Raw genomic sequence first — 66,643 nt, forward strand, 5'->3', positions numbered from 1 at the left:
ACATCTCCCACCCTGAGGCCCAGGGGTGTTTTGAGCCCGAGCCACCCGTCTCCTCGCGGGGCCCTTCTCTGCGCCAAACTGCAGTGTTCTGGTTGGCTTGGCCTCACTGTGCACTGGGCACGGGAGCTTGCCTTCAGTGACAGGGCTGCTGACGGTGACTGGAAGGGGGCGGCGGGCACTGCGGGCCCCTCTGGCCGCCCCCGGGAGGAGGCGCAACGATCCACGCCCGGGACCGAGCGGCTCAGAGCCCCACCCCGGGACCCGGCTTCTAGGGAAGGGAAACCGTGGTGGGAGCGAGGCTGGGTGGCTGCCTGGGGGAGCCGGCCCCTTTCCCAGGAGGGTCCGGGCGCCCCGTACCCGAGGGACGGAGAGGTTGTGCCAGCCCGTGAGGAGCCTGCCTGCTCGGCGACTCTGACCCCGTGGTCCTGGGTTCCAGAGCGTGGTGGCCGAGGGTCCGGCCTCAGAGCCGGGCCAGCTCCCTCCCCTCCCCCTGCTCAGGCTACCCCAGGCCCTGGTGACCCCGACTCCACATTCCCGCCCCTCTCCCCTCCCCGAGGGGGGCACCAGGGTCATGTGTCCTGAGCTGGGGCCGCTTCCTCCCCCACCCTGGCCCACGCCGGTCCTAGTTGAGCATCTGGGCTGCACCAGGCCCACCTCCTCCAGGGATGTCGGAGTGCGCTGCAGGTGACCGCACCAGAAGGTCGCCCGGCCGGGGTCAGCATGGAGGCGCTCTGCTCTCCCAGCCCGCACAGGCACCCGCCGGCTGGCGACCTCGGCCGGCGGGGTCGGCAGAAGAAAGCAAAGCCTGGGTGCCAGGATCTGCGACCCCAGGGCCCTGGCTGTGACCCCCAGCCGTTCTTCAGGACCCGTGCTCTGTAACAGCCACAGAGGGGGTTCAGTGGGCCGTGGGGTATCTGCTCAGGTCACCATGACAAGCACCGCAGACTCGGGGCTTAAACAACAGACATGTATCGACCGTCTCACAGTCTGGAGGCTGGGAGTCCGAGGCCCAGGGGTCGCAGGGCTGTCCCTCCCGAGCCCTCTCTCCTGGGCATGTGGACAGCCGTCCCCTCCCCGTGTCCCCGCGTGCTCGTCCCGTGTGTGTCTGTGTCCTCGTCTCTCCTCGTAAGGACCCGGTCAGGTTGGATTAGGACCCACCCAGCGACCTCGTGTTAACTTCAGTAACTCATTAAAGGTCCTCTCTCCAGATTCTGCACATTCTGAGGTGCTGGGACTAGGGCCCTGGCTTGTGAACTTGGGGGGACACAGTCCAGCTAGTCACAGGCCGGAAGCCTTGCGATCGAGCCTCGGGGGTCCCTGACCTGCAGCACTCCCTCTGGGGATGTGGCGCCTCTGGGCCACCTCCCGCAGCAGGGGGTGGGGCTCCGCGGGCTTCCACGGGGCCTTTTACGGCGTGGCCTCCGCTCCGGCCCCGAGCACAAGTGGGGAGACTCCATAGGGCGCTAAGTGTGCGTGTCCCCGCTACGCGTTCTGGGCCTCTGGTTCCCACGGGCCCCCGGTGAGCTAGACTCGGGGTGAGACCCATTCTCATCCGGCCTCCACAAGCCCACTCTGGCCAGTGGACCTCAGTGGCTGACCGGGCCTCTTCAAAGCTGGTGTGTAGTAACCCCTGAGGGTCAGGGGCTTTCCTTTGCTCCAGGACACAGTGACCCTTGAAAATGGTCATCGGTCCCTCTGAGGAAGCCCTGAGAGCCACTTGCTGGTCTCACCTGGGGCTGAACTGCAGGGTCCTTCCTCACCAGTCCTGGAAGCTGCTGGGAAGAGCCGGGCATCCCCGTTACGGTGGCGGGTTGGGGCTTGACCAGAAGACCTAGAATCATCCTGCCTGCTCGTTTAGCAGCGGTGCATCGGTTTCATTCCCAGGGTCCCTGCCATCGGTTCAAATAATTCTGATTCCTCTCCTTCCATGATCATTTGCTCTGCGTCTGTCTCCAGTGTTAAGCACTGACATCTGGTACCACCGCGCCAGGACCCCTCATCCCCAGGGAGATCAGGTGGCCCCGCTCCATGGCAGCCTCCCCGGTCAGCAGAGGACAGCCACGGGGGCACTCTGCCCGTGCATTTCTCCATGACTCTGTGCAGGGAGTGTCCTGAGCTCAGCTGGAGGGGAGCTGTGCAGGCTCACGTAATAGGCCCACCGACACCCCCATTTCTGGGAGCCCAGGCCTTTCCTCCGCAGCAGCGGGCCTGCACCTCGGCTGTTGCTGCACTCGCCGGTGCCAGGCCACACTCCCGCCACACTCATCTCATGGGTCTCATTTCACGGGTGGTTTCCCCACATCTCCAAGTGGTTCTAATGCACAGCCAGGGCTGAGAACCACTGCCCTCGAGGCTTGCTCCTCGTGATGTGGCCCGAGCCTCAGCTGGGAGCTCAGTAGGACTGCAGAACATCAGTCCCTACCCAGGACCTGCCGAGTCAGAATTCCCTGGCGATTTGTCTACCGTGTCCCATCTGAGCAGCACCGCCGTCCACCAGGGGTTCTCAAGCTTGAGCTGCGTCGGAACCCCCTGGCAGGCTCATAAAACCCAGGTGGCGGGGCCCCACCCCAGAAATTCCGAGCCAGCGGGTCTGGGAGGGGCCCCAGAGTGTGCACTCGTGACATGTTTCCAGCAGATATGGATGGTGCTGGTCTAGGGACGTCAGGAAGGTTGCTCTAGAACGCCAGGGACATTCGTTATTCTAAGTGGTCGGATGCCGGTGGTGCCCACGTTTCCATTAGCCAGGCTGGTGACACCATCCCCGCCTCCCGGGGCGGCTCTCACAGAGGCACCTTCAGCCCAGTCAGGCTTGTGCATCATCTCCCTGGCCTGGCAGGTGTGAGCTCTGTTTCTACGATGTTCCCAGACCCTGCCAACATAGCTGGTGAGGACCCACAACCTTCAGGTAGATGTGTGGACCTCTGACCCTTCTTTGGGGCCCGGAGGAGGTCAGCGGAGGGGCCCCGCCTGCCTAGGGGAGGGGCCGGTGGGGTCATGTGACTGGGGCTGCCTGAGGGCCAGGCAGGGAGGGAAGAGGGATAAAATGAAGGCTCCCCGACGCTCTCTGGATCACAGGACCCCTTTTCCCGGTTTCTGTGGCCAGAGGGATGGGTTTTCTCCTGAGGTGTGGGGTGCCTGGTCTACGGCCACAGTGCAGCTCCAGGATCGGGGTCTCTTCAGGACAGGATCCGGTGAGTAAAAAACACAAGACCAGCCAACCAACCAACCAACCAAAACCCGGGTTCACGCGCATGCTTTGGCTCGCAGGGTCTCCTTTCCTCTGGCCAGAGAGAGAGGCTTTCTCTTGGAGGTTTGGACACCTGCACTGGTATGTAATCCCACACTGGGGTCGACCTCTGGTCGAAGCTGGCCGGTGAAAGAGGAGGAACACTTGGAAAGTCACCCCATCAGGTCTTTAAGTTTGGGGTCTGCTCTCTAAGCTGCCTGCTATGACTGACCTTTCAGAGTGCTCGGAGGGTTGTGTCCGTCCACACCAGAAGTCTCTCCTTGGCTTCTGAAGGCTGGTTTGCTGAGTGTAGAGACCCGAGCTTCGTGTGTGTAGAGGTATCACGTCTTTGTCCTCATCGTCTTCAGCTTGCATCGTTTCTGCACCAGGTGTTCTGTGATTCTCATCCTTGTTCCTGCGCAGGTACTGTGTCTTTTTTCCCCTCTCTCTACCTTCAAGGTGTTTTCCTTGTCTTTGGTTTTCATCACTTGAATATGATGTGTCTTGTTGTGCCTTTTGTATATTTATTATATATATTATTAAATGTATATCCTTAAATCCTTCTGAATTTGGATCTGTGCTGTGGTGTCTTTATTTTTAGAAAATTTGTAGCCGTTATTGTTTCCAACATTTCTCCTGCCCACTCTCTCCTCTCCTCCTGTGACTCCAATTACACATGTGTTAGACCAGTGGAAATTATTCCAGGGCTTCCATTTGCTCTGCTCTGTTGGCGGGTTGGGGTCCACCTTTCCTCTTTGTTTAGTCTGGGTAATTTCCACGGTCTTATCTTGAAGCTCATGATTCTCTCCTCATCTGTGCTGAGTCTACTCGTGAGCCTGTTGAAGGCATTCTTCATCTCTGTTACCCCGTTTTTACTTCCAGCATTTCCACTGGCCTCTTCCTCAGAGTCTCCGTCTCTGTGCTGAAAGTCTCCCCGCCCTTTTCTTCATGTTATCTTTCCCACTAGAGCCTTAACGTAAATCCTGTCAGACAATCCCAGCACTTGAGTCACATCTGAGTCTGGTTGTGTTGATTTTCATGTCTTGATTGTGGGGGGTTTGTCCTTCTTTTTTGTGTCTTGTAATTACTTACTGAAAGCCAGATATTGTCTAAGGACAGTGAAATGATACATTTAAAGGCTTTAAGCTGAGATTTCTTTCTTTTTTTTTCGAATTTTTAATTTATTTTTGGCTGGGTTGGGTCTTCGTTGCTGCACGCGGGCTTCTCATTGCGGTGGCTTCTCTTGTTGCAGAGCACAGGCTCTTGGCAGGCGGGCTTCAGTAGTTGCAGCGAGTGGGCTCAGTAGCTCTGAGGCATGTGGGATCTCCCCAGACCAGGGATCAAACCCATGTCCCCCGCATTGGCAGGCGGATTCTTAACCTCTGCACCACCAGGGAAGTCCCTAAGCTCAGATTCTATACTCAGAAAACCTTCAAAAGTGGAGAGAGTTCTGGTGTGGACAAGACAAAGTAAGCAACTGTCTGAGACTCTGAAAGCTTAATAATAGCAGGCAGATTAGGGAGAGGACCCGAAACTTAAAAGACAAGGAAGCCGAAATCCCAGCTTTCTGATAGGTTTAGGAAAAGTTGTGATTTTGAGGTTGTCCAGCTTTTCTTGTTTTTAGACGGCGGTAATGAGCATTCCAGCTTTCTACATCCTAGGCAGAACTCTCCCTCTGTATGATTTTGCTTCTTACAATTTAATGAGGTTTTCTTAAAGACCTAATATGTGCTCAAACTTTGTAAATATTCCACAGGTGATTAAAAATATTACATAAATTTTTCATTGGTTTCCAAATTCTTTCTCTCTCTGTGCGTTATTATGAGCTTATTATGTTATGCAGATCTTCTATATGCTTACTTAGTGTTTGCCATTGTGACACCTTTCAGAAAGAAGAGGGAACCTCACCCAAAATTTGGTCCAGTTGTCAAGACTGGTGACAACACACACACACACACACACACACACACACACACACCCCCCAAGAGGGTATGGAAATGTTCACCCCTCACATAAGGAGGCTTTCTAGGGAGAGCAGTGCAGGCCTCCCAAGCCGGCCTGAACTGGCTTGAGAGCCAGGAAAGGAGATGCACTTGGGGCTTCTCTTGTGCGAGGGTGGGGCCCTGGTGAGGGTTTCTGCATGGGCAGGTGCTTGGGTGGTTTGAATTTCCCACCGGTACCAAAGGAGGCAGCGCCTAGTCTTTATCTGCATGCTAAGATGTGGGGAAGAAAGAAAAGAGGCAGGGATGAGGCTTTAAAGATGTCAGCTGTTAAACATCAAAAAAACAGAGTGAGACCCTATTTGCATTTTTCTACCTGCCTCTTGGTGGCATGGACCCATTACTAATGTAATATATCTCTCATTGTCCATTTAATGCTTTGCCGTTTGAAATGTATTTCATCTGATATGAAAACTGTTATAAGCTATAGCATTTTTGCCTTTTATTTTTACCCTTTCTCTATAGTAGAAGAAAACATAGTTGTATCTTTCTGACCCACGTGGGGAGCCACTGTCCTTAAATAGAACAATTTAATCCATACATATCTAGTATGATTGCTGGTCTTTACTTATTCTTTTTTTTTTTTAAAGGCAAAGTCTTTTTTTTTAAATTTATTTATTTTTATTGATTTTTTTTTGGCTGTGTTGGGTCTTCGTTGCTGCGCATGGGCTTTCTCTAGTTGCGGCGAGCGGGGCTACTCTTCGTTGTGGTGCGCGGGCTTCTCATTGCGGTGGCTTCTCTTGTTGCGGAGCAAGGGCTCTAGGCTCGCAGGCTTCAGTAGTTGTGGCACGTGGGCTCAGTAGTTGTGGCTCACAGGCTCTAGAGCACAGGCTCAGTAGTTGTGGTGCACGGGCTTCGTTGCTCCGTGGCATGTGGGATCTTCCCAGACCAGGGCTCGAACCCGTGTCCCCTGCATTGGCAGGAAGATTCTTAGCCACTGCGCCACCAGGGAAGCCCTACGTATTCTTACTATGTTATTTTTTGTATGCTCTATTCTACTTTCTTGTTGTAGAGCTGGTATAATTTCCTTTGCTTGAATCCTTGCTCTGCTGCTTTTAGTAACCAGGTAAACTTGGATGTGAAACTTGTGCCTCAGCTTCCCTATCTGTGAATGGTACAATAATGGTACCTACCTCATTCCATTAATGTGTATGAAGGTATGAGAGTGCAGGTCACATAAGTGCTACATAAGTGTCTTCTGTTATTTCTATTGTTTCCTTTTATCTGTTTTTATGACGTTGTCAGATTGGTTGAGTTTTGTTGTTGCATTGTTCTTGCAGTGGTTTGAAAGCTATTTCTCCTATCCTTGGGACAATCCTCTCCCTCTGCTTCTGTTTTCCTCTGACCTACCTTCCATTTCATAATCTTCTCTTCCACTGTGTCTAATCTGTTGTTAAACCCATCTACTGAATTCATAGTGTCAGTGATTGTATTTGTTTTCAAATTTCCATTTCTTTATAGATTTCACTTATCTGCTGAAAATTTCCATCTCATAGTCTATTTCCTTGAACATGTTAGAGTTATTTAAAAGTCTATCTAATAATGCCAATATACTGTTCTCCTGTGGATTACTAATATACACATATTTCTTCCGTTGGTTTTGGATCATTTGTTTTCTGGTTTTCTTTGTGAAGCTTTATTCTGTTCTGGATATTGTCTGTGAAGATGTTTCAGTTAACCTGAGGCCCAGGTGATGCTGCTGTCCTCCAGAGGTTTCCTTTGGCTTCGGGCTGGCAACGGGAAGGAGAGCAGATCAGCTTGGTGCAGTTTGGGAGTGAGCCGTTGGGATGCTGGGCTTCAGTCTGTGAGGACTGATCTACACCTCAGCCTCCCTCCTTTGTTGTAGGTTTCAGTGTTCCAGCTGAAGGTCCAGGTTATTATCAAAGCCCCCCGACCAGTTTATCTTGCAGTAGGTCCTGCCCAGTCATTGTCTCCCCATCCTATGAGACTCAAAAGCTGTGCTCAGTGTCTCAACTTCTTGTGTGCTGCACATATTAGGGAGCGCATTGTGTGTCTCCCTCCCTCCCTCTCCCTCTCCCCCTCCCCTGCACACACAGAGGAAAGCCATGCGAGGACACGGGGAGATGGCGGCCATCTACAAGCCAAGGAGAGAGGCCTCAGGAGATACCCATACTGCCCACACCTTGATCTTGGACTTCCAGCCTGCAGAACTGTGAGAGAATGTTTAAGCTGCCCAGTCTGTGGTATTTTGTTACGGCTGCTGAGCTGACTAAAACATCATACTAATCGCTAAATATCTCAAAAGGAAAACCACGTCCCTTCTTTCTGGGATCTTCGCTCCTCAAGAAAGTCTTCTCTGTTTTGGCAGTTATCGGGTGTCTTCAAAATATTTTATACAGATTTTCTTGTTGTTCAAAACCATAATAGTTTTATAATTTGCTTTAAAAAAACACATAACATGTGAGCATCTTTTACTGTCGTCAACTACTCTTTCTTTTTACACATTTAATAGTGGCTTAGCCTTTCGCTATATGAATCAACCATAGTTTAATTCCTTCTTGTAACACATTTAGATACTGTATTTCATCAATTCTAATTGGGGTGTCTTGCATCCATAACCTGTCATAGTTTAATGTGTGTGTTAAATAAAACAATGTTTGGGCTTCCCTGGTGGCGCAGTGGTTGAGAGTCCGCCTGCCGATGCAGGGGACACGGGTTCGTGCCCCGGTCCGGGAGGATCCCACGTGCCGCGGAGCGGCTGGGCCCGTAAGCCTGCGCGTCCGGAGCCTGTGCTCCGCAACGGGAGAGGCCACAACAGTGAGAGGCCCGCGTACCGCAAAAAAAAAACCCAAATCAAACAATGTTTTATAATTGCTGACATCTTAGAGTCGATGACGGATGATGGGTCCAAGCTCTGCCTACCTGAAGTTACACCACAGCCAATAATCTTGGGGTGGTGGTGGTGGTGGTGGTTCCCATTGTCCACCTCTGTCCTGGGAGGGGCCAGTTCCTGGAGACTCCCCTCTCCAGGAAGCACAGCTCGAGCTGGCCACTGTGACTGGGGATGCCCTGGTAGAGGCACCACAGTCCAGGGTGAAAGAGACCAAACCCTTGGACCCGGCTGAGATGGAGGTCGGCTCTGACCAGAACTTTCAATGGACAGACTTCGTCAGCCTGTGACGGGGCAGCTCCATTCTGGGGGGCCCCATTCCCCTCTCCTAAATGGTGCCTCTAGCCCAGGAAGTGAATTCTGAAGCGTCAAAATTGGTTTGTGAAATTAAGGCCCGTGAAAACTTGGCTCTATGGCCTTTGGGTGTTAACAGGAAATGAGCTGAACCCAGTGGGCTAGGTCGCTGTCTTCCCCAGATGCTCAGCTGCCACTGGCTGGGCTCGGAAGGCCCCAAAGGGCGCTGGACAAGGGGAGACAAAGGAGCCGCACAGAGTCGGCCTGGCTAAGCGCAGAGTGGGAAGCGGACGGAGTGGGAGACTTTCCACCTCCCTGACCCCCTCCTGGAAAAGCCCCGTTTAGGCCTCGGTCCGCTGGGAGCTCTGGGTGGAAGCAGCTGGCGCTCGTGCGGCCTCGCTGAATGAACACGTGCCGTGTGTCCTTAGTGGACGGAGCTGCCCGGTGGGTCAGCCTGGTAGGCCTTCTTCCTTCACCCCCACTTCCTCAGGACACTTGGCTCCTCTGTGAAGGTGAACCGAGCCTTTCCTAGACCTGGGGTCGTCCCCGGGGCAGCTCTCTCTCACGCACGTCCACCGGGGCCACTGGAGGTAGTTCACCCGGCTGGCTTTACTTTCCTTGTTTCCCCGTGAGACGCACTCATCACAGAGGAAGCCAGTGATACACCCGGTCTCAGCTGGTGGAGATGCGGTAGGTGAGGGGCCAGTTCGGGGGACGGGCGGGCCATTCTCAGGCGCCAAGATAATGTGCCAGGCCTGCCCCCGACCCCGCACCTGTAGGGCCGATGGCCTGGCTCTCCGTGCACCCTTGGGGTCCCAGCACGCCCCACCCACACAGCTCCCCCCGTGCCCCACGACCCTAGGGGCCCTGTGTTCCCGCGGCTTCCAGCGCGCCCCCCGAAGTACGGACGCCGGACTGCGCGGGTCCAGCCGGCTGACGCATTTGAAACTGCCAGGAACCTCGGCCGGCCGGGCACGCGCCCAACGCCCGGGAGCGCGCCTCGTGCACGCGCGCCCCACCGCGTGACCCGCGCCGGCCAACCTGCGCGCGGGGATTTGGGGGCAAAGCGCGGCCCCGCGAGCAGCTGCGGCGGGAGAGCGGCGGGCCGAGAGCGTGAGTCGCCCGCTCGGCGCTGTCTACTGCCCCGCCGCCCGCCGCGCGCAGCCATGTCCGAGGAGAAGCCCAAGGTAAGGGCCGGCGGGCGCGGGCCAGGCCCCGGACTCGGCCCCCCCGCCCGCGCCGCCCCCGTGCCCCGGACCCCGCCGCCCTCCGCCGCCGGCCTCCGGGGCCCAGGCCCAGCGGCGCCGGCAGGCCTCCCCGCCTTCCTTCCCCACTCCCCTCTCCACCCCCAGCCCCTCCTCCCCGCACCGCCCGGCTCCGCTGGTCTCCCCTCCCCCGCAGCCCCGCCCTCCGCCCAGGCCCCGCCCCCTGGCCGCCCCGCCCTCGAGCTCCGCCCCTGCCCGGGCCCCGCCCCCCGGCCTCCTCCGCCCAGACTCCTCCTCCGCGGTCCGAGCTCCACCCCTCCGGTGGGCCGAGTCCCGAAAAGCGGGCGCCTCTAGCCCGGCCCCTCCTGGCTGCGACCCTCTACCTCCGCTGACATCGCAACCCCCGTCCCCAGTCCCTCTCTGGGACCGCCTCTGCCCAGGACCTCTTCCCTCGCCGGGACCCGCCCCCACTACGCCTCTTACGCGGGGACCCACGGTCCGGGCCGGCCTGGGCCCTACTGTCCCGCGTGCGCGGGGCCCCCTCCTCAGTCCTCACTGCGGAGCGCCGAGAGGGCGCAGGCTGGGCAGGGGCTCTGAGAGGCCGGACCTGTCTGGACGCATTGCCGCCCCCAGGGTGTGCGCCCACCTCCCGTCGCTGTCACCCGGTGTGCGCCACGCCCTGCGCACCGGGCTGTGCGGTGCGCGCTCCGCACTCTGGTGCCCTGGACAGCAGTCCTCGCGAAGGCCCGCGGTTGTGCTAACTAGTCTTAAAAACAGGTTTCTGGAGCTCTTCGTCTGCACTCTTGGGGTCTGTCTTTTTGAAGTGGACCATCTGCTGCGCATTGAGCGCTTTGCGTGCAGGCTCCCGCCGACCCCGCTGATGCTGGAGGTTGAGCTGAAGTTGGGGCCCCTGGTCACGGAGCCCCTCCCTGGTCGGGATCACACGGTGGGGCTCCGGTGGAAGCTGCCCTCTCCTGTGAGAAAAAGCCACCCTCCAGGAGCGTCCTCCCTCCAGGTGCAGTTGGAATTGCCTTTGCTTTTTTCACACTTGGGGAGGCCAGATGTAAATGCCCTTTCTTTATGATTTCTAGGTGGCCTCCTCTTACTGTAGTTTATAGGCAACGAAATACACACAGTACCATCCCTTCAGTGTGTTTAAACTTAACTCTCCCACGTGGTCAACGTCCAAGGCCCAATTCAGTAGAATCAACTTGTTTTAACTACTCTCAAGGCAACTGGATGGTTGGGCCTCATGCCCCACCAGTGCCCACGGTGCCTGCTGGGCACTGCTCCCTACCTGGAGCCACTCCTTCCGCTGGGCCTGGAGAGGAGAGGGTAGGAGGTACACTCCCAGGCCATCTTGGCAGAAAGAAAACCTTGTGGATCAGTTGGGAAAGACAGTTTGCCTCCCCTGGAGAGCACAGGCAGGGGACTTACAGTGTGAACTGTGGTTCTGGTGTTTAGGCTCCCCTCCCCGCCCCTCCTCTCTTCTAAGTTCCTTTGTTTGTTAGGGATTCTCCAGGGGTCTGGGCCAGGCCGTGTGCTCTTGGTGTCTTTCTCTGCCTGGTCTGCCCTCTTTCTGTTTGTTTTGTGTTCTGGCCCCAGTGTCCCTTTGTTTTGAACACACCCATATTGTTTCATCAAAAAAGCAAAATGCATCCTCTATCCACGTGCAAAAGAATGAAGTTGGACGTTTTTTAACGCCGTATGCAAAAATTAAGTCAAGATGGTTCGAGGACTTAAACGTAAGACCTAAAACAATAAAACTTTTAGGAGAAAACATAGGACAGAAGCTCCATGATATTGGACTTGGTGATGATTTCTCGGATATGACACCAAAGGCACAGGTAACATGAAAAAAATGAACTAAACTCATGAAAATTAAAAAATTTTGTACATCAAAAGACACTGAACAGAGTAAAAAGCCAACCCACAGAAGGGGAGAAGATATTTTCAAATCACTATCAGCCAAAAAGAGAACTGCAGAAGGCTGCAGATAAGAAGAGAGCTTATTTGGGGTGTTAAGAATTGCAGCTTGGGAGACACAGATTTGGGTAAAACCGAAAGAGCTTTCCGAGGAAGAGAAAGAATCAGGGGCTTTATAATAAAGGCGAAAGCCACGAGGCTGAGCTCTGACGCAAAAAAGGAAATACTCGTCCTTAAGGGATGGCTGTCGCGAGGTGTTCTAGGGTCTGGGTCCCACAGGTATCTTGAGTTTCTGGCAGGTATCCTGGATGCCTTCATCAGGACAGGACGTGGTCACAGGGTCAGATTCCGTCCGGGCTGAGAGGAGCGTAAGGTCCGTCCTCAGTGGCCTCCTGGCTCTGTGTGAGAGGCTCTCTGAGCAACACTGACTCCATTTTGATTTTCCTTCCACATCGTGTGTCTGATAAAGGATCAGTATCCAGAATATATAGAGAACTCCTAAAGCTCAACAACAAGAAACAAGCAACCTGATGCAGAAATGAGCAAAAAAACTTGGATAGACATTTCTCCGAAGAAGACATACCAATGGCCAAGAAGCCCATGCAAAGATGCTCAACATCACTGATTATCAGGCAAATGCAAATCAAAACTACAGTGAGATATCACCTCACCCATTAGGATTGCTGCTTTCAAAAAACAAAAGAGAAAACAGCAAGTGTTGGTGAGGAGAAGTTGCAATTGGTGGTGGGAATGTAGAATGGTGCAGCTGCTGTGGAAGAGAGTATGGGAATTCCTCAAAAAGTTAAAAGTAGAATTACCATACGATCCAGCAACTCTGCTTCTGGATATAGACCCAAAATGATTGAACACAGGGCCTCAAAGAGATATTTGTGCACCCATGTTCATAGCAGCGTTACTGACAATAGCTAAAATTGTGGAAGAACCCAAGTGTCAGTTGGTCCATGGATGAACGGACAAGCACAACTTGGTCTGTGCATACAACAGCATGTTATTCAGGCCTGAAAAGGAAGGAAATCCTTTTAGGATTTCCTAAACACATGCTGCAACAGGGATGAACCTTGAAGACATTATGCTGAGTGACACAAGCCAGTCACAAAAGGACAAATACTGTGTGATTCCACTTACAGGAGGTCCCTGGGGGAGTCAGATTCATAGGGGCAGAAGAGCAGTGGGGGCCAGGGGCTGGAGGGGGAGGAGTTAGTGTTCAGTGGGGACAGAGTTTCGGTTTTACAAGATGAAAAGAGTTGTAGAGGTGGATGGTGGCAATGGTTGTATTTTATACTACTGAACTGTATGCTTGGAAATGGTTAAGGTGGTAAATTTTATGTGCATTTTAACACGATGAATAAATGGAAAAGAAATCTTATCTGTAAATGCAAGGTGGTATCCCGGATTGGATCCTGGAACAGAAAAGGGTGTTAGTGGAAAACCTGGTGAAATACAAAAGAGCTCGCAGTTCCGTTGTCAGCGGTGTGCCAGTGTCGGTTTCTTGGGTGTGATGGGCACTGCAGTACGTGAGATGTTAACAGGGGCGGGGCTGGTGTAGGAGTGCACTGTGCCTCGGTATTGCAACTTTTCTGGAAATGTAAGATTATTCCAAAATAAAACCTTTATTTGAAAAACATGGAAAAGCAACTGCATCCTCGGTCTCTGGGGAGTGATCATGGGGCTCCAGCTCCATCAGAGGAGGCTCCTTGCCGGAGTCTCGCCTCCTGGGGTCACTTCTCGGGCCAGCCCGAGCTCACCTACTGGGGTCTCCAGGGACCAGAGTGCTGAGTGGCCTCCTTCCTCTCCCCCTCCGTGAGGCAGGGAGGCGTGAGGCAGGGAAACGGCGGCAGGGAGTGGGTTCCTGGGGGAGGAAGGGGAAGAAGCAGGGAAGGAGCAGAGAGCCCGCGGCGGCCGGACCTGCCGGAGCCTCAGGAGGAGGACGAGAGCATGTGGCTGGACAGCGTACAGACCCGCTTTGGTCTCCATCCAGACTCGTCTGCAGATTGACTCGGGGTCAGCTTCATCATTTTGTTAAAAAGTAAACAACTCCCGTCTCCCCCAGCGGTGCTCTCAGGCTGAGCCTCTGCTCTGAACACGAGCTTCTTGCATCAACTTCCAGTAGCTTCCAGGGGCCAGAGGCCCCCGCTACGGGATCATGTCAGGATAGAATATGGTGGGGACCCCGTCCAGGTGGGACTGGTGGCACAGAACGGACTCGAGGGTGGCCCTCCCTGGGTGGCGAGCAGGGAAGCTGTGGGCCATCTGCACCCCAAGCCACTCGCACCCCGCTTTCCCGGCTGGAAACATCTGTCGTTGGGTCTCATTCATCCGCGTGCGTAAGTATAAATCACCTGTGCGTACGTGTGGTTCCTAGTCTCATGAGAACGATCTTAGAACAAAGATGGATTTTCTCTCCATTGTTTTCTGGATCTATTGAGCAGGCTTTCCCCCTTGAATTGACAGTCTGTGGAAACACTAGATTGGCAGGGCATTTCCTGACCCAGCAAGTAGAAGCGAAAAGTAAGTTCTGTGTAGAAATCAAGCAATCACACGAGTGACTGAATTGCTGGGGAATTTTAAGAAGTAGCTTGGTTTTCGTGACTTCAAAAAAGGCCAGCAGCCACGCAAACACTTTGCCTTTAAAGTGGTGTTTGTGGGGCGACGGGCTGCAGGCCGAGATTCACGTCTCTTTGCAGGAGGGAGTGAAGACGGAGAACGGCCACATCAACCTGAAGGTGGCCGGGCAGGACGGCTCCGTCGTCCAGTTCAAGATCAAGAGGCACACGCCGCTCAGCAAGCTGATGAAGGCCTACTGCGAGCGCCAGGTGCGGGGAGGGGCCCGGAGTGCGCGCCTGTGTGTGTCTCTGTGTGTGCGCACCTCCCCCGGAGGCGCTCCCCTCCGCCTGGCCCCTCCATGCTGGCCGGTCACTCCCTCTTCAGCCACCCGGTCGTCCCGGTCAGGGGTGGATGTCTGGTGATGTCCTCGTGGCGCTGCTGGGATCGGAGTGGCGGCTTCGCCTGGGATTCCATCCCTCCACCTCTGCGTCTGTGGAGCCACTGCCCTCGACACAGTTCAGTTTCCAGACGATGCTTGATTCTAGCCCTTTGCTTACTACATTTCAAAATAAGGAGCCCGTGCTCGTATGTCCTCCCACGGTGACCAGAGAGACCGACCGCGCGGAGTGTGGAGTGTGTGTTACGTGTGCGTGTGACTGTGCCCTTGGGCCCCTCCGTCCCCTTGTGCTCTCTGATGCTCCTGCCCGGTCTCTCCCCCTGAGCCTGTCCTTTCAGGTGAGGCAGCTTTTCTCAGGATACTTCGGAAATACTGGACCTTTGTTAGTTTCCGTTCTTGGCTTTGATAAATCCTTTCTCTTGTTATTATTACAAACACCCTAAAAAGGCTCCACGCCTCACTCCTCCTCTCCCCACTTTTCAGAGCTTGTTCCTCGGAGGAGACCACTTTCAACTCCAGCTTTTTTCCACTTTTCTTTGGTAAATATGCTTGCACTTCTATTTCTTCACGTTCTTTGATTTTGGAGATCTTTTTCGCCTGTGAAAGGTGGGTCTTCAGCTCTGGCCTGCCATCCACACATCCACCGCCCGCGCTTGCACACAGCTCCTTCCCTGGACTCCAGCCCATCGCTCTGGAATCTCCTGCTTCTGTCCTGACTGGGGCAGCGCCAGCCCTGAGCCACACAGCGGCCTGTGAAGATTTCTGGCTCTTGTCTGAGTCCTGTTTCTCCTGGTCTGGTGGTGGTTGTGTGTGTCATTTTCTGGGGGCCCCTTGTTAATTTATGCCCTGAATTTCCCATCGTGCTGCACCGTCCGCCACATTCCTGGGCCTTTTGCTTTCCCATGGTCCCTCCCAGGGCCCCTCCCTCCCTGCCCCACCTGGACTGCTGCTCAGCCATCATCCCAGAGCCTCCTCCTGTGTATTTTCTGGATTAATCTTCTGCCCCTGTTTTGATGGAGCATATCTTCCAGTATCTTGCGCAGAAAGGGTATGAAAAATACTGCACGTCGGAAAGTGATTTGCTTGATAAACCTTCACACTTGAATGTTTGAGTGCACGTAGGTTGCAGTTCATTTTCTTTTCTGGGAGCTATTGCATCATTTTCGTCTAGTTTCCAACGCTGGTGTGGAAAGTTCAATGGCATTCTCATTCTCTCTCCTCTGTTTGCGGCTTGGTTTATCTCTGATAGCTTTTGGGACCTTGTTTGCGTGCTTTGAGACAGTGTTACCATTTACTCTTCTGGGCACATTCTGGGCCTTTTCGGTCTAGAAACTCATTTTAGTTCAGGAACTAGACCTTCTGTTAGTTCTTTGGTAACTTGTGTCCCTCTTCACTGGAATTCCCATCCGGCTTGCAGTTACCTGCTCCAGGTGTGTTCAGCTGGATTATTTCCTCCCATCGTGCATTGGGTTTTGTTGCTATTGGTCTCTGTTCTGGGAGGTTTTCTCAACTTCATGTTCCCACTTTTTATGGACGGTCTTGTTTCTGTCATGATTTCTGATTTTTAAAAGTTCTTGTTCTGGGCTTCCCTGGTGGCGCAGTGGTTGAGAGTCCGCCTGACGATGCAGGGGACGCGGGTTCGTGCCCCGGTCCTGGAAGATCCCACGTGCCGCGGAGCGGCTGGGCCTGTGAGCCATGGCCGCTGAGCCTGCGCGTCCGGAGCCTGTGCTCCGCAACAGGAGAGGCCACAGCAGTGAGAGGCCCGCGTACCGCAAAAAAAAAAAAATTCTTGTTCTTTCCCGTTTTCTGAGGCTCCTTTTTCCCCAGGGGAGCTTTCTGTTGTTTTCTGTCTCCCTAAGAGCTTCAGGTGTGTGTATGCATCTGTGTGCACGTGCGTGTGCACGCGCGGCTGTGTCTCTCTGCACATCTTTGCGTGCGTGCGTGTGTGCGCGCGCGTCCCGGCGAGCTCTGATCCTTCCTCCCCGTGCCCTCCTCGTCCCTTCCTTTCTTCTTTGCTTTGGCTCCTCACACACTGGTCTTTCCTTAACTGTCCTCTCTCCCTGGGTGACGGCTCGTATTTAAGCACAAAGCACTAAAAAGCTGGTGGAAAGCTGTACACCTGGTGTGTGGATGGGGCCCGCATGTTGTCGCGGGGTGGCCTGCCCGGGTGGGTGTTCTGTGGGGGTCCCAGTGTTGCAATCTGTGAGTCTTTAAGTCTCCCCGGAGTGGCCCCCAGGCTCCCGCCTGTGCCCTGGGAGCGCGGCGGCCGGGAGGAGCAGCTTGGCGGGGCGCCGGGTGTACTGGGCGTCACTCGCCTGCCTCTGCTGGCCACCTGTCACTGCCCCGTTTGTGCCTGTGTCCCCAGCCCAGGGCTCTGAGTCCACCTCTCCAGAACGGGGACCTTCTGCCCGTGGGAGGGACAGTGCCCGACCTTGGGGTTGGGGGCCCTGCTTTGGGAGTCAGATATGGACTTTCCATCAGTCATCCCACATCAGCTGCATCGCTGCCTCTTACACCTGTGTGCCTGGCCCCTGCCCCTCTCGGGGCTCTTGTTGTCCGCCCCCCTGCCCCCCAGCGCACCGCATCCTGACCTTGGGGTCTAGGGTCCACAGCCCTTAGCTTCCAGCCTGGAGGTGATGCCCTTTGTCTGCTGGCCTGGCCCCTCTCCTGTTTTCTTTGTCCTTGTTTATGCCTTTTTTTGTTTATGTCACATCAGTAGGTGTCAGGAGGGAGCAGAGATGGGTGTTTTAATCCTGTCTGTCCTGAAGAACTGGCTGTGCCCCCGACCACGTCCAGCTGTTCCCTCAGGAGGCAGAAGGGCCGCTTCCCAGCTTCAGGCAGGCTGCTCATCACATGCCTCAGGGTCGCCTGACCTGTTTCTGAGAATTGTTTAAAGGGGAGGAAGTGATGGTGCCAAAGGTGTCGAAATTCTGCTCAGCACCTGGAGGGAAGCGAGAGGGATGGATGAGGGTGGAGCCCCAGGAGCTAGAAGGTGCTAGAACGGCAATGTCTGAAAGGCTGTTCTGGGTGCATCACATGAACTAGGCTGCGGCCCCACTGGCGAGGCTTCATAGTCAACTGCGTCCTAAATCCGTATATTCAGAAATCTGGTGTTTCCACATAAATGTGTGATTCTTTTCTTTTTTTTGCGGTACGCGGGCCTCTCACTGTTGTGGCCTCTCCCGTTGCGGAGCACAGGCTCCGGACGCGCAGGCTCAGCGGCCATGGCTCACGGGCCCAGCCGCTCCGTGGCATGTGGGATCTTCCCGGACCGGGGCACGCACCCGCGTCCCCTGCATCGGCAGGCGGGCTCTCAGCCACGGCGCCCCCAGGGAGGCCCCAGATGTGTGATTCTTGTTGAATTCATGTGTTGGCTGAAAATGTTTAATGATGATTGCTGTTTCTTTTCAGGGCTTGTCAATGAGACAGATTCGATTCAGGTTTGATGGACAACCAATTAATGAAACAGACACCCCAGCACAGGTAGGAAAGCCGACCCTGTCTATATCTGAGGGCTTCTTCCGATCTGCCTTTGAGAGGCACTGACTGCTTCTCACATAGAAAGAATACCTTACATTTTCTTTCTGTTTTTTTTTTGCCACACCAAGTGGCTTGCGGGATCCTAGTTCCCCGAACCTGGGCCCTCGGTAGTGGAAATGCAGAGTCCTAACCACCGGACCACCAGGGAATACCCACCTTACCTTTTATTTTCTTTATTTATCAAAAAAAATTGTTTTTTCGGCTGTGCTCTGCGGCACGTGGGGTCTCATTTCCCCGAGCAGGGATCGAACCCGTGTCCCCTGCAGTGGAAGCGTGGAGTCCTAACCACTCGACCTCCAGGGAGGTCCCTACATTTTCTTAATGGCTTTCATTATTAGATCATTTGACTTTGTAATTTTGAGGTTCAGTGTTTGAATGAGGAAGATGTCCTTTGTCAGCCTCTTCTGTGTTGGGAGAGGGACCAGGAGGGTTGGGTGCCTGGCAGAGGTGGTCCAGAGACAGGGATGAGGCCTGGGCCTGCCCATGCCCGCCGCCGTCTGCAGGCTCCAGGCGAGCCGGGCACGTGCGGTCACCACCCACTTGTAGCCTGGATACTGGGTCTGCAACGTTAGCCGGTTTGTACTTTTCAGTAAAACTTTATAGAGACTTGTTTATTTGTAACAGGACTTAGTGTTTCTATCAGGTCAAGTCCCTAATGTTGACCGTTCCTTTGTTAGGGGAAGCTTGGGGAATAAGCGGGCTTGTTGGAAATCCACAGCTCAGCCTCTGTCCCCGGGTGCCCACCGACGGCAGGCTCAGGGCTCAGGCACCTCAGGGTGGTGTCCCTGGCGTGGGCGGGGGCAGCTCCAAGACCCTGGTGCTCAGCGGGGTGGGACCCCTTCCTGTGACGTGAGGATACTCACTGCCCGCTCTGTGCCTGCAGCTGGAGATGGAGGACGAAGACACCATCGACGTGTTCCAGCAGCAGACGGGGGGGTCCGGGGCGGCCAGCTGCCTCTGGGGTGCAGCCCCTAGAGCCACCGTCCCCTCGTGTCACTGCGCTTGTGTTCGCTATTGAACAGTGAAGGTGTGACCATGCCCGCACCAGGGAGGCTCAGACACCGAGGACATTCCCCAGAAGGACTTTGCTCTCTGATGTACTTCAGTGCGGCCGCGGGGATGTCCACGGCTCCCCCCGGCCCATCACCCCGGTACCTCTGTTTGGGTAAAATGCATGGCGAGGGGTTTTGGGTTTGTTTTTACTTTCATTTTTGTTTTTCCTCCTTCCTATGACATTTCCCCCAAACTTGTGGCCCGAGTGCCCACTTTCCGTCTAGGTGGGGCTCTTACCCCAGGTACTGGCCCCTACCCATTCCAGTCATGTAGAGAACTCACGTCACTGCTCTGGGGGTGTTTCCGTGGGGTGAGTTTTGGGGACACAGTCGGGATGGGAGACAAACTTTCACTTATCTTGCTGGCACAGGTCTTTTTAATGCTAAATATTACAAGTGTGAGCTTTGTCAGAATACAGTAAAGTTGAAGGGAAAATACTGGAATGTTTCTTAAAAGGTAAGAAGTTCTTCAGTAACGTGGCCCCGCGTGGGGCCTGGGGCCCAGGACCCATTGCCACCCGTGGCCAGTGATGCTGTTCAGGGGCAGTGAAAGTTGGCTTTTCCCCTTTTCCTTAACAGAGAAAAAAGTAATTCCCACACGTCTCTCCTGGTAATAGTGCCGGGGCCTCAGATTTCTTCCAGTATTTGCTTCTGATGAATGACAGTCTGTATATAAAAAAGGAAGATTGAGTACTGCTGATTTTGCAATTAACGTTTTTGTGTAAGAGCTGCTTCAAAGTGTGGTTACGAGTGAAAGACGGCTCCGGGGTCTCCCCATGGACTGTGCTCTGCTCCCCAAGTTGGTACGGAGTTTACGTGTTACATGTGATTTCAGTTCTGTGAAGCATTTGGGGTCTGTCCTGGTTAAACTCCGATAGTCGTCCTGCTGCCCTTGTGTGTGGACCCACTGCCACCAGATGGCCCGGCATTGCTTGTTCGGGTCACCTGGGCAGCGCGACCACCGTCCTCTCTTGTCTGGCTGGCATCTCGCTGAAGATGTCTGCTTTTCCTTTGTATTTTGCTCTTCGGGCGCGGGTGGGATGTCTGCTGGCTCTGTTGTGTTTATTCCCGTTTGTACGTTATTTGTTGTCCTTTACTACTGTCGACAGTAAATAGAGTTTGGTATTCTGTCTCTCGGCTTGTATCCAGCACTGCGTATGGGCTTGGGCGTTGTGTCATGTTCAGTATTTGCAGCGACCCTCCAGCGAGGCCACTCAGACTTCGATCTAAAGGCCGGTTCACCGCTGCCCCCCTTCCTGCGCCCGCGCAGGCTTCCCAGGCGAGTGGCGTCTCCTGCCGAGGACACCCCCTCACCCTCAGAACTCTCCTCTGTCCTCTCCTGGGTGTCCTGGGTGGAGGGTCGCCGTTACTCTGGGCTTCTCGATATTTTTGGTGTTTTGAGTATAAAACTTTTCCTTGGTGCAGTTGACAAGCTACTCACTCATCTGTTTGAAACGGAAGCGAGTTGGCACTAATTTGAGAACTTCCCTGCGTGCCACGCTGTGACAGCACCAGGGTGCATCAGGTGAGGTAAGCGCAAGTTGAAAGGTCAAGGGCAGCCGGGTAGTGGAGCACTTGATTCACTTACAGCAGCGGCAGGAGGTGAAGGCGCAGCACAGCGACTGGGTCGTGTGCCAGATGCCGCGGCGGGTGGCGAAGCCCGACGGGGCAGCCCCTGCACTTGTGCCGAGAGGGACACGCCGGGGTGCCTTAGGTTAGGAGCAGCGCTGTTTCCTTGGGAGCTTAGAACAGTGCTGCCTGACCGAAGAGCAGGCAACGTCCTGGAGGTTGTCTTTTATCTTAGAAATGTGTGCAGATTGTGCATTCGGAGTAATCTGTTGATATCGATGTTTTTAAAATATTGTTACCTAAACCCAACTCCCAGAAGCTTTGGGTTAAATTGATGCTTCAGTAGGAGACGGGCCCTATTGATGCTGTTGTTGGTGCCCTGGGTCCCAGCCGGCACCTTCTCAGTTCCGGTACCGCAAGTCCCATGTCCCAGGACCCCTCAGTTCCAGGCGCACGGGCGATGCCAGCCTGGCTGTGCTGCACAGCACAGGTGGGGAAGCATGTGTTAATACTGGCTCTGCCACGAGACACAGGTTCCATGGAAAGGAACTGCAAAAAGCAGATCCTTCTTGTACCTCAGAACTTCAGTTCCCAAAGAAACTAGTTTATTCTGAACTTGCTGGCCCGTCCAGTGGACCAAAGCCTCTAGGTATTGATATCACACACCTGCTACTCAGAACCCTGGGGATACCAGGACCGACTGACCGAGCAGAGAGTTGCCAGATTGAGTGAATAAAATACAGGGTGCCCAGTTACACGTGAATCTCAGAGAAGACGTGTGGAGGGGGGCTGCTTCCCTGAAGGGGAGGCCGTCCCACCAGCCAGTGAGGTGAGAGCCTTCTGTTACGTTGAGCACCTCATATTTTGGGCTTTTGTCACTTGAAACTAATCCTGGTACAAGCTGTGAATACACACACTGCTCTACAACAGGAAAGTGATGTGACAAAGACAGCAGTGACACAGACGTGGACGCAGCTAAGAAAATACCCAGCATCTGACAGGTGCTGTTGTCTGAGCGTCATAATGTTGATGACGATGCTTTTCATCACCCACACTTCCTTTAGGTGACCAAGTGGAGTTTTCCTTTCGTCTCCATGGGAACCACACCCTCTGACCCCTGACCGGCTTGGGGGGATGGGGTGTGGTTTGATTGCAGAGAGGGCAGCTACTTGAACAGGTGAAGCGCATGAGTATTTGTGCAAATCCATTACTCTTTGGAACTGTCTAAAAGTACTGTGTTGTTTTTATAAATCACCATGGTCATTTGAAAAGACAGTGTCAGACTGAATTCTTGTGACACCTCTAGCGCAAAATATGCACCATTGTGAGGTTTGTGCGAATTGTTTAATTTTATTCAACTCGACAGATACCTCCTGCCACGTCCAGGTACTGAGGCTGCATCCAGGAACACACGAGAAGCGAACACCCTGCCCTCATGGGACATGGTTCTGGTTACAGGAGACAGATAAGTTGTGTACTGTGCTAAAAAGTTATACAGGACATTACATAGAAATTCTATAGAGGAGTACGTTGGATATGTGTTGTGAAGATAAAAACTTTTCTTTTTTAAAAGGTGCATATATCCTTGCCACAAAGCACTAAATGTGCCGACTTTCTCTGAAGTAAGAATGGGGTTCTAAGAGGCATAAATAAATAGATCAACAGATAGATCAGTGGGCCAGTCAGTAGAACCACCATGAATGTTACGAAAAAAAGACTCGCCAGTCTCGTTATCCGATGCACATTACTCAGTGGAGAAGCCAGAGCAGCAGTGGGGGCGGGGGGAGGGGCGCGGTGTATGGCCCCTTGCTGGCCTCCTGAAGCAGTGGCCTGGGGGACTGCCAAGGGGGCCGTGGGGAAGTCTGGACCCGCTGCCTCTGGGAGCTGCTGGTCAGCAGGCTGGCGGTTGGGAGGGGAGCCCATCCACACCTGGGGTGAGGGAGGGGTCTGGCCGCTGCTCTGCTCCCACCTCGAGCTCCCAAAGCTCCTCTCTTGGCCGAGTGGAATCCAGAACCACACCGACACGGCATAAAACCGCCACAATCGCCAATCTCACTTTTGCAAACCTAAAGCGGTGTGAGGGTAGCCACCGGGGCACCAAATGTGTTCCTCGTGGATTCTCGCTCTGACTGCAGCTGGGCCCGAAAGTCGCCTCCTCTGAACTGCACGGGTGACAGCGAGGGAGCCCCGACACCGTCCACGGTGTACCTTCAGCAAATAGTCTGAACGACATCTGCTCATCCGGCCCGCGAGTGGCCAGCCCTGCCCACCGCCCCCCTCGTCCGCCCTCCCCGCCGTCTCCATCCTCTGTCCACGATCCTCCATCCCCGTCCCCGCCGTCGCGGCCGCCCTGAGGCCACGAGGACGGAACAGGCGGTTCACACACACTCTGCGGGCGCTCGCTGCTCCGGGATCTTCTGCAGAGTTCCCTACCGGAATCCGGATCCCCGGAAGCGGCGTTGATCCCACAAAGCGGCTTAGGGCCCCGCCCCGCCCCGCCCCGCCCACCGCGCCGCGCCCCGCCCCGCGCACGCGCCTCGCGTCCCGGAAGGGCTCCTGTGCCCCCGCGGCGACCCGGAAGCGGCCTTGGCGTCGGGCGGGAGGGAGGAGCGCTGAGGAGGCGAGGCCGACGGCGCAGCTGTTGCCCGGAAGATGGCGGGGACGGCGCTCAAGAGGCTGATGGCCGAGTACAAACGTGAGTTCAGGGCCGCGCGCCGCCCCTCGGCCCCCCGCCGGGCCCCGCGACCCCGCCCGCACGCTGCTGGCGGCCGCCCCGACGTCCGGGTGCGGGGCGTGGACTCGGTCCGCCGCCGAGCCCGGCCCGTCTGTGCGCCGTCGGGGCGCGTTTCGTGCGGTCGCTGGCGGCCGCCCGCGACCCCGTGCGGGGAGAAGCCGTCGCGGCGCTGGTCTGGGGACCCTGGGCTCCGGCTCTGCCAGTAACCGGAGGGCTCCCTGACCCAGCCTCGCGGACGCCGGCGGGCCGGGCGGAGGGACAGCTCACCGGCCTAGGGAGAAGTTGCAGGAAGCGTCCTGGGAGGGTAATCGCGTACTGATGAGGCGGAGGCGAAAGGTCAGATTTGGGTTTTCTCTTTAACGAGGGAACAGGGTTTTGGGACAATGCCACCTGCCATTCTTCCCGGGTAGCGTTGCAAGAGCCTCCTTCGTGCTTTCTTAGCCCGCAGAATTTTCTGATGTTTGGGGAGAGCAAAGGGAGAAGCGAGAAGCGTGTTCTCCCTTTTACAGCGGAGGCTCCCTTGGAGGAGTCGCTGTGAGAAGCCGGGGATGGATGCCGTTGTGTTTGCTGGGCGCAAGGTGGGAGGGAGCCTGCTGGGGGTTCACACCTGCCTCTGCTTGTTAGTTGTGGACCTTGACCTCGGACGTCGCCCTCTGCCTTTCCCCGTCTGTGAAGAGGGTGCTTAGCCAGGTACCTGACAGCTGGCTGTCCGCAGCGTGAGCTGTTCCTGTTGTCATTACACTGAGGACACTTTCCGAAGAAACTTGAACGTAAACTAAAATAACGAATGTCGTAAAGCTAACTGGTAAATACGCACGCAGCTGAGTTTCTTAAACCATCTTGGCGGCCCTGCGCAGGGGGTGTCAGTGTTTGGCTAGAGCAAACCACAGAGTTGCAAATGCAGGCTCGTTAAAATAAATAGTTAGATAACACTAGATAACCATCTAGTGTTCTCTAAAGTAAGAATGTATATTTAGAGGAGACTTTGGGGGGGCAGAGTGGGGGGACAGATGGTTCCCCCTGAACAGAGGGTTGGAGATGGGGGCCGTTGCCTCTGTCTCCTCATGGGAAACCTGGCTGGGGGTCAGATGTCTGGGAACACGTGCCATTTCCTGCCATCCCGGTCTGTGTCGCTGCATCTGTTTTAGTTTATTTGGCCCTGTTTCTAGACTGCCAGCAGGTACTGTTTTCTCATTTCTGTAGAGAAGGACTCTGTTAAACCCCTGCATGGGGAATTTAGGTGGCTGCTTCAGCCCAGTCTTTGCATTGTTGAGCTTGTATTTCCTAATATTTTCCCCTTTTCTGTGCTTACGAAAAGTCCCATCCAGTATCTCAACCATGTTGTCAATTTGTAGTAATAAAACGTAAATAGCAGTTGACTTCCGAAGCTGTATCGCAGAAGTGTATCACGTGTGTTTTTATGTGTAAATATACGACATTTTGGAGTGTGTCGCAGACAGAGCTCTACAGGTGTGTCCCTAAGACTCCCGTCCCCCGGTTACTCAGTCACACACTGACCTGGGCACCGTGTGAAGGGACTTTGGAGATGTTGTTTACAGGTAACTAACGAACTGACATTAAGATGGGGAGAGTGTCCTGGGTTATGGAGGTGGAACCCCATTGTCACGTGAGGCCCCCAGATGGGAGGGGAGGCAGGAGACCCAGAGCAGGAGGAGGACCCCCTGCCGTGGCTGGGCCAGGAGCTGAGGACCACGGTGGCTTCTAGAATGTGCGAATGACCCCGGCTGGCAGCGGTGAGGGCCCTGGAGCCTCGGTCCTGCAGCCGCAGGGAGCAGGGTTCTGCCAGCCCTCTGAATGGACTTGGGGTGGCAGCTTATGAGGCTCTCGGCAGAGAACCAAGTGGCCTGTGCGGTGCCCAGGCTCTGACACACAGAAACCGCGAGATCATCAGTGGGTGCGGTTCTCAGCCACTGAGTTCGTGGTCATCGTCACATCAGCCGTAGAAAATGACTCCAGTGTGTTGCTGGGGACGGGGGTTGTTGATGCGGTATCTAAGGAACATGATAAAATCCCACTTAGTGATTCTTGTCTTTTGTGTCTTAGCGTCTGGTTTGCCCTCCTACCACATTTTAAGGTGGCACATCCAGTAGAAAGGTGGGCTTCACAGAAGCAACTTCTGTGCGGAATGGGCTTAGGTAGATTTGGGTGGGGTTCAGGCCCCCTGTCTTGTATTTGGAATAGTCACAGAGCTGCAGAAACTCGGAGGTGGCAGAACCTTGGATGTGATTCCGTTCAGGCCCCTAATTTTACAAATTTATAGGAAATTGAATAGCAGACAGAATGGTTTGCTCAGGTTCTTATAACCAGAAAAAAAGAAAGATGGGAGAAGAAACAAGGTGTCTTAAACCGATATCTTTTCTCGATGTTTCATCTTCGTGCATCGTCTAGCCTTTTCTAGGAGTATCAGAGATGGACTTAGGTATTAGTTTGCCAGGGCTCCCGTAACAGAGTAGCACGAGCTAGGGGCTTAACACAACAGAAGTGTATCCTCTCACAGCTCTGGAGGCCGGAAGTCCCAAATCAAGGTGTCGGCAGGGCCAAGCTCCCTGCACCGGCTCTAGGAAGGATCCTTCCTTGCCTGTGCCAGCTTCTGGGCGTTGCTGGCAGCCCACGGTGCTCCTTGGCTAGTGGTAGCAGAACTCCCGTCTCTGCCCCTGTCTTCCCGTGGTCGTCTTCCCTCTTATGAAGACACCAGTCACTGGTTTAGGCTCATCCTAATCCAGCGTGATCTCATTTTAACTTGATTACATCTGCACAGCCCCCGTTTCCAAATAAGGTTACTTTCACGGGTTCTGGGGGACGCTGTTCAACCCAGTACGGTGTCTAGTAGGAACCCCAAACTCACACGTGTGGCGCTGAGCCGCTGTGCTCCTGCACCATTGTCCCACAGCCTTACCTGTCTCAGTGGCGGCCTTATTCTTCCAGCTGTTTGGGCTCAAAGCCTTAGATTGGTCTTTTGAGGACTCACTTGCTTCTGTATCCAAGTGTAACCTGTTGACCTGCCTTTTGACTTTATTCATTTATCCGGAGTCCAGTGCTGGCTCAGGCCACTCACCTCCGGCCTGCGTAACTGCAGCCCAGTCCTGACGGCGGTCTGCTTCTCTCTTGCCCCGCTTGGCTGTGTTCTCAGCACAGCAAAGTCAGATCGGGTTGCTTTGTCCAGAAGCCCTTGCAGTGACTTCTCAGGCTCTGTGTGCTCTGGCCCTTCCCTCGCCTCTGACCTCACTGACGCCTGCGCCCCGGCGCGTCTCCCCAGCCCCACTTGGTGGCTGCAGCAGCGCACTCCTCTTGGGGTGTGGGCCCTTCCTTGCCCTGCCCCCCTGGAGACGCCTTCTCTGAACCACCAGACTCAGCCTGTCCTTCCCATTACTGTCATCCTTCCCTGTCATTAACCCGTTTTAGTTTTTTAAAGCATCCTTTATTGTGAAGTATGTTACGTATGTAAAGGATATAAAAGGTGTACTTTCAGGTGAAATAGTGGAATGAACACCTGTACCTGTGACACCAGCTTAAGAAGTAGGACGTTAGCAGGAACTGAGCAGTCTGCTTTGTGCTGCTTCCCACCCCCACCAGGAGTTACCACCACCGAATTTTGTGTGACTTGTTCTTTTCTTTTTCTTTATGGTTCTGTCACTTAATATCCTCCTACACAACGTTTTATTTACTTTTGCCTGTGTTTGTAGTTAGTGGAAATAGGATTGCACAGTGTGTATTCTGCAGATTGAATCTCTGCTCAGCACTCTTTCTGCGATTCATTTACGTTGAAACGTACAGCGGTGTCTATTTTCACTGCTGCATAGTATTTCATTTTATGAATAAGCCACAATTTGTCCTTTACTGCTGGGCGTGTAGGTTATTTCCAGCCTTTGCTTATTGTACAGATTGGTTGCTGTGGACATTTCTGGTGCCTGTGCACAGTGTGACGCAGCCCTGGAGCGCTCGCGGGTCGGCCTTTTGGAGGATGCTTCCCTGTGTGCGTGTTCCGTGTGCGTCGCTGTGGGTGTTCACCGACACCTTGGTGTTGTGCGGGGTCTGTTTCCTCCCACCCGGTGGGTGTGATGTGGTTCCTTGTGGTTTTAGTTTGTAGATCATGACTGATGAATGAAGGTGAGCATCCTGTCATGATTTCCCTTTGTGAAATGTCCGTATCTTTTCCCAGATTTCCGTAGTGTGGTTTCTTTTTCTTACTGATTTGTAGGAGTTCTTTATAAATTCCCTATCCCTTTTTATATTCCTGATCCTTTGTTGGTTATATGTGTTACAAGTATTTTATCCCAGTTTGTGCTTTGTCTTGTCAACCTTTGTGGTGTCTTTTTTTCTAGCCACCCTTTTAAAAACAGTTTTATTGAGGTATATTTGACACACAGTAAGCTGATGTGTTTAAGCGTACATTTGATGAGTTTGGATGTACGTGCACACACCTGTGAAGCCATTGCCACAGTCAGCATGCTGAGTAACCACCGCCCCCCAGTCTCCTCCTGCCTCTTTGTAATCTGGCTCGGCCTTCTCTCTCCTGCGCCCCCAGGTCCCAGGCAATGACTGGTCTGCCTCCGGTCGCTCCTGTAGTTGTTTTGTCCTTTCTTTGTCAGAGGTCCTTCACTCGGCCTAACCATGTTGCAGTCCATCCAGGTTGTTGCTTGGGTCCGTAGGTCCTTCACTCGGCCTAACCATGTTGCAGTCCATCCAGGTTGATGCTTGGGTCCGTAGGCCCTTCAGGACCACAGCTTGCTGCCGCATTCACCGTTGGTGGACCTTTGGATTGTTTCCAGTTCTTGGCTATTACAAATAAACGTGCTGTGAACGTTTGGGTTAGGGTTAGGGTTGAACTTTTCTTTCCGTGGACATGTGCTTTTGTTTCTTTTGAGTAAATTCCTGGGTCATATGTGAGGTGTGTGTTTAATTTTTAAGAAGTAGCCAAACTGTTTTCCCAAGTGGTTGTACCATTTTACATCCCCACCAGCAGTGTATCAAGAGTTCCACTTCCTTGCTGACACTTGGTATAGTCAGTTTTAAAGTTTTTAGTCATTCTGTTGGGTGTGTAGTGACATGTCATTGTGGTTTTAGTTTATGTTTTTATATGCCATCCGTATATCTTTTCTGATAATGTGTCTTGAATCTTTTCCTCAGTTTTTTTGTTTTTTTGTCTCTGTTTTTTGCGGTACGCGGGCCTCTCACTGTCGTGGCCTCTCCCGTTGCGGAGCACAGGCTCTGGACGCGCAGGCTCAGCGGCCATGGCTCACGGGCCCAGCCGCTCCGTGGCATGTGGGATCTTCCCGGACCGGGGCACAAACCCGTGTCCCCTGCATCGGCAGGCGGACTCTCAACCGCTGCGCCACCAGGGGAGCCCTTTTCCTCAGTTTTTAATCGAGTTTACTCTTTCCTTATTAAGCTGTAAAGCTTCTTTATATAATGCAGGTAGGGATGTTTTGTTGGATATTTTGTAAATATTTTCACTTAGACTGTAGCTTGCCTTTTAAAAAATTGTGGTAAGAAACACGTACTGTTGTCCTGTTGCCATCTGAAGTGTACAGTGCAGTGTTATGAGCTGTGTGCATGTGGTTGTGTGGCAGGGCTCTGCAGCTCCTTCACTAGGCTGGACGGAAAGGCTCTGTCCCTTGAACGACAGCTCCTGTGGTTTGCCTTGTAATTTTCATAACGTTGCCTTTAAAAGAGCAAAGGTTTTAAAATTTTCAGTGACATCCAATTGATTGACTTTTAAAACATTTCTTGCTTTCTGTGTTGCCTAACATAAGATCACTAAGGTTTTTTCTCCTATGATTTCTTTATACTCCCAGCTCTTACGTTTCAATTTGTGATCCACGTCAAGTAAAGTTTTGTATGTGGTATGAGATAAAGGTCAAGGTTTATTTGCAGATGATTTGCAAATGGCCGTCCAGTTGTTTGGGCACTGTATTAGTTTGCTTGGGCTGCTGTAACAAAGTACCACAGGCTAAGGAGCTTAAACCACAGAAATTATTTCCTTGCAGTCAGAGATCCAGTTGCAGCAGGGCTGGTCCCTCCTGAAGCCTCTCTCCTGGGCGTGTAAACAGCCACCCGCTCTGTGTGTCCTCACAGCATTTGTCCCTCTGTCCATGTCTGTGCCCTAATCTCCTTTTTATAAGGACATCTGTTAGACTGGATTAGGGCCCACCCCGATGACCTCATTTAATTACTTCTTTTTTAAAGACCCTAGTTATACACTCTTCTGCACTTTTTGTCATTTACTATGTCCTGGAGTTCATTCTGTACTGGGACACAGAGGTGTTCAACATTCCCTTTTACAGCCGCAGAGTGTCGCATCAGTAGACGTATCATAATTTGACTGGTCCCCTATTGATAGACATTTGGGTTGTTTCCAGTTTGTTTTTTGCTATTACAGAAAGTCCTGAAATGAATAACTTTACGCATGTGTCTTTTCTTGCCGAGGGATGGATTCTGAGAAGTAGGACTACTGGTCAAACTTTATATTTACATTTTATTTTGCATGGTGTCTATTTTTAAAGCCACTATTTATTTAAAGCAGTTTTTTTATTAACCAATTAACATTCTCAAGGAATCAGTGGCAAAGAATGGTCATTGGAAATTTCTCTGATATTGTTAAGATTTTGTTTCTCTTTCTGAAGTTGTTTTTATCATTAAACATGAAACTATATGGTTGTGGGTGTGTGTTTTAAAAACAAAAAACAAAATAAGGAAACAATGTAATCCAGAAACATTCCCTCCGTCCTCCGTCTGGAGAACTCGGTTGCTGTAATTCTTTGCTGACCAGTAGATGCCGCTGTTGACCAAGGATGCAGGTGGGCAGGCTGCTGGAGGTGGCAGTTGTGACCCTGAAAGGAGGGTGTCATGGAGGGGAGTTCCCAGGGGATCTCTGCAAAGGAGAAATAACGCCAGCTCTTTTTGGTGTAAGCTCCTCCTCGAGGCTCCAGGTGCCCCGCTCCCTTTCCCACCGACATTCTATCCTCCGCCCCTCTTTAGCACTTTGCAATTCATCCGCCCTAATCTGGTGCGGGGCTTTTTCTTACAGAAGATGAGAAGTGCTGGGGATGCCGTGTACGCCGTGGGACTGTAGTGAATAACTCTGTGTTGTGTGTTTGACAGTTGTTAAGAGAGTAGGTCTTAAGAGTTCTCAGCACGAGATGTGTGGTGACGGACGTCAGCTAGACGCGTTGTGCTGATCATTTCACAACAGATATAATTACGGAATCGCTTTGTTGTCCACCTGAAATTAATACGATGTTCCGTGTCAGTTACACCTCAGTTAAAAAGAAGAGCCCACCTTCAGTACCACCTGCCCAGCAGGCCTTTCCTGACCACCTGGCCACATCTTGCTGTCACTTCTCTGTGTGCTTCACTGCGCTCATCAGTATCTGAAACACTTTGTGTTTACATGTCTCCGTGTTCACTGCCTGTCTTCCGCCACTAGAACTGAAGCTCACTGGAGGCAGGACGACACCCCCACTGCCTGGAATAGCTTTGCAGAGAGGAAGTGTAATTGATATTCGTTAGTTGATATGTGATTAGTGGTTGGCTACTTCTGGTCATATTGGCCAAGTGTGGGTGCTCAAGCCATTGCCCTGTGGCTTGTCTAGCTCCTCAGAGCTTCAGATAGCTCCATGAAGCACGTGTAAAGAGAAAAATACCACCTGGAATTGAATGATTCTGTGATTAGAATTTTAACTATAACATTATATAGGGGCTTCCCTGGTGGCGCAGTGGTTAAGAATCCGCCTGCCAATGCAGGGGACATGGGTTCGAGCCCTGGTCCAGAAGATCCCACATGCTGCGGGGCAACTAAGCCCGAGCGCCACAGCTACTGAGCCCGCGTGCCTAGAGCCCGTGCTCTGCAACGGGCGAGGCCACCGCAATGAGAAGCCCACGCACCACAACAAAGAGTAGCCCTTGCTCGCTGCCCAGCACAGCCAAAAATAAACAAACAAATCAAAACAAAACAAAACAAAAAAACATTATATAGCAAAATAGAGACACATGACCAACTTTTAAACCACCAGTCAGAACAATATTTTCATGACAATGGAGAAATACTTAGATTGTCCTTTGTCTTACAAGATTTAGATTCATCGAGACTCTTCAGCAGTGGTACTGGCGAATTCTCCTCCTTACTCTTGCTTAAGCTAGTATCCTTGGTCAGAGCCCATTCTCTGTCCGTTTTGGGAGAGTTGCCACATGTTACAATATAAAACTCCTTAATCACATCCAGTGACATTTCACCTGCTATTTCCCCATGTTTTTCCAGAAGTTGACCCATACGGGGATTGTTGTAATTTGTTTTAAGTTGCTCTACATATTGGTTGCTACCTAGATTCTGAAGCTAGTCTTCTAAGTCATCATGACATCAACAGTAAAAAAAAAAAAAAAAATTCTTTGACATGTCTCTTGGTGCACATGTGCACATATATGTGTGAGTTTGCACTCTGGAGAGGAATTTCTAGGTCATCGGAGGTGAGAGCAGCCTCATTTCCAAAGTGGTTGTACCAGTTCACACTCCTTCCGCATTCTATTTCTGTGACTCCTTTTCTTCGTGGACACTTCGTAGGGTCAGCCCTCTCAGCTGTGGTCACTGGGTGATTCTGGTTGGGTAGTACTCTGATTGTGGGCTTGGTTTGCATTTCCCCCCAATTAACAAGGCTGAACACCTTGTCTTAGGTTTATTGGCCACTTAGATGTGTATGTGTGTGTGTGTGTGTGTGTGTGTGTGTGTGTGTGTGTGAGAAGTGCCTGTTCAAGGCTTGCTTGTGCTTGATTTTCTTTTGGGTTGTTTATATATTTGTATTGATTTGTAAGGCATTCTTTCGAAGTTGAGATAGTAGCTCTTTGTTGGCTGTATCTGTTACAGATGTCTTCTTCCTCTCCGGGGCTAACCTTTTCATTCTCTTAGAGGTGGGTTTTATTTTGTTTTTTGGGTTTTTTTTTAGGATAATGAAGCTATTTTAGTATTATTTAAAATAAGAACAAGCTTTAAACTGTATAAAGTGGGCAATAGGGGAGAAGCACGCCTTCCCGAGAAGGGTCCTCCGGGAAGGGTCTCCTCAGGGGGAGAAGGCAGGAAGGGTGGGTGGGCAGAAGGGAGTGCAGACCTGGACGTCAGCGGTGCTTCCTTGGGGCGGGCTCTGCAGGTAGGAGAGGTGGCTCTGGGGCTTGGCAGCCCCTGGCTGGAGTGGAGGGAGCTGGCCTGGCGGTCGGTGCCAGTGACTCAGGCAGGGGTAGAGCAGGGGTCAGCTGGGTTAAAAGAATTGTGCGTTCGAGTGTCAGGAGGAGGTGGTGGCCGGGCCTTGCCTCTCAGGACTCAAGGGGGACGTCAGGCTGCAGGAGGCCCAGGCCCGGGAGTGCTGACCCGCTCCCGTCTCTCTAGCAAGGCTCTGCGACTGTGCCCTGGGCGGGGGGGTGGCCTTGCCTTGTCTTTTTTGAATATTAAAAACAAAAATATCTTTTGAGGTCAGACTTTCTGTTTGTTTCTTTTCTTTTTTTTTTTTTTGGCTGTGCTGCTCGGCTTGCAGATTTCGGACGAGGGATGGAACCCGTGCCTGCCTCCCTCCCTCCCCCGAGACTGCCAGGGAATTCCCAGAAGTTCTTAATTTTAGTGCTATTAATTTTATCAGTCTTTTCCTTTATGGTTCGTGCTTTTTGGTTATTAACTTTACAGTTAGTTCTGTTGAAGAAGTCTTTACACTAAGAGCATGAAGAGATTCTTCTGCATTATTTTCTAGGAGACTTATTGTTTTATATTTCATAAAAAATATTAATTTGGGGCGGTCAGTTTTATTGAGATAAAATTTACATACTATAAAATGTGTCAATTTCAAATATACCATTTTTTCCAATTAGTTTATTTTTGGCTGCGTTGGGTCTTTGTTGCTGCGCCCGGGCTTTCTCTAGTTGCGGCGAGCAGGGGCTACTCTTCGTTGCAGTGCGTGGGCTTCTCATTGCGGTGGCTTCTCTTATTGCGGAGCACGGGCTGTAGGCGCATGGGCTTCAGTAGTTGTGGCACATGGGCTCAGTAGTTGTGGCTCGCGGGCTCTAGAGCACAGGCTCAGTAGTTGTGGCGCATGGGCTTAGTTGCTCCACGGCATGGACTCTTCCCGGACCAGGGCTCAAACCTGTGTCCCCTGCATTGGCAGGTGGATTCTTAACCACTGCGCCACCAGGGAAGTCCCAAGTATACCATTCTTTGAGCTTTGGCACGTGTATGCTGTGTATAGTCGTCAACACAATCGTGGCAGACTGTTTCCATTGCCCTGGAAAGTTCCCTTGTGACTGGCCCCTGGGGTCTGGCAATGTTGGATTTGCTATTACTATAGCTTGCTTCTTTTAGGATTTGGTATAAATAGACGCAGTGTGTAGCCTCTGTGTCGGGTTCTTTCACCCAGCGCAGTGCTTTGAGAGTCACCCTTGTTGTCACGTGTGCGTGTGGTTTGCTCCTGCCTGTTGCTGCCTAGTGTTCCTGGTGTGGATGGATCACCCCTCATTCATTTACCAGTGGATGGATATTTGGGTTGCTTGCACTGTGAGGCTATTGTGAGTAAAGTTGCTGGGAACACTCACATACGAGTCTGTGGGGACATAAGTTTTAAGTTTATTTGTTTGTATTCCATTCCTATTTTCAGGTACCATCCTGTTTCAGGACCCCTGATTTATGTGTCCAGCCTGGACTACTGTTTAGGGCTCTAGTCTCACGTCCAGTTTCCTCTTTGACCGTCTGCACTTAGATGACTTACCAGCATCTTTAACTTGATGTTTTCAGAACTAGACTATTTTCTTCCCTCTGAAACATGTTTTCTCTGGTGGCGTTTTCCAACTCAGTAGCACGCGTTCTCCCTGTGGTTCAAGTTAGATGCGCAGCTGCACCCCGACTCTCCTGGTCCTTAGCCGCCTACAGAGTTCAGCACGTGCTGTCTGTTATGTCTGGTTGCAGCCATGCAGCTGGTATCAAGGCTCTAGGATTTTTTTGGGCTTCGTGCTCGCTGGCTCCACTGTAGGAGCAGTGTGCCAGGATCTATCTACCTTAGCAGCAGGTGTTGAACACTGGGTCTGGGTGCAGCCGGGGGTCAGATCCCAGAGAGGAATGCAAGAGATCTCAGGATCCTTAATGCAGTAGTACCATTCTGATGATAAACCTATTATTTATATCATTTTTATTAACTGAACGTATACACTTTGTGTTAAGATAAATAATATACATTTCTGTTGGGGAAGGGGAAGGAGGTACTTCGCTTTGTCCACAGTCTTTAATCCCTGAGAATCAAGAATAAGAAAATATTACGGATTTACAGCACCAAAGCAAGCAAATGAAAGTACAGTGTAAACCTCTTCTATAAACAGCGTAGTCAATCAAGTATTTCCTGCACACCCACTTCATGCCAGGTGCTCTGCTAGGTGCTGTGAAGGGGCTCACTGACCACTGAGACAGGGCTCCTGTGTGTACACAAAGTAGTCAAGAAAAGAAGTGTTCATTTCTCTCGGGTAGGCAGTCAGTAGTCGAGGTGCGGGGTCTCGGGGAGTACATGTTTAAGCTGTTTGCCAGGGGCAGCCAGAGCATTTTGCATTCCCAGTGGTGCAGCATGAGAGACCCAGCTGCCGAACTTACCAGCGCTGGTATTAGCAGTCTTTTAAATTTTAGCTCTTCTGTTCCAAGTGAAGATACTCTCACCGATAGGGCTGTGTAGCAGTGTCTGTTAGTGGTCTTAATTTCGTTTTCCTCTGACTCACCGTGTTGAGCATCTTCTCATGTGCTCGTTTGCCTCCATGCCCTCTTTGGTGATGGGTCTGTTGCATTCTCTTGCCCTGTTTAGAAAACCTCGCTTGTCCTGCATTTCTCCTTTACGATCCTTCAACTGCCATGCTCACAGCACTTCTGATGACAGACGCGTTGGGGGTTTTCCCACACTCGGCACTTCTGTGGCCGCAGCTGGGCGTCCTACGATTGCACTCAGTTCTGACACTACCTACCTGGAGTTAGTGTGTCAGATCCCACAGCCTGAGGGCCAAGTCCCGCGAGACTGCTCCCCCTCCCCCGCCCATTGCAAATCCAGGGTATCGCCTGTGCTTCTGACTGATCGCCTATAAATTGGAGGTTTCCAAGACCCCCTCCTCGGGGTTGGTTAACCTGCCAGAGCAGCTCACAGAACCCAGAGAAGCATTTTACTTGCGTGGTTTCCAGTATATTGTAGAAGGGTAGAACTCGGGAACGGCCGGCTGGAGGAGAAGCTGAGGGCAGGGGTGGCGAGGAGCCCAGGTTCCCGCCGTCTGGGTGCCTCTCCCTGCCAGCCCCTCTGCGTGCTCACCAACCCCGAAGCTCCCTGACCTTATGCTAGTGGGATTGTGTGGAGGCCTCCTCACGTGGGCCTGACTCACCAGTAACTCCATCTCCAGCCCCTCTCACCCTGGAGAATGGGGGGTGGACCTGCAGCCTGCTAACCATGGCTCGGTCCTGGGGCCGGCGGCCACCCAGAGTGGGGGACGCTCCTGTGCTCTTGTCGCTTGGGGATTCACGAGGGACTTAGGAGCTTTGCTGGGAGCTGGCGCAGAGGCCCATGTGTATATTTTCTACTAGTTCTCATGCCCCTTCTCCCCTTTTCCTTACATACTTTGATTTTTGTATGTGGTTTGAGATAGGGAAAAGGGTTTTCTCTTTTCACCTCTGTTCTTCTGTTCTTTCACCTCTTCCTGTGGGGCGACCTTCCTAGCAGATGGAGGGCCTCTCTCTGCACGGCATGCGCTGGGCGTGCTCACTTCTGTTCCATCGTCTATTGAACTTCGTGCCAGTGTCTGCTGCCTGCTTACTGCAGCTTTGTGATGAGTTTTGCTAGCCCACGGCTGGTTCTCAGTTACCCTTTTTACAGAGCGCCGCGGCTCTTCTGCTCGCTCACGTGTTCACGTGTGTTCACCTAGTCAGCCAGACAAGAAAACCTGGTGGGGTTTTCGCTGAGGTTGCGCTCGATCCGTAGGTTCAGTTTGAGGAGGATTGATAACCTGATAATGTTGAACTTTTAGTCTATGAACGTGATATAATCTCCAATTATTAAGGTCTCTTAAAAGTTTTTGTTAATGATGTTTTCTGTTCTGTTACAGCTCTTGCACAGCTTTGACAAGCTAATTTCTGCATGTTTCCCATTGTAATTGGTGTCTTTTTTAGACTTTTCTAACTTGCTGATATATAGCAGCACAGTTCAGTTGTATGTATTGACCTTGTATTCAGCAACTTTGGCAAACTCACTTTTTATTATAATGTATCTTCTGACTCCTTTGGACTTTATGTAGGTAAGCGGAGCATCTGTGAATAATGATTATTATTTCTTTTCCGGTCCTTACGCTTTATGTTTACTTGGCAGGGAATTGTTAGTTTTGTGTCTCTTCAGAGAACTAGCTTTTGGTTTTGTTGATCTTCTGTGTGTTTCTCACTGTTTTAGTCACGTCCTGGCCCTGCACTCGGCCCAGAGGGGGTGCCCTTGCCACCTGAGCCCTTGCTCCCGTGGCCGTCCTTCTTGCCGAGTCCTCCTCCATCTCCCGGTGTTCTCCTTGCCAGATTTGCCAGATTTGCCCGCAGGTGTGGTTTCATTCTGTAGCCTCCCGTGTATCATAGAAAGCGAGGAGGCCAGGAGTGCAAAGGACAGCCTCCGGGTTGGCAGAGCCTTAGAACAACTACTAGCCTTAAATGCTGAGGAGCGCTGCTGCCGCTGGTTTCTTCTGTTCCTGCTCTCGGTCTGCTGCTCTGGGGGACCTCGCACGTGAGGGGCTCGTGGATTTTGTAGCGTGGTGTCGGAGGTCGACAGCCAGCCTATACGGTGCAGACGGACTTGATAATACCAGGCTTCTGAAACCTCGGCGCGGGCCCCCAGCTCTGCTTTGTAGCCTTCAGAAAGCTTTGTGCCCGCTCTCAGAATGACAGGACATCCCTTCAGCGAGGAAACAGCACACCGTGTTTGATGTGCGAGCTTTAATCAAAATAACCCGCAGGAGTATTTTGGAAGGAGAATTAACAACACCTTTTGCTTGTTTCTTCATTGTAAGTTGAAAGTGTTGACAGTTCTAAAATTCTCCTTTTTGCTGGTATAAAGAACTGTTGACACAGTCTTGGCCAGAAGTGTAACTGCAGCAGGTGTTCACTTGGGACAAGCAGAATTTTAATTTTCATCTGCTAATATGTATGCCATATACTTTATAGCCTTGTATACGTTTTAATGTTTTTTGTTAAAGTGCAACATAATATTCATTCTTTTTCATAATGGTTTTACTTTTTAACCTTATAGAATTAACACTGAATCCTCCGGAAGGAATTGTGGCAGGTAAGGCAGTGTGAAGTTCGCCTCTTTATCATTTACTCCTGATTGCCAAAGTTTCCTTCAAAATAAAGTTGTGAAATTTCTTCTTTTCCTGCAGGCCCCATGAATGAAGAGAATTTTTTTGAATGGGAGGCATTGATCATGTAAGTTAATCATATGTGTTGTTGGTCTTAAGCCTTTGTTGGAAACTAGAGCCGTGAATCACATTCTGCACTGTGAGTGGTCAGAAGCGTCAATGGGGAGAAAAGGCCAAGTGCGCCTCTTTCATTGAGCTTTTCTGTGTCTGCTGATCTGAAAGCAGAAAACACGTACGTTCTTCCAAAAGAAATGAAAGTACTTCCTTAGAACCAGTAAAAGGTTTAGTTGTAAGTGTTTATATTTGTAGAGTTTCAAAATAATGAAGTGTGTGTGTTGGGTTAGCCTCAAACACAATGGGCTTTGGCTTCAAGGAGTCCCTGTGAGCCTGGGGCTCTGACGGTGCGGAGGGGTCCTCAGGGTGCGGGTGACGCCGCAGGCCTACTGGTGCAGCCTGGGCCCTGCCCCCCTGTGTGCCTGGATCCTTGCCCCCCCCCCCCCCCCCCAGTTCTCCAGCTCCTCTGCTGCTGCTCCTTTTCTGTGCGCCTGGTCTGGCCTTGCCTTGTCCCCGACTTAGAGATTTGGCTTAGTTCTGAGGTGGGCAGTGGGGTTCCTGACCTCATTCTAGCAAGATCCTGACTGGATTTCCTATTTCACTTGCAGTGATGTTGCCTGGAAAGAGCCAAATGGACCCCTGGTTCCAGAGTGTTCTTTGGCCCTATGACCCAGGCCCCTTTCTTTCTCATCTTTCTACCTTAGGTGTACAATTCTTGGCCGTTCTTAGACTGTACTTGTAACAAAATGTGGTTAGGTAGACTTCAGGAAGTTGAAGTTTATAAGCCATTTCAGAGTCTCGTTAGTAAGATGAGGAGTTAGCTGACAGTTTTCAGGTGGGGTTTCGTGGGCTGAGGCGCGCCCTAGTGGGTGGGCCTGGGAGATGTGTGAGGGGTGCATGGTGTCAGCCTCGTCAGACTTTCTGCATCTGCCCCGTGCCTGCAACCCATTTAGCCTGAAAACAAACTGCTGCTCAGTGTTGTCTGCGGAGCTCAGATTAATACGTGAAATTGGTGTGAAAATGAGTTTTTTCATAAGCACGTGTTTTAAAAACCATTAATAAACACTATGCAGGAAAGTACAGCGCACCTAACGTTCCCTGAGCACTTGTTATACCCTAATTCCCTGGGCCTGTGATACTCATTTTCTTTCTGTGTTTAAATGTTTCTGGCATGATGATGACTTCACAGTCTGTGTTTGTATCTAATATGGTGTTGTGTCTTTCACCCCCTAAAGCACTTGCAGATTGCGTGCTGGGCCTCCTGGTCAGCGGTGTCCTTCGTTCGCTGCAACAGGGCGTTGCGCACTCGGGTCAGCTATAGCTTTTTATCTTTAGGGAAACAGTACGCCCCAGGGCAGCTGTCCTGGCTGGGGTGCACAGATGATTGGAAGGCCTTTGTGAGCACTCAGGTCAGCGGGCCCCTGACGGTTTTTCTGTCCTTGGAAGGTGTGGCTGGTGCGCGCCCACAGGAGGCTACTGAGAAGCCCTTCCAGGGACACTTAAGCCTTCCAGTACGGTTTTTTTTAAGGGTTTATTGTTAAGAATCTGTTAGGATAAATATTACTAATTATAGATAAATAACGTAAAGTTAAACCAATATTTTGAAAACTTACCTTAAAAAGTAATTAGAAGTATTTTTAGGTAGAACACTTTTATGTTTGAAGAAGGCTTTTGCGTTAGTATGGAATTCCCCTGCCTCAGGATGTGGTGAGTTTGTGGGTTTGGTCCTGTTGCAGATCCTTTCCCAAACAAGAGGCCTTTTACAAAGGGACTTAAAACATCTATTAAGGGATTAACTGTCCTCCTGATTTGTCTCGCTCCGCTGTCCTGGCAGACAGCTGGCTGAGTTTCACTCCTTAGTGATGGGTTTTCTCTTCTCTCATTTTATTCTTCGATTGTTTCCAGAGTTTCTTCCCTACCCTAGTGCTTCTAAAAGCCACACTTGCCTCCGTTTCTGGGAGTCTGCTGCTGTTGCAGTAGTGCTTACCTGCGACGCCTCAGCTGTGCAATGCAGAGAACATCTTTTCAGATGTTCAGGCAGCAAATACTGAGTGCCTGTTATATTAGGGCCCTCGTCTGAGGATACAGGCGTGTCCTAGGTGACCCCAAATCTCCACCCTGAAAGAACAAGATTAAGGGCCTAGGATGGGGAGCACAGCAAATTAACCAACAGGAATAAAATCAACACGGCCTGTTCTCTGATTAAAAGGAGACAGAACTCCCGGCCGAGCTTAGGGCAGAGTTTGACCTGTGACCCAGTGGGAGAGGGCTGGGGCTTCCGGTCAGTGACACTGACGCTGTGTGTGGCTGGCCTGGCTTTATGGTCTTGGGCAGTCACTCTGCCTCTCTGACCTTCGCTTATTTGGATCAGTACAGAGCCTCGACACCTTTTTAGACCAGTGGCTTCCCTTCCACCTCTTCCAGCTCCAGGGTCTCTGGCCTGTGCAGCCTCGTTGGCCCTTGGCCGCGGCGTGGCAGCTGTGGAGGGTCCACGTGAGCTTCTGCAGGACAGGAGAAGCCCTGCTGTGCAGGATGGCGGTTTATCCTCTGTGGCTGGAAGAGGCGTGAAGCCCTGGGCGTCTTGCTGCCCCGTTTCTGTCCTGCCCCAGGTTTCTTCAAGCAGCCGCATGGTGACCTCCCTGCCTGGTCTGTGGCGAGCCGCTGTCCCGTCTCCAGATCAGGGCCCCGAGGCTGTGGTGAGATGAGAAGGCCCTTCCCTTCCCCAGCGGCTGGGGGCCCTTGGCTGACGCCATCCCCGCATCTCTGCTGGCGCACTCGGGTCCCAGCTGGTTCACACCTGCGGGGGGGAGGATTCCCCCGGCTGCGGCTCCTCCTAGGCTGTGCTTGGCTCATGCTGGGCGCCCAGGCCACGGTCACGGCGCCGCGCTCTACACCAGGCTTTCTTCTGTACAGAAGCCTGGCTCCGGTCAGGATTGTGCCTGCCCAGATAAACCTGAGGTATTACAATAGGTGCTCATGATTTGCACTGTATGTTCTCTGACCCGGCGGTTCCCACCCTGGGGATGTCTTCAGACATTCTGTTAGGAAAACCTCTGTGTAAGGAAGTTTATTACAACATTCACTGCAATCATAAAAGAAAGTGGAAACATCGTTGTTCAGTATAAGTTACGGACATCCAATCAGCAGGATGCCGGCAGCACTGCCATGGTTCACGCAGTTCACGCAGCGTCGTTCACGCAGACGCTGAACGACGGGTCTAGACCAGTGTTGTCACGAGGTGTGGCCTCGCCCCCAGGGACTTTGGGCAGTGTCTGGAGACATTGTGGCTGTCACACCGGGTAGCAGGGGGAGATCTCTACTGGCCCCGAGTGGGAGAGCGCTGAGCGCCCCGCCGTGCCCAGGACGCCCGAGGTGGCAGTGGTGCTGAGGCCGAGAGACCTGGTGTGGCCGGGTGCAGTCAATAGCTTTATTGAGATAGAAGTTAACATGCAGAGTTTCACCTGCATTAAGTGCGCAAGTCAGTGATTTTTAGTAAATTAAATTTATAGTCAGTCATCACACTTCACTTTTAGAGCATTTCCAAGCACGTGCTCACACCCCTGTGCACCCAGTCCCCACTCCCCCTCCGCCACGGGCACCCTCTGATCTGCTCTCTGACTGTTGATTGCCTTTGCTGGACTTCTGCTGCAAGCGGTCACACGATGCAGCACCTTGGGTGTCTGGCTCCTTTTCTGGGCAGCCTGTGGGAGCGGCCCCTTGCCGCCACCACTGAGCTGTGTCCGCCGTGAACGCACCCGCTCGCCCATCGACGGGCATTTGGCGGCTTCCCCCTTCGGCTGTGTGACGGTGCAGCTGCGAACACGGGGCCTAAGTCTGTGCGGGTGGGTTTCCCCCTCCCTCGGCTGGATGCGCAGGAGTGCGCCTCCTGGCGTATAGTGTCACCGTTTTACACTCCCACCCGCAGTGCCGAGTTCTCGGCTCTCCACTTCCTCACCCTCTTGGTGGTGTGTGATGCCAGCTGTCCTGCTGGGTGTGAGGTGGGTCTCATTGTGGGTTTGGACTGCGTTGCCCTAGTAACTGATGCTGTTGAGCGTCTTTTCATGGGCTTATGAGCCATTCATCTATCTTTTTTGGTGAACTTCAGAACTTTTGCCCATTTTTTAATTGGGTTGTCTTCTTATTTGGTCCTAAGAGTTCTTTATATATTTTGGATACAAAGTCCTTTATCAGATGTATCAGTATGATTTTCAGATATTTTCTCCCAGTCTGCAGCTTTCCTTTTCCTTTTCCTTTTCTTTTTTATGTTTTAGGCCGAGCTGTGCGGAATGTGGGATCTTAGTTCCCTGACCAGGGATCAAACCCATGCCCCCTGCATTGGGAGCGTGGAGTCTTAACCACTGAACCGCTAGGGGAGTCCCTCCTTTTCCTTTTCTTAACGGGGTCTTCTGAAACGCAAAGGTTTTCATTTCCAATGAAATGCAGTTCAGCAGTTTTTCCTTGTATAGATTATGCTTTTGGTGTCATATAACCCAAGGTTGAAAAGATTTTCTCCTGTGTTTTCTTCTAGAAGTTTTGTATTTATAGCTCTTAAATTTAGGTTTTTGGCCCATTTTGGATAATTTTGGAGTATAGCATTAGGTAAGAGCCAGGTTCATTTTTTGGCATGTGGCTGTCCAGTTGTCTTGCACCATTTGTTGAAAAGAAAATCCTTCCTGCATTGAATCGCCTTGGACCTTTGTCAGAATCAATTCCCTAAGTGTGAGGGTTCATTTTGGACTCTGAATCCTGTTCCGTGACCTGTGCTTGACCCTCCATGAGCACCACACACTCCATCATTGCAGCTCGATAGTAAGCTTTGAAATTGGGAGGTGTTTTGTTCTCCTCTTTCAAGATGTCTTACCTGTTCTGGGTCCCTTGGTCTCCATTGGAATCTGGGGATCAGCTTGTCATTTTCTGTGAAGAAACCAGCTGGGATTTGACGGGGATTGTGTTGAGCCTCTAGGTCAGCTTGAGGAATGTTGACAGTCTAACAATCTTGAGTGCTCCAATCCATGCACGTGGAGTGTCTCTCCACTTATTCAGGCCTTTAAAAGTCCCCTCAGCGATGCCATGGTACGTTTTTAGTAAAAAACGATCCAGTTTTTGCAGATGAAGGTATGTGAGTGGATGCACTTGGAGGGGAAGCCTGGGAGGGTGGCCAGACTCCGTAGTGGCTGCCTCAGAGCTGGTTCAGGGAGGGGCAAGGAGGCATTTGCTTCTTACTTTATTTACTTATGTGTTTGAGTATTTTCTAACATACATATTTTTTCTAGTTAGAGTCAAAGTTTATGTTGCAGAAGTCCATGTCAGAATTCACTATGAAGTTCTTGTAATTGATGAACTTATTTAGTGAACTTTAAATATAGTTCAAATATATTTGAGTTAAAGTTTTCAGAAATTTCTGTTGCAAGCAAAAATTAGGGGATGACCGTAGGCTCATTTCAGACGGATTTAATCATGAAAATAATTACATGGAAGGAAGCCTGTATTTGTTACCACCGTGCTTTCCTGAGATGGAAGGCCCTGTCCCTTTCCTCCCTCACAGTTTAACCAGCACTGGTTCTCTACATCAGGATCGCTAGGGTGCTTTGCACACAACAAAAGAGGAAAACGGCTCTTGGGTCCATCCGCAGAGACTCGGTGCTGAGTCAGGGCTGGTGCCAGGTGGGTGTAGACACATAGTCCGGCTGAGACCACCAGGCTCCCAAGGAGACAGGCAGCGAGGGCACTGTCTGCGGGACGACAGCTCCCTGCAGCCCTTCCTGGCTTTCCTGCAGGTGTGAAGGTCCTGGGAGCGGGAACTTCCGGTCCGTTTCTGTGCAGCCTCGCTGCTGGCGGGGTGACCCTCACGCAGCAGGCGCTCCTTCAGTGACTTGGGGGCGTAGAGGCACAGCAGGGCACCCCGGAGCTGGAGTCGTGGCTTCTAGAGCCCCTGGCCCGGGGGCTGTGCTTGCAGCACCTCCACTGGGGAGGTGGGGGCTTTGGCAAGAAGCTTCGGCCGAGCTGCGGAGCCAGGGGTGCAGGAAGGAGGTGGCGCCCCTGCTCTGACGCCAGGCCCCCTCACGCCACCGCCGGGTGCTCCGTGTGGGTTCTGCAGCAAGAGAGCGAGGGCAGTGATACCGTCGCCTGGGCTGGAGGGTGTTTGTGAAGCAGTGGGCCCTTCTTTTTTGTGCTTCCAGTGGTCACGGCTTGGAGAACAATTGTCCCGCGGTGATCAAGGTCAAGTGTGCGCTAGCGGGTGGGTCTACGGCCTCCATTATTTCAAGCCTCGTATGTGTGTTTGAGAGTTTTGTCTGTGTGCCATGACAAACTTGAAAAAGAACAGCGCAAAAACAGCTTCTTCCACACCTGCCGCGGCTGGAGTGACGTGCAGGCTGCGGTCCTGGAACATGCCTGGCGGGCAGATGGCTCACTGACGCCCAGACACACCCGGCTTCCACGGTGCAGCACTCTGGCCTCCCTGCCGCCTTCAGTGTGCAGGCCGTGGGCTTCTTTTGTCATCTCTGTACAGTTTAGAGATGACAGGCAAAGCACGGTGCTCCACTCGAGTTTAACGTTGAAAGACTAACCAAGCGTGTCTCCAGTTTTTATTGGCTCTGCAAGTGACCGACCACCAGTGATGGCTCGTGGCTGCAGGTGTTGAGCCAGCGCTGTCCTTTGGGAGGAGCGAGCGTTGCTGGGCCCTGGTTAGGCTTAGCCCGTGGGTGCAACTCTCCCACTGCTGGCTCCCTGGCCCCTTGTTCCCCTAAAGCTGGGAAGTCAGAGTGCACTATTGCCTTTACAGAGGAGAGCAAGGGCGTTCTGCTTTGCTCTTAATACTAGTCTCAGAAAATAAAACACTTACCTCAGAGCTTTGAAATAATATAGGCCGTTATTTTAATCAATTAAGATAGAAAATAACTTGCAGGCTTTGAAGAGTTTGTATTTGCCTCAGATAAATTTGATTTTGAGGTGAGGCCTTCTTTGGTGAAAGCAGAGTGAGGCTGTCCTGAGTATGACAGGAAAGCTTGTCCAAAAATAACACTAATTATATCTCCCGTCTTGGTCCAGGAATTTACTCGATAGCGTTTTCCATGAAGTCAGCGGGCAGGCCCCCGTGCACATGGGCGCACCTGTGTGCTGGGCCAAGGCACTGGGCATTCTGGAACAGAAAGAAGCCCCTGTTTCAAACCAGTCGCAAACCAGAGCATTTGAAAATGGCTTTGATATTTCAGATGTGGGAGCACTTTAGGAAATGTTTGATCTTGCTTCTGAAGCTGTGGACGACCTAGTGGGTTTTTTTGTTTTTTTTTTTTTAAAGAAAGCTCTATTATGAGAAACAAAGACCTGAGCAAATATCAAAGTCTTGAGAAAATACCACTTGGCTCAGTCCAAAAACACTTAACTACCCAGACATTCTTTTCTGTTCTAACTTGGAGGTGCCCAGAATACCGAGGCACTGCGAGCATTCCTGGTGTGGCCGCAGCCCTGATTTGCAGGCTCCTGGGTTAGCAGCCTGAGCTGCCCTCTGCCCTCCGCTGAGCCACCCGATCCGGGACCTGGCCTGAGTCAGGTGACCCTCGCTGAGGCGACAGCACTGCTTCCTGGCACCTTCCCTCGGGAGGCCGTGTGAGGGCCAGCGCAGTGGTGTTTATCCTCTACTGTGAGTTGTAGGCTGGAAGAGGGGCGGGGGGCGCAGGCTCTCCCCTGCCGTCGGCGCTGACCCCCTCCAGAGGGGAGGGCTTGGAGGGCGGCTGTCGGGGAGCCGTGGCCCCCGAGCTCGCCTCTCTGTGTGGCCGTCCTGTCCCTGCTTCCTGCCGGGGCTCTGGGCACCGCTGTCCGGGGACGCTCATCCCTCCACGACAGAGTAGTAGCTTTCCACTCTTGGTTTCCCCACAAGTAGCGAGGACACAGTTTTCAGAATCCAGATGTGTCTTCAATTGAAAACAGTGTGGCTCCGCCGAACACCTGCTGCCTTGTTCTTGTTTTGGCCATTTTACCAGCCCCTCCCCACCCCATGATGCAGTCCTGGCCTCCACTGCACTGGTGCCGTCGAAATCCCTAGGCGTTGTCACCAGGCGGAAGTGAAGCCGCCTGCACAGTTTCTTTGAGAATTTTTTGTCTACTTGAACTGCTGCTGTAGCGCGGGGTCTCGGCCCCTGTGCTGGTCATCGGGGCCCATGTGTTACGCGCTTGGGGCCTTGCCCTCTCCGCGCCCAGAGAGAGAACGGGATTCCTCTTCGTGTTGAACTGACCGGTCTTCGCAGAGTGCTTGTCTGGTGTCGCTGTGTGTAGCTGTCATTCGGCAGCTCTGCCTCCTGATAAAAATGTACGGAGGAGAGATGGTCTTAGATTTTAAACTAGATTTTAAACTGCTGTCGTGCATGTTTTATAAAGGACGTTTGTAAGGGGAGGAGGCGTTCCTCTCTCTGTTAACGTGCGAGCTGCTCTCCCTCTCCCTCTTCCTCTCCTGCTGGCCTTCACGTCTTGTCTGTTGGTCAAGATAGTGTTGATTTATACATATAGAACTTTAAAATTTGACAGGACTTTGGAAGTGGTTTGGCCCGTTTCTGCCATTTTCCATACCAGGAGGACGTGAACTCAGGCAGACAGGCACGTGCCTGGTGACGGTGAGGACTCAGGTGACCGCGTGGTCCCCAGAGGTGGCACGAGCCCAGGCCTGCAGGTCAGGGCTTGCGGCTGCCGCGCGTGCGCACAAGCATCATCAGTGCTCCGTACGTGCTCTGTATCTGTTTCTTGAAGGTTACAAAACCACCTCTCAGGCACATTTAAAAATTAAAAGTAGCCTTTGAAGTAACAACCCTTCACCCCTCGTCCATTAGTACAATAGAGTCCTGCTCTAACATGTACCAGGGTTTGTATCTTTATCCTAAAATGTAATTGTACCACATAGAAAAGCAGAATCCCTGCTGCCCCACTCTCAGCCTTATTAATGTGAAAATGCCTGTGAGCCGGTCTCTGTGATTTAGACCTGATTGGAACGGAACGATGACACGTTACTTTCCAACCATAAAAAATACCAATTCATTGTCATCATAATATTTAGATAATCTTTTCGTGCACATTTGTAGAGCAGTAGATATTTCCTTAACTCGTTTCTAAAGTGTGGGAGACATTGAAAAAAATCTACCTTGAAGTTCTGTCTCTATATTTTGTATCTTTTAGGGGCCCAGAAGACACCTGTTTTGAGTTTGGGGTTTTTCCTGCCATCCTGAGTTTCCCACTTGATTACCCGTTAAGTCCTCCAAAGATGAGATTTACCTGTGAGATGTTTCATCCCAACAGTAAGTGCTTTTGAAGTAGTTTCGATGGTTCCAGGAGAGACCTAGAGATTGTGTGCATGTGGGCATTCATGGTATACTTCTGTTTTGCTCTGTGTTTGGAATTTTCCATAATACAAAGTTTAAAAATTCATTATGATCAGAAGAGTTGATTGAGGAAGTCAACAAGTTCAAGGTGATTAACTATAAAATACAACTATGAAGAGGATTGTGGGTAATTAAAAAATAAATGATAAGGGCTTCCCTGGTGGCGTAGTGGTTAGGAATCCGCCTGCCAATGCAGGGGACATGGGTTTGAGCCCTGGTCCAGGAAGATCCCACATGCCGTGGAGCAACTAAGCCCGTGCGCCACAACTACTGAAGCTCGAGCACCTAGAGCCCGTGCTCCACAACAAGAGAAGCCACCACAATGAGAATCCCGCACACCGCAACGAAGAGTAGCCCCCGCTCGCAGCAACTAGAGAAAGCCTGCGTGCAGCAACGAAGACCGAACGCAGCCAAAAATAAATAAGTAAATAATAAGATTATATTGAAGATAAATATATTCTTTAGAACGATACCTGTGATGTGGTTTAAAGACAAATACGGCCAATAAACGGATTGAATTATGTGTGTACTAAGAATAGCCTGATAATATTATTTTATTTATTTATTTTTTTGCGGTACACGGGCCTCTCACTGTTGTGGCCTCTCCCGTTGCGGAGCACAGGCTCCGGACGCGCAGGCTCAGCAGCTGTGGCTCACGGGCCCAGCCGCTCCGCGGCATGTGGAATCTTCCTGGACCGGGGCACAAACCCGCGTCCCCTGCATCGGCAGGCGGACTCTCAACCACTGCGCCACCAGGGAAGCCCCTGATAATATTATTTTTGATGTTCAGGTAATCAGTGCAAATAGTTTTTAAATTTGGCCTTACTGTAGGTGGGTATCTGTTATTTTGTAAAAATTATTTTTGAGAAGAGCTATTCAGTAGGTCTGCCGATGTCATAAAAATTGGTCGGTCCATAAATACTTAAAAAAATAATCCAGCAGGTTCACTGAGAGTTGCTGGGATGGGGTGGTGAGCAGACCGTCAGAGGTGGGGGGGCTGGACGGTCAGGAGCTCCCAGTCTGCGGGCAGCGATGGACGCTGATGAAGGAATCATACAGAGAGATGTGAAACCACATGGGAGGCCAGGGAGGCCCCTGCAGGGGTGGTGGTTGAACCCACCACCTGCAGGAGGAGCTGTAGGAGTTACCCAGGGGTCTGTTTGGGGCGGGGAGGGGGTCTAGCAGGTGCAGAGGCCCAGTGTGAGGAGGGAGGGGGAGGGGGAGGGGCCAAACCAGTTCAGGCCTTTTGGTCAACATTAAGGATTTTGATGTTTATCCGAGGAGCAGTGGAGACCCGCTGAGGGGCTGGGAGTGAGCGTGAGGGGCGGCATGACCAGCATGGCCTTTGAAGGGTGACTGTGGTGCAGGCTGGAAATGGAGCGGAGCGCGTGCTGGGCCGCTGCCGTGGCCTGGAGGGGAGACCGCCAGCCTGGCACCAGCGGGAGTTGTTGGCACTGAAGCTCTGTGGCTGGGCGGGGACTCGGGAGGGTTAAATGATGCTGCTGTGGTGTGGTGGGGGGGGGGTGGCAGGGACACAGCTGCTTTTTGATGTTTCTGGGGTCAGCGGTGTCATCGCATGGTGCTGTCACCTTGAGGAAGTGACACTGAAGTTGAAAACTCTGCAACACCTCCTCTCTGTCCGTGGCAGAGAGAACTGTTCAAAGCATTCTGGGCGCCCTGGTCCCATGTGTGTGGACTTCAGACGGCCATCCTGGTGTCTGAGACAGATCGCACGTGGTTTCCTAACCCTTCAGTGAGCGTTTGCGGTACAGTTTCAAAGCATAGAAACCACTAGAACAAGGGGTGCATGGGGAAAATGAGGGACCAGGTGTAAAAGAAAGGCTGCTTATAACGACTCACATTTCTAAATGGTCACGAAATGCTGAGTTCATGAGTGAGGGTGACGTAAATAAGTTTATTTAAAATTGTCTGGTATTCTTACTATTATAACTTAATAGCCCTACAGTTTTACAAGTGATGCCTGGATATCTGAGCATATACTAAACCATCTGAGAATTTCCCCAAGTATGTGTAAGAGAAAGATAACAGGTGCTTTTGACCTTCTTGACAGGACCAACCCCAGACTTTGAATTGGAAATTTATTTTTCTTGAATCAGATCTTGAGGGTCTCGTTAGTGGTGCTGTTGATGGGAGATGCATTTAGACTCAGGCACAGCTGATGTCCAGAGAAGCCAGTTATAGTAAGTTAGCAAGAGGAGTCCAGGCATCTGTCTTTCTCTGGGTGTTTAATTCCTGTAGCGTTTTCCCAGCTATGGCAACGTATATTTTACACAGTCCACTTCAGGGATTTAATGGCAGAACGAGGGATATCTAAGAAACCTTTTATGAAAAGTGTTGTGAAGAGTCTAATTACATGAGGTATTTTGGTGGAATATCTGGCTGCCAGGTAGCCTTTCCTTTATCCCCTTCGGATATAGTGCTTTTTAAATGCATATGAAGGTGGAGTCACGCCATGACACTAGAGCTATTCAGACTGGCCCAGCACCCTGTCGGTGTGTGAGCGGTGCCCTGGGAGCCCGGCCGGGCCCGCGTGGAGCGCGTGCACGTGAGCGTGGCCGTGGATGTGGCGCTGGTGGCCACAGGTGGTGCCGCGTGCAGACAGCTCCGTCCCGGTGTCTGCGCCGCTTGCTGTCCTTTCTCTGTGGGCCTGACCGAGCGGACTATCGCGGGCCCATTCCCTCGGCTCACCGGGTGTGCTCTGACCCCGCAGTCTACCCTGATGGCAGAGTCTGCATCTCCATCCTGCACGCTCCCGGCGACGACCCCATGGGCTACGAGAGCAGTGCCGAGCGGTGGAGCCCCGTGCAGAGCGTGGAGAAGATCCTCCTGTCGGTGGTGAGCATGCTGGCAGGTAACGCCCGCCCCGCCGGCTCCTGGCGCACTGCAGGTTCACGTCCAGAGGGGGAGAGCCGACACTCGGTGCTGCTTCTCTTTCCTCGCTAACCCTTGTCTTCTAACTCCCTGTCCACTGTGAGGAGTCGATATGTACTGTTTTCTTTTCTGCTTTTTCATGTAATGTCATTCATACACACTTTGCCAAGCGTAAGCTGCTTTTTATAATTACAGATGTAAAGATGGTCTTGTGTGTATCACATTGTTGGCCATGAGTAGCCGTGGGCATTTCATTCATTCAGTGGGCACTGTATTGCAGACACCGTGTCCTGGGGTGTAAAGCTCAGGTGACACTGACCCCAACCTTAAGGCCCCACGTTCTAAGGGGACTTTCACAGCCACCAGCTGTTGCAGGCCACTGTGATAAATCCTGAGATCAGGGTGCATGGGACACTTCCCGAGGTGAGTTTAGAACCCGTGGGAGTTAACAAGGTTGTGGGAGGGCACGGACCCTCTGGCGGCGTCACCAGGACTATAGGTATGGCTGGAGCCCGGCTGGGGGCGGGGCGCCCTGTGGACCTGCACTGGCCCGGAGCTGATGCTCGCTCGTGGGGCTGTTAGACCACGGATCGCCCTTGCAGCCCACGTGCTTGAAACAGGCGGGGTGGGTCCCAGGCCAAGAGGATGGGGGAGGTTGGGGGGGACCTTGGAGACTCCGGCTCTAGGGCTCAGCGTCCTGGGGTGGGGGCGCTCCTGCCCTCACTGTGGGGTGGAGGGGTGCGGACTTTGGGGACAGGACTCCAGAGGGAGCAGGATTTGGGGGAGAGAAGAGTTCAGGGTGTTGTGTGAGTGGCCACCTTGATGGGGGCTCTCGGGGACTGGCTGTGGAGGTGAGGGTGTGTGCCCTCTCCAGGTAGACAGGGCTCGTGGCGGGAGGGAGCTGAGAGAGGAACGGCCCGGCAGCCCCGGGGGAAGAGAGCGCCCATGAAACGGAGGAGCGCCAAACGGAGAGAGCTGGTGGCCAAACAGGAGGTCTGAGGGGGAGGCCCCCAGTGGCCCCTTGATCTGCTCGGCTGGTGCCTCCTGAGTGAAGCCGAGTTGGCTGGTGCGGCCCTTGGGAGGCTCGGGTGGAGGAGCCCTGAGGGTGGGTCTGTCCGCCGCTGCTCCGCCCCGTCCCTCAGGGGAAGGCTCTCGTCTCGTCTCCGCAGAACTGCTGTCCTTGCCCGGAGTTCACGCCCCTCGGCGCTTCTGGTTGTCTCTGGTTACCTCTCTGGGAAGATCAGTGATGTTCTTACAGGAGGTGGGAGGTCTTGCCAGGGCCTTCCTTCTTGAGCCCCTTCACGTGGAGGTTCTCCTTCTCTTTCAGAGCCCAACGATGAAAGCGGGGCCAACGTGGATGCCTCCAAAATGTGGCGGGATGACCGGGAACAGTTTTACAAGATCGCCAAGCAGATCGTGCAGAAGTCGCTGGGGCTCTGAGCCTTGCCCACATGTGTGCACAGCTGTGTGCCCGCGCGTGCGTGCAGGCACACCACCGAGCAGTTTTTGGAGTTTCTCCTCCAAGACACTTAGTGACAGTGACACTGTGCTGGTACCAAAAAAGGCAAGCTTGCAGAACCACAGCATCTATTTCTTTTCTACCTTTCCCACCCCAAACAGCCTTCTCTTCTGCAGTGATGGTTTCTGTAGGACGATGACAGCTGGGTGCAGTTGAGGGACCCACCCCTCGTTCTTGCCGAGGTGGCCCAGGGAGATGATGAGAGCCGTCACCACTACCTCTCCAGCTGACGTGCCTGCGGACCCAGCACTTAGTGCGGAGCGGGGAGGGGCGTACGCGCCGGCCCCCAGGGACTAGAACCAGTGACGCTCCTTCCGAAGACGTGGGGCCTTGCAGACCAGGAGGAGGGCAGCGGCCGGATGTCTCTGGGGGCCCCTCCTGGTTCCCTTGTCTCCCGTGAGGAGGACATGACTTTGTTTCAGTACTTTGTTTTACAAGCAGATTTTTTTCTTGCAATCTAGGCACATTTTTCATTTGTTGTATGTTACAAATAATCACATTTAGAAATACTTTCAGGAAATAAATACTTTTTTAAAATGTGGACTAATGAAAAATGGGGCATATAGAAAAGAAGTTTCCTCCTGGCCATGAAGACCGGCGTTTTCCCTGCTGGTGTTGATCACAGTTTACGCTCGTGTCTCAGTTCCCAGTGCATTACCAGAGCAGGGGCACATGAGACCGAGATTGTGGTCAGAGTGTCTTCTGGGTGTGTCGGAGCTTTTCTTTTCCAATCTGAAAACTGGAAAGTGCTAAGCGTTTGTACGTGGTGGCTGCAGCGGGAACTTCAACTATTGGGACAAAACCGTTCTTTGCAACTTGGGAAGGGACGCTCCCCGTAGCGCAGAGCGCAGAGGTGTGCTTCATCCCAGACCTGACCGGCGCTCGAGGGAGCGTGGCACATGGGGTCCCCGGGTCGGTGGGGGGTGCTCAGCTGCGGCTCGTGGTTTGGAGGTGGTCTGGATTCCTCTGGCGTGGGTAGCTCAGCCGCGGGCAGCTCAGCCGGAGCCAGGGCTCCGTTTCAAGCAATAACAGATCTGTTGCATGCAGTTAAATATGTGGCCTGTTTCAAACAGGTTAAATTTAAATAGGAGTTTCTATTTTTGAAATAAGGGACAGTCTACAAGACGTACAGTACATTTTACTTTATGTTATCCTTTCCCTTTCATAATGTGCCCGCGGGCAGGAGTCTGTTTTACTGAAACCTCGCTAATTTCTTGGTGTTAAGTAGTACTGGCTAAAGGGCTTCTGTGGAAACCAGACTCTTTCCTTCTCAGAAGGGAATCATTTAAAAGTTGAAATGCAGTACGAGGACTTGTATTCGGAAGGGGATGGGGAAAGGAGGGGTGTCGTACCTACACAGTATCTGCGGGCGTGTCGGATGAGACGTAGCCCTCTCCACGGAGAGGAACAGGTGGGTGTGGTGGAGTGTGGGCCTGCGACCACATCAGCAGGTGGCCACGGGGGTCAGGAAATCTGGAGGAGGAAGAGGGGCAGTCTCTTTGCAAAAGAAAGTATTTTTATTCATTTGTATTTATTAAATGAAACAAAAGAGGAGTCCCATGGTGTCCTTATTCTGTGACGGAGTTTATTAATTCCTATGGTAAAATAAAGCTATATTTTCCCCCTGTCCCAAGCAGTGTTTTCTCTGTCGTGTTTTAATATAATCGTATGGGAACCCCGTGGCCGGTGGGCAGCGGGGGTGCCCCCTATAGGTGGCACGGCCGCCAGGACTCCCACTACCACCTCCTTCCCAAGACACGTGAGCTTTGGGAAGTTTCACTCTTTCCTGTTCCTTCCGCCCGCTGGTCTCCCCTGGAATTGCCGCGTGTCCCTGTTGGGGTCGGCAGACGTTTTCACCAGCCTCGACTGACCCGCGGCCTTTCCTTGAGCTGTGAGTGTTGGCAGCAGACGACCGTCGGGCGAGGAGAGACCAGCAGGCGCGGAGGTGGCGCTTCTGTCCTGCTCTCGAGTCTCCAGTCTCGTCACGGCTGCTGACGTGAGTCTGCTTATGTCCCTCGGCCTCCTCTCCCCCAACGCCCTCTGCGCCGCGTCCGGGCCAGGGGCTCGGCCCGCCCTCCAGCAGCCTTCATTCTGCCTTTTGCCCAGGGGTTTCCAGCGTACTTCTTACTATTGAAGATCTCTGACGTGATCGTGAGTTGGGGTCCCCGATACCACCCCCAGGTTCCGTGGTTCCCTGGGAGGCCTCACGGCTGAGATCTGTTACAGCCAAAGGCCCAGGGACTCGAGCGCCACAGGGAATGTGGCGTGGGGAGGGGTCGGGGGGCACCAGGCACAGGCCTCCCGGGCACCCCCCAGCGGAGCCACAGGGCGTGCGCTTGACTCCCCGGCAGGGAGCTCCTGGGGGACCAGCGCCCAGGGTTTTTATCCGGGGCTGGTCACGTGGGCACCCTCTGCCTGGCACCAAGACTGCAGCCCCCCGAGGGAGAGCAGGTGTGCAGCGCACGCCATACCGGGGTGCAGATCGTTTAGGCCAGTGAGGCGCCCCTGTCCCACCACGTGGGACCCCCTCCCCGAGCGCACGTCCCCAGCTGCCTGAGGACGGCCGTCCCAGGCCAGCTGTGCTCTTTCCTGCTCAGGTATCCTGAACTTCTCCCCTTTGGGGATTTTAATTAGATTTAATTGAAAAGGTTGGTTTGCTCTGTTAGGTTTCTTTGTGGTTCATTTTTCATGTGTTGTGTTTAGTGCCCCTTCTCCGTGGCATTGGTCTTCTGCAGATGTTTGGATATTTGAGGCGAATGTCCACCCTTGTTTTCCTGTTTGCCAGTCTGGTTCTGGGCACAAAGAGGGGAGTTCTGGGTGTGGGAACCCCACTGCGTTGTCCTGGGCGTGTCCTGGGGGGAGGGGCGCAGCCCTGCCGGCTCTGTGGCCCCGAGGACTGGACACATGGAGCCCGCAGGGTCCACCCTGCCCCTCCCTCCCGTGCGCGGGCTATGGCTGCCTTCCGTCTGGTTTCTGTACAGGTCAGGTTGCTGGTTTTTCAGAGGTCGTGCTGGTGTGATGCATTCGTCCTATGCATCAGTCAGGGCTCCTGGGTGGAGTACAGAACCCACCCTGGTTACATGGGGGCGGCTCAGGATCGCCTGCTGCCACTCCCCCTGCGCCCCCAAGGCCTGACCGCAGGCCACGTGGCCAGAAGGCTATGCCCCGGCCCTGGAAGTCGGCTCAGCACAGCGGGACACTGGACTGGCCTCTGTAGAGGGCACAGGGCCACGGTCCAGTCCCTGCAGAGGCACAAGTCTGCCGTCCCCACCCCTGACCCAGTCCCCGGGCCCTGCCCCCGCTGCGCGGGCCCCGCGGCATCTGGCCTGTGTCCTGGGTGCGGCCTCACCCCGGGCCCACCACCTCCCCGCTCGAGCGAAGCCCAGCTCCTGAGGATGCCAGCCCGGCCGGGTCACCGAGGCCGCCCCTCCAGCCTCCCCTCAGCGCCATCTGCCTGGGCCCCCAGCCCTGTCACCCTGAGCCTCTCTCTCCACAGTGCCCGCCCTGCTGGGGGCCGCCGCGTGTGCGCTGGGCGCAGACTCCCCGCAGCTGTCTGCGCCGCCGCCAGCCTCGGGGGAGCAGTGCTCTGTCCCCCGCCTGCCTGCTCCCCTCCTTCCGTCCTAGGGTGGGGCCCCGGAGCCCACTGCTGCCTGCGTCCCGGCGGCCCTCATGAGCCCGGTGAGCTGGCAGACCCCGCCGCCCCGGAGTCCTCATCTGAACGGCCGCGGCTCCCGTGGGGGCGCGGCTCCCGTGGGGGCGCGGCTCCCGTGGGGTGTGTTCCGCTGTGTCCCCACGGACGCAGCGTTGCTGGGGCAAGTCGACCTGCAGCCCTTCGGACACAGCACGTGGCGCGTCCTCAGCCTCACCTTCTCTGCTGACTACACCTGTCAAGTGAAGGACGACGTGTAAAACGCACAGAGCATGGAGGGGAGAGGTTCCCGGGGAGTGTCTGCTGTGACACCGAGGGGCGCTCGCGGAGCCAGCAGGGGTGCAGCCGCGCCGTGGAGGTCCTCCCTCGAGTCCCAGCGCGTCTTGGTGGTGTCATCGCCTTTCAGGGGCCCAGACAAGGGTGGACGTGTTCATGGGCCCCAGGCCTGGGCATCCAGCCCTGCAAGGAGCTGAGCTCAGCCCCTGGAGGGGCTCAGGCTGCGGGGGATGGCGATGGGGGGCGGTGAGACCGCATCACCTCCGTCCCTCCACGCAGGTCGCCGCGTTGCGGCTGTGGGCTGCCCTGTCTGAGCGGCTCCCGCTGGGCCCTGGCAGCAGCAGTGGGAGGGCGCCCGGGCCTGCTGAGTGGGGGCCGTGGGCTGGGCCTGTCCCCACCCCACGCGGCTCGGCAGGGCTGTGTGCGAGCGACTGGACGTCCCTGTGACTTGTGCTCGCTCCCGGGAACATGGCGACACGTCCCTTTCAAGCGGGCGTGAGCGCGTGCGCGCATGTGGACTTACCTTCCCGGCAGAGGACCTGACGCTGGAACCGACTCGGTGGAGATGAGAGACCGAGGATATTGTCTTTTGCTGGTGGCTTTTGGAAATCCTGGGTGATGTACTGAACGAGTTGGAACCACAGGAAACACTTGCAGCTTCAGGGCAGAGCAGACTCGGGGGCTCTCACCGGGTTCTCCCTCCTGGACTGGTTCCCGCCCGGGAAGCAGCTCCCTGGGGCGACGGGTGGCAGGGAGGTCCCACCCGCAGACCTGGGCACCCCCTCACCCAGCCGGCCCTGCCTGCTTAAGGCCGGTGCCCTGACCCCACGTGTGCCCGCACTGGAGCCTCGGTATCCAGGGAGGATGAGACCACCCGAGGTCCGGCCGTGCGGGGCGGGATGGAGCTTGGCCTTCACGTCCCGCCCCTGCACCCCCTGGGCACCGCCGGGAGCCCGGCAGCCTTACAGGGACCCTGAGGCCTGGGCGAGAGATGGAGGGCATCCTAGCCCTGCTGCGCCGGAGCTGAGGTCACCGGGTTGTGACCGGCCACCAGCCAGGGACCAGCCCCTGCCAACCAGAGCCCAGCAACGGGGGAGGGTGGGAGTGAATCCTCCATCTGTCCACTCTCCTCCGGGCCACGGAGACATGCTGGAGCTTCCCTCGGCCAAAGCTGGCCCAAGGACCCCGAGGGCAGAGCCTGAGCCAGGGTAGCAGAGGGAGGAGGGGTGGGCCGGGCCCCGGGGCTCAGAGCACCCTGCAGGTGGGGCCCGCAGGGGGGCCTCGGGGCCGGCCTTCTTCTGGGCTGGGGCCTGTGGGTGGTCGAGAGAGCGGTCACAACGCGTACTTGGGCCAGGGCCCCTGGGGGTCTTTGGAACACCTCTGGAGAGAACGGAGCCTGCCCTTCAGCGCAGATCTCTGTGTCTCCTCTTCACCCCCATCGGCCAGGGCCACCCCGTCGCATCAGCACGCGTCGCTGTGGACGTGCAGTCAGGGTGGACGAGCACAGTGAGGTGCCGGCTGGGTGTTCACGCTGCTGCCCAGGGCCGAGGGGACCACGGAGTGGGGCTGCCAGTCACCGCAGGGAAAGAAAAGCTCCCCCCAGATCACTCGTCTTTCAAAGCAGAAGCTGAGTCGTGCGGCCCCTGTGCTATGAAACCGGAGGGCTCCCGGTCACCGAGGACAGGTTGGCCCGGAGAGCCTTCCCCCCGACCCCCTCCCCACGCTGAGATGCAGCCCCCCCTCCGGGTAGTTTTCGGGGCGCTGCTAAGACTTCACTTGCTCTGATGATGCCTGCCCCGCCCCCGCCGCCCACCTGCACCCATGAGCACCCTTTTCCTGTTAATCCGTAAAGTGAGTTGCGTTTCCGGATTTCTCTATAATTGCACCGTCCTGTGTTTGTGGGGTAATCCGGTGTGTTCTTCCTGAAATCGTCTGTTCCACTTGATGGCAGCGTCTGGCCGAGGGGTTTCTGGCTACACTCACGAGGGAGTGGGTTGGTTTCTCTCTGTGTCTTGGTTTTGGCCTCAGAGTCAGACTGGCCTCAAGGATGGTTTGGGGAGTCTCTGTTCTTTTTTCTTACTGGATTACCTGTTTCTTGAAAGTTTGGTAGAACTTACCTTTTAAACTATCTGGACTTACTGGTTTCTTTGGGGAATTTGTTTTTTAACATTAAAGCCATATATAGCAATCTATTTAAAGTGGATTTCTTACAGATAGCATGCATTGGGGTGTTTCTATGTTTTTATTATTTCTATCCGATGTGACGGTCTCTCTTTTAATTAGCATATTTTTGTTTAGTAAAGTCATCGAGGTGCTTGGATCTGGTCTATAGCTTTATTTGCTTTGTCTGCTCCTCTGGTTGGGGTATTTGTTCCTGTTTTCCTGCCCTCTTTTAGGTTATTTGAATCTTTTTTAGTATTCTATTTAGTTTGTTAGCTTTAAAATATATTTATTTGTATTAATCTTCTAACGATTGCTCTAGGGGTTACAGTAGACATACCTGATTTTGCACAGTCTATGTTAATAATTTACCACTTTAAGTGACACCCAGAACCCACACAGCCGTGCAGGACCCCCCCATTTGTCCTCCGTGTCACATGTGCACACGGTGGGGGGGGGGGGGAGTCACCCAGACGATGTTCTGGTTTTTGCTTTCAGAATTTAGTTCTTTTAAAGACCTTCAAGGAGACAAATAACGTATTGTCCTTGTTGAGATGTTCACTGTTTGTTTTCTGCGCCTGCCTCTGGGGCCTCGCCCCCTGGTGACATTTTCTGCCTCGAGGACGCCCTCCTCGTTTCTTTCCTCCCAGCCTGTTGGCTTTGCCTCTGTTCCTGGAGACGCTGCACCCCATGCAGGATTCGGACTAGACTCGCCGTCCCCGCTGCCTCTTGGCCTCCACATCTGGCGAGGGACCGTCGTGGCTGGACTTGCCGTCCCTTGAACACTCCGTCCGTCTGACGGCTTCCAGGCTCCGGCCTCCGTCTCCGGTTCTCTTAATGGAATGAGTCTGGCCCTGGGCCCCTCTGAGTTTGTCCCGTTTGGAGCTTTGCGCGTGTGTAGATCTGTGTGTCTGCAGATTTGAGCAGTTGTCAGTCGTCCTTGCTCCGAGGCGCTTTGCTGCACCATCTTCTCTCTCACCCTGGACGCCTGGAGGTTACTTTTAAAGTGTGCTTCACATTAGTTTTTGGCTTTGACCGACCGTCCTCTGTATGAACCCACACTCTGTTTTGGGGCCTCACACAGACCTTGGTGTCAGGCCCATCCAAAGACCCAAAGCCCAAGAACCAGAACCCCCGACGCGGCAAGGCCACGGTGCAGGCGTGCCTGGCCCGGGGACTGTGGCGGGTGTGGTCAGCGACTAGTGCATGGAGGGCGCCCAGCGTCCGTGGGGCAGCCCGCCCAGGAGGTACGGGCCATGGGAGCAGGGCAGGGTTTCCCGCCACAGTGATGGAGTGGTGAGCAAGGGGGTGTTTCACGGGGCAGCCGTGGGGCAGCGGGGCTACCTTGGCTGCCAGAGGTTCTGCATCGATGGCGGGAGGAGCCAGCCGTGGCCGGTGCTCTGTCTGGCTGTGCGCAGCCTGCCGAGCTCCCCTGCAGGGGCAGCTGGGGAGCCACACCATTCCGGAGGGATGGCTGAGTCGGCAGGTGGCCCGGAGCGGGGCTCTGACCGGGGGTGGGGGTGGGGAGGCTGACGTCTCAGGGGAGGAGCCAGGCGGGGGGGGGGGGCCCTGCATCCCACAGTTTCTAGATTGATCTAGAAAGTTCAGTGGTGCTGCTGAATGGAAGAGGGTGGGTGGGACGAGGGGGCCAGGACGGAGGAGCTGGGGTGGGGACCCCACTATGGTGACGACACCCGGAGCCCGCTGGTGACCCAGGTCTTGGCGTCTTGGCTTATCGAGGGAGGGGCCGCAGGGCTGGGCAAGCAGACAGTGCCCGGAGCACACACTCACATCTAAGTGCCTGGACACCCCGCAAGGGGCCCTCAGACCCCTCCAGGAGCAGGGCAGAGGCCTGGCCCCAGCGCCGCCCCCCGCCCCCCGCCCCTGGCGCTCCCTGCCGCTGGCATCCCGTCCATCAGATAGCGCCCCGCACCCGGCAGCGCTCCACGTTCGTGGACTGGCTTCAAGTATTTTCATGTACCCTCGAGAGAATGATTAACAAATAATTAACCTAATTTAGCCTGATTGTCATAAAGAAATTAGCCGCATGAATCGCCTGCGATTTGCCAGCCCGCGCACGCCGCGCTCCAGGTGCTCGCGGTCGCCCGGGAGACAGCTGCCCGCCGCGGGGGGAGGGGCCCGAGCCTCATCCGGAGGACCGGGACCCGCCAAAGCCCCTGCCCACCAGCTGCGTCCCTGCTGACCGTAGGTGGCAGACGAGGTCCCCGGTGCATCGGCACATGCCAGGCCCCCGCCCGGAGCCCCGTGGGCTTGCCTGGGCAGTGGCCGACCCCTCAGCCCAGCGCTCCAGGGAGGGGCGTCCTCTGACGCAGGAGCCTGCGGGGTCTCCAGATGTGGCCTGGGTGGCCACTCGTGCTGCAGCCAGGTGGCTGCGGGGCTCCAGGACGGCCGGGGGGGCGGGCCTGACCCTCGCTGTCCATCCCGGTCCGGGGTGGGGGGGGTCTGCAGGGCCTCTCAGCTGCGGGCTCCTCCCCTGCACGGGCCCCTTCAGGAAGGGAGGGGCTCAGAGCCAGCAGGGGGCGGGGATGGGGGGGCGGGTCTGCGCATGGGAAGGGCGAAGGGGAGACAATAAACCGTGAAGTAAGACACGTCTCTCCCCATCCCGACGGGGAGGTGTTGACGGGCAAAGTAGGAAAACACGGTTTAGTTGTGGCCGCTTGGGTCTGGGGCCTCTGTTGAGCTGGTGACGTCGGATGTGTAATCAACACAGTCACGGTTTATTCCCTCGTTGTGCATTTATCCCATAAAATGTATATTCTTTCCCTCATTTCAGCAGAATCACTAATCACGTCATACTCAAGATTTTCACTAAGTTAATATCTATTAACAGTGTTGCTCTAAAATATTCTTAAAAGCTGTGATTATATTCAGAGTGTACAAAACTTGAATACATTTCCATCAGATAAGTAAAGTTAAATAGATAAAAGGCAAAGTACTTTTCAGTGTTTAAAAAGTTCTCTTCTGAGGTATTCAGAGGTACCTATTAAAAGTGAAAGTGCAAATTATAACGGATGATTTGCAAAATACAAATATAATGAATGATTATAATATGGAAATCAAAGTTATTAAAATTAAGCTTTTGAAAATCGAATTCTTTTGAAAATGCAGCTAAATCTTACTGAAGGTGCTTTAAAGGAGCAACCTGCCATCTGAATATGAAGTAGAAGGAGGAGCCAGGGGTCCTTCCGGGCCTGCATGGAGAGGCGCTTCCTCACGAGGAACGTCCCTGAGCCTCAGCAGCAAGGGCTGCAAATCCGCGAAGCCCCGAGCGCGCCGAGACCTATCGCCCATCAGAATGAGAGGACGCGCCGGGCGGCCAGACCCGCACTGCTCTGTGGCCAGGGCTGGACAGGTGAACTCACCTGGTCCTCTCACGCCCGGAGCTTCCTCCCGTCCCTCCGGGGCCCAGGCCCAGCTCTGCAGCCGCACTAGCCACAGGCCAGCCCTTCCCGGGATGAGGGCCTGAGCCCGGGGCCTGGGTGTGCTGGCTGCACCGGGCAGTGCTGGGTCCCTCGTGGGTGTCCCCTCCCCGTCTTCAGGGAGTGTGACCTGCAGGTGCCTGACATGTGGGCCAGGACCACCCCCGCCGCCTACCCTTCTGGGCTGCGGTCACCTCGCTCACAGCCCACTGGCTAGAAGCAGTCACCCACAGGGCTCGGGACAAGGATGGGGCCTCCCGGGCCTGGACGGATTGGGGGTGGCCGGTCTTAGGTCAGGACTCTCCTCTCACCCCCTCCCTCCCCCGGAGCCTCTCCCTGCACTTGACCGTGGGCTCACCTGGGGCTTGTGATGTCTGCTGGGGAGGAGCGGGCCAGCCAGGATTTCACTCAGCTGTATGCATATTTTTGAACTCTGTTTCCTTGTACAGTTTGCAAATGCACGTAAGTCCTGACTCCCGTCCCAGCATGCCGTGCCTGCCGCTCCTCCAGGACGGGATCCCTGGCTCTGCTGCATTGAGGGCCACCTTCCTAGGCTCCCTGCGTTCAGGACTGTGGTCACGCAGAGAGTGCAGCCCTTTGCGGGGTGTCCTGCCTCTTCTCAGGAGCCCGGGGTCCTGCCTTCCAACGTGAGGGCTCAGCCAGGCTGGGCAGCCGACGCCCAGGTTCCCAGGTCCAGCCGAGCCCGGGTTCCCAGGTCCGGGCGCCTTACTGGTCCCTTCCTCCCCCCCCCCCCACACCCGCGGGCTCCTGCTGTCACTAGGCCCTGAATGCACTGGGGGGTGTTTTTCGTACCCCCACCACTGTCTGCCCCAGCATCCCACCCTTCCGTCTAGTCTCTTGTCTGTCTCTATGGAGACACATGGGGAAGGCATGGCACTGCCACGTGAAACGCACGGGCGGCCGCTTGAGCAACGGACGTTCACTTCTCCTGGGTTGGTGCCCGGAGGCCGAGGCCAGGTGCCTGCACGGTCGGGTCTGGTGAGAAGCCTCTTCCTGGCCTGCAGCCTCCTTGCCGTGTCCTCTCAGAGCAGGAACGGAAGCTCTGGTCTCCCCCTCTTCTCTCAAGGACACAAATCCCGCTGGGGCCCCACCCTCATGACCTCGGTTGGCCTAGCTACATCCCAAAGCTTCCACCTCCAAACACCATCACACTGGGGCTTCAGTGTGTGAATCTGGGGGACATGCCGGCCGCCCGCCCCGTGCAGAGAGCCGGGCCTGGCTTGGATTCCCTGCCCCGTAAGTGTTCATGGAACGAGCGGTCCCCTTTCCCAGCACGCTGCGGTGGAGGCTCCCAGCCCCCTCCCGCTCCCTGGCGTCTGGGCCCTGCAATGCCCACTGGCCTGGTACCTCCTTGATGGCGTGAATGACCCAGTTTCGGGAGCCTCCTGCACCAGGGGCCCTAGGGAGGGGCATCCTTCTCAGCGGCTCCTCCCGTTTCCCTCCGCCCAGCTTCAAGTCCAGAGCCTTTGTCCTCGAGGTGGAGCCGCGTCTGCTGCTGCAGGGCCTCCCGCGTCCCATTCCCTGAGGAGCCGCCCGGCTGGCTGTGAGGTAGTGATTGAAACTGACCCCAGGAGGACTCGTCCTGAGGTCGGACCGTGGAGTCCCCAGGGAGGGCCTCACAGAGCTGCCCAGGGGTGGCTGAGAACTTCGCGCAGGAGCAGCCAGCCCTGGGTTTGGGCCTGGATCCTTCTCGCTGGAGCTAGAGCCTGGCGCTCAGGGGCTCGACGTAAGCAGGCCCCGTGACCGTTGTTACTGTCATTTGTCAGCGTCGTCGCCCACTACGGCTCAGGGGGCTGACCTCCCCGGGGCCCTCGAGGGCAGGGGGCCTTGAATTACAGGCACTTCCTAGTAAGCTGCCTTCCAGGACGCCCCCACCGCCACCTCTGTCCAGAGCGCCGGCATGGGGAGGCCCACCCTCACCCTCGTGTATATATGTACACACACACACACACACACACACACACACACACACACACACACACACAGGCGGGCTCACCGCGTGTCCAGACCAGTCACCAGCCCCTCATTAGCGATGACCCTCCAGGAGTCAGTCGTGCGCAGAACCTGTCCAGCTCCCTCCCTCACCTGCAGCTGCCCTGCGCACCTGGTCTGCCCAGATCCTATCAAAGCTGGGCCTGCTCCCAGCACTCGTCACCTGCGGCTAGAGGAGACGCACAGACCTCGGAATCTCGTGGGGCCCTGTCCTTACTGGTTAGACGGCCACACGCGCGTGCACAGGCACACGCATACATACATGCCCACACGCAAACGTGCACAGAGATGGCTGGGAACGGGGCACCCCGGTGAGGCTGGACGGAGTGGCCCGGACGCGGCCTCGTGGGCGGTGTGTCCCTCCACAGGTGGTGGGGCCCTCGAGGTCCCAGGAGCCACCCACGTGGAGTGGCGTCTTCAAAGTCCCCTCCTGCTGGTGGGGGACGGGTGGGGCAGGGGGCAAGGAAGCCGGGTCAGCTGGAGGCTGTGCTAGGGGGTTGGGGGTGGAGAAGGTGGAGACTGGAGGCACTCGAGGCTGGTTTTTGGAGAATCCACGGGATTTGCCAATGGATCCGCGGAGGAGCAGAGGCAAGGGAGTAAGGCTGCTGGCTGGAGCGGCCAGGCGTTCGGGGGTGCGGGGGCAGCTGGGGCAGTGTGACGTGTGAGGTGCTTGCTTGGGCCCTGGGCCCCTTCTCCCCTATTTTGGCAATGCCCCCACCCCCACCCCGCCACCAGCGCCCTTTGGGTATCGCCTTCCTCCATGGCTGCCGTCGGTGGGACGGGGAGCCTGCAATCCACGCCTCAGCCACTAGGGCCGTGCCTCAGGGGCTGGAGCCCTGAGCCGAGGGTCCCAGGACAGACACACCCCAAGCACGTGCCCCTCGGGACAGACGTCCTGTGGCCCTGTGACCCCGGAGCCCTCCATCCACTTCTGCCCCCAGGGGCAGATTTTGTTCTTTGCAACCCGAGGAACCCGTCTCTGGGGGCTCTGCAAGTTCAACACGGGAGTGTGTGACACACGTGTCCTGCCTGAGCTCAGGGGACCATGGCAGGTCAGAGGCACAAATCCCAGGGAGTGAAACCGCTCAGAGTGTTAGAAAGGGCCGGAGCTTCCACGGGGATGTTCCTGTCGGCGGTGCTCACCTGTAATTGGTCTGCGCGTTCTGGTAGATTCTGTGGGGGCACTGCCCTCGCTCCACTTGCGGGTCATGGCCCTGGCTCGACCGTCTGGCACACGCATGCCTGGCGTTTAATTCTGCCTATTATACGCCGATACCCGCCACCGGGAGCGAGGGGTTAACCCTGCCTAAAACCACTCTAGTTTCAGCGTGCAAGAAGCCAGCGGGGCGTCGTGTTGATTTGTGAGTGAGAGCGTCTGGGCAGATGCTCGTCACCTGATGCACAGAGCAGAGCACAGAGGGGACACGGCTCAGCCTCTGTTCACAGCCCAGCGTCTGTGTCCATCGCCAGAAACGTAAGAGCTTCCAGCGGGGCCCCTCCTGCCGTCCAGAGCCAGTGAGAGCCGGCTGGCGCCCCAGACCAGGGTCTGAGTCCTAGGGGGAGTGCAGGGGGGCAGCAGGGCTACAGCCAGGCCTCGTGGGGCTTGGGGGAGCCCCAGGAATCCGCCGTCTCCTCAGTGACGTGTCAGTGGGGCAGGGACATCATTCACTCATTCATTTGGTACGAACAGTGTGTTCTGCTCAGCCTGGTGGTGCGGGGGGATGAACTGCGAGATTGTTGCACAGATGTTGGAAAGATGTGGCCAAGTGCTTCACGGCTTTGGGCAGGGGCTGGGTGGCCCACCTTATCTCTAGACACAGGCTCCAGCGACCCGGCGCCAGGCCTCTGGACTTGTTCACTCGAGGCTCAGGTGGACTCTGGTTGGTGGAAGGGCCCTGTAAGCACGGACACCGCAGGATGCGGCCCCCAACGTGGCGCTGGCTCAGGCAGCCTTGCTTCACGTGGGGTCCCTGGCAGGTGACTGGGGGCAGGGCCAGCACGGTGCAGGCTGCCCCGGCCGGGTGGGAACTCCTGGGACCAGCCTGAGAGGAGTCAGGGGTCGGCTGGGTCAGCGGCGAGCATCCTGTGTCTGGAGACGCCTGGTCAGGCTCGGCTGCGTGGGGAGAACGAGAGCCACCCACCCTGAAGGGGACCGCAATCACCCTGCTCCCCCAGACCCGGTCGACATCTGAGCCTGAGCGCTGCGCCTGCCTTTCCTGTTCCTGATGTCCCCGTCTAGGGGCTGCAGGCAGTGATCTGGGACACGGCATCGGGTGACAGCTATCAGTGGTGATGGTGCCTGGCCCAGAGCCCCGGCCAAGCGGCACCGGGCGCCCTCGGCCTCGGGGCAGCCCCGTGGGGAAGCGGCACCGTTGCCATCCTGGGGAGTCCCTGGGGAGAGGCAGCCTGAACACTGGTTCCATCCGGCCCTGGAGTGCCATCCCCCCGCCAAGGCCTTAAGAGGTTCTTCCCGTCTGGGACCCTCCTGGGGCCACGGGGCCGGGCAGAGCCCAGCAGCATCACTGACCCGCTGAGCAATGAGGCCTTTGGTCTCTGGTAGTGGGGCAGCTGTGGACGGGAAAGGATCTCAGACAGCTCGTGACCTAAGTGACAATGGAAGTGCGGGCGGGTGACGGACGGACGGAATCACGCTGTGGTCCCCAGCGGACTGTTCTTTAGAGAAAATTCATATAACATAAAATTACCAGTTTTAAAGTGACCGTTCAGCGGCATTTAGCACGTTCACATTGCCGTACAGACATCCCCTCTGTCTGGTCCCCAAAGGTGAACCCCGCACCCATCAGCCGGCACTCCCTCCCCTCTCCCGGCTGGCACCCCAGCATCCGCTCTCTGCTGCTGCAGAGCTGCTCTCTGAGCACTTCACAGCGACGGAGTCGCACACGTGCTCCTGGGGCCCGGCTGCTTTCGCTGAGCCTGGGGTTTTGAGGTCCGGCCGCCTGGCGGCCTGGAGGGGAAATCTGTGCCTGGCGGGGCCTCCCGCTGGGGCTGTGGGGGGAGGGCGAGGGAACCGGGGCCCCGCCTCGTTTCTGACCTTCCCTCCCGGCGCCCTGGCGCCTCCTGCAGCGCAGCCCGTCCTGGCCCCACCTCCCCGCACCTGAGGGTCTGGGTCGTCGGCCTTTCTGCCGCAGATACAAAACCCCACAGCAGCCAAGTCACCCGGAGGCCTGGGCCCCCAGCCCGGGTGGGACCTGAGAATTTGCATTTCGAAGGGGTACCCAGGTGACGCCCACCTGCAGGAGAGGTGCTGCCCCTCCTCTGACGCAGGTCTGGCCGGCCCGGCAGAGCGGGGGTCTGCACGTGGCACGCCGAGAGCAGGCTTGTCTAACTGACACCCAGGGGACAGCATGGAGCCCGGGGAGCTGGTTACTCAGCGAAGGGCCCCGCACTGCCCACGCTCACAGTTTAACCAGAGTCCCGTTGTTTTGCTGGGAAAGGCTTTTGTGGTTCATCCTATCACCCTTCTCTGCAACGGAAGTCGGTGTGCCAGTCGAAACG

The 66,643-nt window shown here is 54.3% G+C and overlaps 2 protein-coding genes across 2 annotated transcripts; both read left to right on the plus strand.

Moving 5' to 3' along the window:
• The first annotated feature begins 9,450 nt into the window (after positions 1-9,450).
• Positions 9,451-20,391, plus strand: SUMO3 (small ubiquitin like modifier 3). Its single transcript, XM_082839918.1, has 4 exons — positions 9,451-9,558; positions 14,208-14,336; positions 17,876-17,947; positions 18,888-20,391. Exons 1-4 carry the CDS (start codon positions 9,538-9,540, stop codon positions 19,020-19,022), a joined length of 357 nt encoding a protein of 118 aa, XP_082696044.1. The 5' UTR covers positions 9,451-9,537; the 3' UTR covers positions 19,023-20,391.
• A 2,854-nt stretch (positions 20,392-23,245) lies between these two features.
• Positions 23,246-53,208, plus strand: UBE2G2 (ubiquitin conjugating enzyme E2 G2). The gene is made up of 6 exons (XM_082839334.1): positions 23,246-23,320; positions 37,648-37,683; positions 37,778-37,823; positions 46,976-47,094; positions 49,910-50,050; positions 51,398-53,208. Exons 1-6 carry the CDS (start codon positions 23,278-23,280, stop codon positions 51,508-51,510), a joined length of 498 nt encoding a protein of 165 aa, XP_082695460.1. The 5' UTR covers positions 23,246-23,277; the 3' UTR covers positions 51,511-53,208.
• Positions 53,209-66,643: the final 13,435 nt, after the last annotated feature.

Source organism: Leucopleurus acutus (genome assembly GCF_964270905.1).
Source record: "Leucopleurus acutus genome assembly, chromosome: 5".
Classification (NCBI taxonomy): domain Eukaryota; kingdom Metazoa; phylum Chordata; class Mammalia; order Artiodactyla; family Delphinidae; genus Leucopleurus; species Leucopleurus acutus.

What these genes read in the sequence shown, in the direction of transcription:
- SUMO3 (XM_082839918.1), top strand. Translation starts at nt 9,538, where the DNA reads ATGTCCGAGGAGAAGCCCAAG. An exon ending in AGGCCTACTGCGAGCGCCAG is followed by an intron (nt 14,337 to 17,875) that starts GTGCGGGGAGGG and finishes GTTTCTTTTCAG; the next exon opens with GGCTTGTCAATGAGACAGAT. An exon ending in AAACAGACACCCCAGCACAG is followed by an intron (nt 17,948 to 18,887) that starts GTAGGAAAGCCG and finishes CTGTGCCTGCAG; the next exon opens with CTGGAGATGGAGGACGAAGA.
- UBE2G2 (XM_082839334.1), top strand. Translation starts at nt 23,278, where the DNA reads ATGGCGGGGACGGCGCTCAAGAGGCTGATGGCCGAGTACAAAC. An exon ending in GAATGGGAGGCATTGATCAT is followed by an intron (nt 37,824 to 46,975) that starts GTAAGTTAATCA and finishes TGTATCTTTTAG; the next exon opens with GGGCCCAGAAGACACCTGTT. An exon ending in GGTGGTGAGCATGCTGGCAG is followed by an intron (nt 50,051 to 51,397) that starts GTAACGCCCGCC and finishes CTTCTCTTTCAG; the next exon opens with AGCCCAACGATGAAAGCGGG.